The 72,089-nt window shown below is 40.6% G+C and overlaps 2 protein-coding genes and 1 pseudogene across 2 annotated transcripts; 1 reads left to right on the plus strand and 2 right to left on the minus strand.

Annotated features, from left to right (window-relative positions):
- Window positions 1-22,280: 22,280 nt before the first annotated feature.
- On the plus strand, window positions 22,281-30,022 carry LOC118653378 (A-kinase anchor protein 17B). Its single transcript, XM_036304123.1, is given in 10 exon segments — window positions 22,281-22,559; window positions 22,562-22,633; window positions 22,881-23,364; window positions 24,410-24,445; window positions 24,448-24,538; window positions 26,499-26,564; window positions 26,566-26,666; window positions 26,669-26,721; window positions 28,452-28,590; window positions 28,593-30,022. Coding segments are annotated over 10 exon segments (2,751 nt in total).
- A 5,673-nt stretch (window positions 30,023-35,695) lies between these two features.
- Window positions 35,696-43,413, minus strand: PGRMC1 (progesterone receptor membrane component 1). Its single transcript, XM_036304857.1, has 3 exons — window positions 42,993-43,413; window positions 39,531-39,686; window positions 35,696-36,972 (listed from the first exon to the last, which is right to left on the minus strand). Exons 1-3 carry the CDS (start codon window positions 43,315-43,317, stop codon window positions 36,869-36,871), a joined length of 585 nt encoding a protein of 194 aa, XP_036160750.1. The 5' UTR covers window positions 43,318-43,413; the 3' UTR covers window positions 35,696-36,868.
- Window positions 43,414-60,925: 17,512 nt separating this feature from the next.
- LOC118653379 lies at window positions 60,926-62,452 on the minus strand (annotated as a pseudogene).
- Window positions 62,453-72,089: the final 9,637 nt, after the last annotated feature.

The following is a 72,089-nucleotide window of genomic DNA, read 5'->3' on the forward strand; positions in this document are numbered from 1 at the left end:
ATACCTCAACACAATAAAGGCCGTACATGGCAAACTCACAGCCAACATCATATTTAATGGTGAAAAATGGAAAGATTTTCCTCTAATATCAGGAACAAGACAAGGGTGTCCACTGTCACCACTCTTATTCAACATAGCACTGGAAGTCCTAGCCAGAGCAATAAGGTAAGAGCGAGAAATAAAAGGCACCCAAATCGGTAATAAAAAAGTAAAATTGTCACTTTTTGTAGATGACATGATTTTTTATATAGAAAATCCTAAAGACTCCATCAAAAAACTATTAGAAACAGTTAACAAATATAGTAAAGTTACAGGATACAAAATCAATGTACAAAAATCCACTTTATTCTTATATACTAACTATGAAATTTTAGAAAAATGGAAAAAACAATTCTTTTTGCAACTACAACAAAAATCAATAAAGTACTTAGGAATAATCTTAACAAAGGTTGTAAAGGATTTATATATTGAAAACTACAAATCATTATTAAAAGAGATTGAAAAAGACACAATGAAATGGGAAAGATATGTCATGTTCATAGATTGGAAGAATCAACATAGTTAAAATGTCCATATTACCCAAAGCAATATGCAAATTTAATGCAATTTCCATCAATATCTCAATGACATTTTTTATTTGCAGACGACATGATATTATACATACAAAACCCTAGAGACTCCATCAAAAAGCTACTGGACTTAATACATGAATTTGGCAATGTAGCAGGATACAAAATTAACCCCAAGAAATCCGAGGCATTTCTATACACCAATAGTGAACTTTCAGAAAGAGAGATTATAAAAACAATCCCGTTTACCATCGCACCAAAAAAATTAAGCTACCTAGGAATAAACTTAACTAAAGAGGTAAAAGACCTCTACTCAGAAAACTACAGGACGTTGAAAAAAGATATAGAGGAAGACATAAACAGATGGAAGAACATACCGTGTTCATGGATTGGCAGAATCAACATCATTAAAATGTCCATACTACCCAAAGCAATCTATAAATTCAACGCACTTCCCATTAAAATACCAACGGCATACTTCAGAGATCTAGAACGAACTCTCCAAAAATTCATCTGGAATAAAAAAAGACCTCGAATAGCTGCAGCAATCCTGAAAAAGACCAAAGTAGGTGGGATCTCAATACCAGATATCAAGATGTATTACAAAGCCACTGTTCTCAAAACTGCCTGGTACTGGCACAAGAATAGGCATATAGATCAATGGAATAGAATAGAGAGCCCAGAAATCGGCCCGAACCAATATGCTCAATTAATATTTGACAAAGGAGGCAAGAACATACAATGGAGCCAAGATAGTCTCTTCAATAAATGGTGCTGGGAAAATTGGACAGATATATGCAAGAAAATGAAACTAGACCACCAACTTACACCATACACAAAAATAAACTCAAAATGGATAAAGGACTTAAATGTACGACAGGAAACTATAAAAATTCTAGAAGAATCCAAAGGCAACAAAATCTCAGACATATGCCGAAGCAATTTCTTCACTGATACAGCTCCTAGGGCACTTGAAACTAAAGAGAAAATGAACAAATGGGACTACATCAAAATAAAAAGCTTCTGCACAGCAAAAGAAACCATCAACAAAACAACGAGAAAACCCACTGTGTGGGAAAACATATTTGCCAATGTCATATCCGATAAGGGCCTAATCTCCAAAATTTATAGGGAACTCATACAACTTAACAAAAGGAAGCTAAACAATCCAATCAAAAAATGGGCAAAGGACCTAAATAGACACCTTTCAAAAGAGGACATTCAGAAAGCCAAGAGACATATGAAAACATGCTCAAAGTCACTAATCATCCGAGAGATGCAAATCAAAACAACAATGAGGTACCATCTCACACCTGTCAGACTGGCTATCATCAACAAATCAGGAAACGACAAGTGCTGGAGAGGATGTGGAGAAAAAGGAACACTTGTGCACTGCTGGTGGGAATGCAGACTGGTGCAGCCACTATGGAAGACAGTATGGAGTTTCCTTAAAAAACTGAAAATGGAACTCCCATTTGACCCTGTGATCCCACTTCTAGGAATATATCCCAAGAAACCAGAAACACCAATCAGAAAGGATATATGCACCCCTATGTTCATAGCAGCACAATTCACCATAGCTAAGATCTGGAAACAGCCTAAGTGCCCATCAGTAGATGAATGGATTAGAAAACTGTGGTACATCTACACGATGGAATACTATGCTGCTCTAAAAAGGAAGGAACTCTTACCATTTGCAACGTCATGGATGGAACTGGAGAGCATTATGCTAAGTGAAATAAGCCAGTCAATGAAGGAAAAATACCACATGATCTCACTCATTCATGGATAATAGAGACCATTATAAACTTTTGAACAATAATAGATACAGAGGCAGAGCTGCCTCAAACAGATTGTCAAACTGCAGCAGGAAGGCCGGGGAGGGTTGCGGGGCAGGAGGTAGGGGGGTAAGAGATCAACTAAAGGACTTGTATGCATGCATAGAAGCATAACCAGTGGACATAAGACATTGGGGGATAGGGGAGGCTAGGGGACTGTCTAGGGCGGGGGGATAAAATGGACACATATGTAATACCCTTTGTAATACTTTAAGCAATAAAAAATAAAAAAAAAAATAAAAAAAAAAAAAAAAAAAAAAGAAACTCATCAGACTTGTATGGAACCAAAAAGATTCTGACTAGCCAAAGCAATCCCAAGAAAAAAGAATGAACCGGGAGGTATAACATTCTCTGATTTCAAATTATACTACAAAGTGACAATAACCAAAACAGCATGGTATTGGCAGAAAAAGAGACACGCAGACCAGTGGAACAGACCTGAGAGCCCAGAAATAAACCCACATGTACATGGGCAAATAATTTTCAGCAAAGGAGTCAAAACATACAATAGAGAAAAGAAAGCCCCTTCAATAAATGGTGCTGGGAAAATTGGAAAGCCACATGCAAAAGAATGAAATGACTACAGTTTGTCTCCATATACAAAAATTAATTCAAAATGGATTAAAGACCTAAATATAAAATCTGAAACAATAAATTACATAGAAGAAAACATAGGTACTAAAGTTAAGGACCTTGATCTTAAAGAGGATTTTATGAATTGACCCCAAAAGCAAGTGTAGTAATGGCAAAAATGAATTAATGGGACTATATCAAACTAAAAAGCTTCTGCACAGCAAAAGAAACCACCAACAAAACAAAAAAAGGCAACCAAACGAATGGGAGAAAATATTTCCAAACAACAGCTATGACAAGGGATTAATATCCAAAGTATATAAACAACTCAACACCAACCAAACAATCCAACTGAAAAAAAAATGGACAGAGGACCTGAACAGACATTTCTCCCCAAAATACATACAAATGGCCAACAGATATATGAAAAGATGTTCAACTTCACTATTAGGGAAATGCAAATCAAAACTACAATGAGATATCACCTCACATCTGTTAGAATGACTATTATCAACAACATACAGATGATGTATTATAAAATTGTACACTTGAAACCTATATAATCTTAGTAACCAATGTCACCTTTACAAATTTGATTTTAAAAATTTGTAATTTAAAATTTTAGAATTAAAAAAATTCCTGTATTCATCTAAAAAAAAGACAAGCCTGTTATTCTTTTGCTATATGGCCATCCAGCCTAGTATATGCACTATTTTCTAGCCTAGTTGAGATTATACTGTACATATAATTTTTAAAAAATGCTTTATTGATTTCAGAGAGGAAGGGAAAGGGAGAAAGAGAAACATCAGTGATGAGACAATAATTTATTTATCAACTGCCTCCTCCATGGCTACTGAGCATCCAGCCCACAATCCGGGCATGTGCACTGACCAGAAATTGAACCATGACCTCCTGGTTTAGAAGTCGATGCTCAACCACTGAGCAACACTGGCCAGGCTGTACATATAATTTTTTATTCTGCTTTTCTTCCTCTCCACATAATACCATTTTTCTTTTAAAATATCTCTTCTCAACTCCTTTCAGAAATAGCCCCATATTTATTTTATGAAAAGAAGCAGAGTAATAAAATCCTTAGAAAAGGCCCTGACCACTTTGGCTCAGTGGATAGAGCGTCGGCTTGCGGACTCAAGGGTCCCAGGTTCGATTCCGGCTAAGGGCATGTACCTTGGTTGCGGGCACATCCCCACTGGGGGGTGTGCAGGAGGCAGCTGATCGATGTTTCTCTCTCATCGATGTTTCTGACTCTCTGTCCCTCTCCCTTCCTCTCTGTGGAAAATCAATAAAATATATTTTATAAGTACCGCGTGCTAACCGATTGCGCCACTGGAGCTCCAATAAAATATATTTTTAAAAAAATCCTTAGAAAAGAAAAACATGGAAAAAAAAGATTGGAAGAGAAAAGTATGGTTCTGCAATTACTAAGGAATGGCTTCCATTTACTTATTCATGTCTCTGAAAATCTAAAGTCTACTTTTTTCTTCTTTCTGTATCTGTATTATATTTTCCCTATTCATATTTGGACAGTTTTGTTGGGGTCACTATGCCTAAGTGACTGTGTCTGAGGAGCAGCATGACATTTTGGAAAATTTTTCAATAATTCAATTTTAGGAAAACCCAAAGTAAATTATTGTTCTTTTAAGCTACCAAAACTGATATAATAATGGTGAATAGAGTATTAAAATGTTAGACCCAACATATAGAGATTATCCAATCTAATTCTTAATTTTACAGATGGTAAAACTGAGCTCCAGAGAAGTAGAACAAATCACTATAGGCCACACAGGTTCTGATGACAGAGTCTGGATTAAATCTAGGTTTCCTGATTCCTAGGCCACTACTTTATAAAACTTCTAAAACCCTTTGAATCAATTAATTAATTCTTGTAAGAACTAAGTGAAGTGTGTTAGTGTTATTTATTCTAACTTAGAGCCATTTACTGAAAAAAGTTATTAGATGTCTGTAAGCCAAAATGATTCTATTGCAATTAAACATGTTTTTTTTAGTCATTCCAAAGAGAACAGACTATTAAGTGGGCCTGTCATCTTAGGAATTAGCTTTTAGTTTCTTGGCAACCAGTTTAAAGATCACCACTTTTCACCTGACATCTTAAGTTCCTTTTACACTAAGCAATAGCCTGTATTTGCTTAGTAAAATTAAGCAAATACAGTCATATTCGCTTCCTTTTAGTGCTCCTCCAGCAAATGAATTAATAGGAGTCGGGAAATGTGTCATTGCTGGACTTGCATAAAATATTAGAATGCATCCATTTTCTTGTTGGTTTTCCTTCCAAATGACTTCCTTAGGCTTCAGTTTCTTATCTACCATTTTGTTATATGGAATAAGCAGGGATGTGCAATATATTTCCTTATGTAATTCATTGTGGCAATTATTGTCTGAACATGATAAAATAATTTGCCAAAGCGGACTTGAATTAAGATGTGTATAGAAGATTCTTTTTTTAAAAAAATATATTTTATTGATTTTTTTTTTTTTACAGAGAGGAAAGGAGAGGGATAGAGAGTTAGAAACATCGATGAGAGAGAAGCATCGATTAGTTGCCTCTTGCACACCCCCCCCCCCCCGGGGATGTGCCTGCAACCAAGGTACATGCCCTTGACCAGAATCGAACCTGGGACCCTTGAGTCTGCAGGCCGACGCTCTATCCAGTGAGCCAAACCGGCTAGGGCAGGGGTGGGCAAGCTTTTTGACTTGAGGGCCACAATGGGTTCTTAAACTGGACCGGAGGGCCGGAACAAAAGCATGGATGGAGTGTTTGTGTGAACTAATATAAATTCAAAGTAAACATCATTACATAAAAGGGTACGGTCTTTTATTTTTTTTTTAGTTTTATTCATTTTAAAGGGGCCAGATCTGGCCCACGGGCCGTAGTTTGCCCACGGTTGGGCTAGGGCCATAGAAGATTCTTTAATCATTAAAGCAAATGAGTTGGAATTTTTAGTTCAAAGACCTAGGGAATTGGTAAGTTTGGAGTTCAGGGTTTTCTTGTCTTTCCTTTCTTGGATTTTCCTCCGAGTATTTACTGCTACCATGTTGTCTGCTTTGACATTCCAAGAGAGCTTGTTCTTTCCAAAAAGTACCTATAGTGCCCCAATTATTTCCTGCCACCATGAAAATGCCCAGGCTCCCAGTGCCCCGATCTCAGCCAGCGAGTAGAGGAATTATAGACAGAGCATCTCATTTGATTTTATTGCTGGAGAACTGACGCTCCAGAGGCATGGTTACTTCCCCAAGGTTAATGACAGAGCTGGAATTCTAGTATCCCGAGGACTGGCTTGACCTACTATGAGTCTTAGCTTCCTTCTCTAGAAAATGGAAATAAAGATATGTACTCAGGTTACTGTGAGGATCAAATATGACAAAATAAGTGAAAACACTTTTAAAACTGCAATTTTGTACAGGTACCTTAAATGTTTTCCCATTAATCGAAACTGCTTTCCTTATGTCAAGTGTTAAGAACTAGTAAATGTTAGCATGTGTCTATTCCAAGTGGCATTTTTAAAAATTTATTTTTCAATTACAGTTGACATAGAAAATTATATTAGTTTCAGGTATACAACATAGTGATTTGATATTTATATAACTTACAAAACGATCACCCTGTTAAATCTAATACCCATCTGGATCCATATATATAGTTATTACAATATTATTGACTATATTCCCTGTACTGTACTTTACATCCGTGTGACTATTTATATAACTGGCAATTTGTACTTCTTAATCCCTCCATCTTTTTCACTCACCCTCCAGCCCCCCTCCCATCTGGCAACCATCAACTGTTCTCTGTATCTAAGAGTTTGTTTCTGTTTTGCTCGTTTGTTTATTTTATTTTTCTAGATTCCACATGTAAGTGAAATCATATAGTATTTGTCTTTTTCTGACTTAGTTCATTAGCATAGTATCCTTTAGGTCCATCCATATTGTCACAAATGGCAAGATTTCAATTTTTTTCTATGGCTGAGTAATATTCCATTTTACATATGTACCACATCTTCTTTATCCAATTGTCTATTAATGGGTTGCTTCCATATGTTGGCTATTGTAAATAACAATGCAATGAACTGAACATAGGACTGCATATATCTTTTTAAATTAGTGTTTTGGATTTCTTCGGATAAATACCCAGAAGTGAATTGCTGGTTCATATAGAAGTTCTTTTTATTGTTATTTTTTGCGAAGAACTTGAATACTGTTGTCCTTAGCTGCTGCACCAATTTACAACCCAGCAACAGTGTGCGAGGGTTTCCTTTTCTCCACATTCTCATCAACACTTGTTTGTTGATTTCTTGATTATAGCCATTCTGACAGGTGTGAAATGATATTTCATTGTGGTTTTTAAATTTTTTTGAATTCATTGGGGTGACATTAGTTTATAAAATTATATAAGTTCAAGTGTACAATTTCATCATACATTATCTGTATATTGCATTGTGTGTTTACCATGCAAATTCAAATCTTTTTCCCTCACCATTTATCCTCCTTTACTCTCTTCCCCCCCACCCCCTTTCTCTCTTGTAATCACCATGCTGCATCTGTGTCTATAAGGTGTGTGTGTGTGTGTGTGTGTGTGTGTGTGTGTTTTAATTCCCCCAACACCTCTCCCCTCTGACAGCTGCCAGTCTGCTTTCTGCATTTATGAGTCTGTTTCCATTTTGTTTATTTTATTCGTTAGATTCCACATATAAGTGAAATCATATGGTATTGTCTTTCTATAACTGGCTTATTTCACTTAGCATAATACTTGTCAGGTCCATGAACACTATCACAAAAGGTAAGATTTCCTTCTTTTTTATAGCCGAGTAGTAGTATTTTATTGTGTAAATGTACCACAGCTTTTTTATCTGCTCATCTATTGATGGACATTTGGGCTGCTTCCAAATATTTGGCTATTGTAAATAACGCTGCAATGAACATAGGGATGCATATATTCGTTTTTTCAGAGGAAATGGGTCTGTGGAGGTCAGTAGATTATGTATGCTGCAGCCTCCCAGTCATTGTAACTTTTTTTTTTAAATATATTTTTTTATTGATTTTTTACAGAGAAGAAGGGAGAGGGATAGAAAGTCAGAAACATCGATGAGAGAGATCGATCAGCTGCCTCCTGCACCCCCCCCACTGGGGATGTGCCTGCAGCCAACGTACATGCCCTTGACCGGAATCGAACCTGGGACCCTTGAGTCCGCAGGCCGACGCTCTATCCACTGAGCCAAACCGGTTCGGCCATTGTAACTTTTTTATAATTATCTTATTTACTTATTTATTTTATTGTTTAAAGCTTTACAGATGTCTTCTTTTTCCCATTGTAACTTTTTTGCGCGGGTTGGGGATGAGGGAGCTGGAGCAAGGCCTGGCCTTCACCGGGAACGACCGCTTGTGAGATAAAGTTTGGCTCGGGCTTGGCGCTAGACAGGGGCGGGGCTCCTTGAACGGCCTCAGGGGATCGGGATTGGCCCTACGGGAATAGGAGGGGCGGGGCTAGTGTATTGTTGCCATTGGTCCAGCCGACTGGTTGAGGATAGAGGGGGCGCCCGGGCGCAGGTCCGGAGCTCCGCCTGGGGCATTGGAGGCGTTGGTATCGGGGTGTATGCTTGTGTCGCCGACTTGGTTGCTGCGGGGACGCTTGTGCCTTTCAACACCTGGCCTCACGGGCCACAGTCTCAGGGAGCGAAGGGAGCGTTGCCGTCGCGACTTCGGTGGCCGGAAAGAGGCGGCGGCGGCAGATCCGCTACCTCAGCGGTGACCCGCGCGGAGACGCAATTGCTTCTGAGGCGCCGGGTAAATGTCCGCAGCGCTGCTCGTAGAGAGGGCGGCCACATCCAGTTCTAGCCGGCCGCCCTGGTTAACCGGAGCTGTGGGGCTTTGCGATAGGGCCACCCCGGACCTTCGGTGGGATTTAGGGAGGAGATACTCAGGATATCAGGGCCCCCTCATCCCCCTCACACCCGGCCTCTGAAGAGTCAGGTTTTCCACAGAAGCGCCGGTCTCTTAAGTTGGTCCTCTCCCGTCACCCGACCTTACCTCACCCCCTCCGGCCCTGGCGCCACACTAGGAGGCGCTCCGGCCACTGCTCCGTCTGAGGTAAATCCGACGCCCACTCCCCGGGGGTACGCAGGCAGTGGTGTCCCACTTCGTGGGATGATGGTGCCCTCTCGTATTTGATCCACACGCCAGGAACCGGGAAACTGTCCTTGCTACGGGGTCCTTGCCTTCAGGGCCCCGTCAAGAGTCTCGGCTTGAGGCGTAGGTACAATCAGAACTTTTCCAATCTGGCTGGGAGGGCAGGTTTCACCCCATGAGGCACGGGCTGGTTCTGAGTCGCGTTGCCGGGAAGAATCAAGTTGGAGAGGCCCGCGCTGTCGGAGAAATTGCCACCCTCAAACGCGGAGTTCTCTTGGAGTCCTCGCGACCCATGTCTCCTTTACATTCGGTTTACCGCGTTTTCCATTTTATTTAAAGCCAGCCGCTACCAGAGAACTTGGCAGTGTTGTTAACTCTGAGGAGCGAGTTGTACTGGAAAACCGGGTTCGAGCATGAGGACTGGTTACCCTTTGGGCCTTGTCATTTTCTCAACTATCAGGCCCATTTTGAACTGTTTTCCTGCCTTCCTCTGATCTACCTCTGAAACTTCATGCCGTTGAAAGTGTGTAAACTTGGGCGGCGCAATTGGTAGGGCTCAGTCTCCGTGCTGAGAAAACCACGCTTTGAGACAATATAGTTGGGACCCCTCAAGTTCTGTTTTTTTGGGGTTTTTTCGCTTTTAAAAAAGAATAGGGCATTTCAGTAGTCACAGTCTGTCTGTGCCATGTTTATTTGTTTGGAAAGGAATCCCTCAAAACATGGAGTGACTTGCAGGAAGGTATTTTTATTCTGACTCTTGTTTAGCACAGAGAAAAGCGACAAGGGGAAAAGACCAGCGGACACGGCTGTGTACAACAGAGTGGGTGGGGCTGACGAGGTGGAGTAACACTGTGGGGGGGGGGCAGGGTCAGCAGAGACCATCTTAGTTCTGGTGCGTCATGCGCTTTCCATGTGGTCGCAGCCAAAGATCATACCTGCATTTGGCCCGTTTATCTGGCTTTCCCATCATATACTCACGTGAGAAGAGTGGCCTTTGGCTGCTTTCGTGTGTCATTTCCAGAATCAGAAGGAAAGGTGAGGCACAAAAGTTTGGGAATGTGGAGATAATGGTTGTGGGAAGTGGGGAGAGAGAGAGAGAGAGAGAGAGAGAGAGAGAGAGAAGAGAGAATTTCTCTCTGCCACCACAATTGGCCACATGTTTATCTTCCCAGCATGCATTCTTGCCTTTGCTAGGAAGAGGGACTTTTGCTGAGTTGTTTCACAGGCAGGATGATAGAATGTGTGCAACTCTCTGATTTAGTATTCACTTGGATATATATATATATGTATGTATATGTGTATATATGTATATATGTATATATGTATATACATATATATGTATATATGTATATACATATATATGTATATATGTATATATACATATACATATATGTATATATGTATATATGTATATATACATATATATATATATATATATATATATATATATATATATATAAAATGTTATATCCAACAGGCTCCTGGAAGGATTCTAATTCCGGATTAGCTTCTTGTCTTCCTGTGTAATTAGGGAATTGTATATCCTCACCATCATCGGCCACGCCAAGGAGTAGCCAGAGCCTCAGCACATGCAGGGCCGCATGCGGGTGGCGTGGCTGGCATGGCAGTGCCACGTGAACCTCCCTCTCTCTCCCTCGGTATAGCCTGGGACAGAGGAGGTCCCACTCTGGCCCTCCAGTGTGTACACTGCAGGGACTTCCATTTGAACCCCCTGTGGCCAGCATGGCCCTTCTAGCCCTCCTGCCTTGCCAGTGGGCGTTGAGGCTGGGTTTCCATGCCACTTCATGCCCACTCACTGTTGCATGAGCCCAGTCTGCCAATCAACTCCAGGGGGCAACTCCCAGGGGAGAGGGATTGAGCCAAGAGGTGAGAGTGCATGTCTCCCCTCCTGTCCCAGCTCCCTGGCTGGGATAAGGTATCCCCTTCCCCTCCTCACCCCCACCCTGGAGTGCTGACCTCTGGGCAGAGAGGATGGAATGTTTCGGGGGAGAAGGTTGCCTTCCTCTCATTCTGCTGTCTTTAAAATTCCAATCAACAGGACCCTCTGGGGAAGAAAAGGATACATACAACTACATATCCTAGGTTTTCATTCTGCATTCTCTTTTTTTCTTATTGTTTATTGCATTTCATCCACTTTTAACATTATACCTCTTTCTCTCTGGTAGTGTTCCCTGGTCAGGATACCAGGACACAGCGGTCCACTGTGAAGAATTCACATGAATTTCGGCTTCTCCAGTCTTTCCTCCCTTGATCGTGTTCTTGCCTTAAGGTACTGGGTAATATCCTACTTTGTAGGAATTGTATTCAAATAAGCTTACCTTGGGGTTTTAAAAAGGTTGGGAAGTACTGCTGCTTTCAGAACCTACTTAGGATCCGTGGCCAGTGTGGCTCAGTTAGTTGGGCATCATCCCACTCACTGAAAGGTTGCCAATTCTATTCCTGGTCAGGGCACATGCCTGGGTTTCAGGCTCAATCCCCCATAGAGGGGATGCAGGAGGCAGTAGATCCATTGATGTCCCCCCCCTTTTCCTCTCTGTCTAAAAAATCAATTTTAAAAATCTTTAAAAATTAGTGAATTTGACAAAAAGAAAAAAGAAAAGAAACTACTTAATAGTGCCAAGCACAGTTCCATGTAAAGGCTGCTTTTGCCCTGTAGGTGGTGACTCGTGGGCAGGAAGTTTGCTGGTACTTTTCAGACTGTGAAGATAAAATAGGGAAATAACACTGATGACTTCATGATATGCATTTCCCACAAAAAATATTCTGACTATTCCATGAGTGAGGCAAAAGTATGGGATATACTCAGCCACATTTCTTTAAAAACCTGGTAGCTTTTGTGTTTTTAATGTGAAGAAGAGAAAGCAATGAGTCTACTTTAGTATCATTATAGTAAATCAATCCAAAGTATAAATCAGTATTCCTGGTTGGAAGTGTCTGGAGAGACATATTTTACAACAAAAATGTTCCTGGTGCTAATGAAAGGGCAAAAGATCAAAAGACTGGTGAGCCGGGTCTGTGATTGTCCTATGCATAATTTAAAAATTGCTCCATGGCCCGGCTGGTGTGGCTTAGTCATGAGCATAGACCCATGAACCAGGAGGTCACCGTTTGATTCCAGGTCAGGGCACATGCTGGGGTTGCAGGCTCAATCCCCAGTGTGGGGGCATGCAAGAGGCAGTTGATCAGTGATTCTCTCTCATCACTGATGTTTCTTTCTCTTTCTCTCTCTCTCTCTCTCTCTCTCTCTCTCTCTCTCTCTCTCTCTCTCTCTCTCTCCTTTTCTCTCTGAAATAAATAAAAGATATCTTTAAAAAAATTGCTCCCTCCCTTGCCATCATGGAGTGACTCCCATACTCACTAACAGAGTTATGTAAATGCATTTGCACAGAAAGGCTTAACACAAACCCTTCTTTAGGTTAATTTATCTTTATTAGCCTTGGGAACACTTTGCTTTCACAAACATTATCACATAAAGGAAACATTAGTATGATCTTTTAAAACGGGAAAGTGGAAACAGGAAATAAAGTTGCCCAGAGATAAATTAACATGAAGCTGGTTTTCTTCATTTCAAGATCAAAATATCCCATACTGGATATTTTTAGAGCAGATTTTCTTTGAGCAGTGGTAGAAGAGATTTGCTCTCAGTAGGATGCTCGTATTTTATGGTCATGCAGTTATCATTGCTGAATAGCTGCAGATCTCCAACAGTCCCTTCCTTTCTGTCCCCAAAACCCTCAGTGCCTCAGTAGGACCATCTTAGTTTGAGAATTTAGTGGATCCTATTGTGACTATATCCTATTATTGCAACGCTGAGGCCACTCATTTTAATGATGTGATTAAACTTTTTTTCAAGGTCAGAGCATATGGTCAGCCTCAGTTTAAAAATTGTTGTTCAGGTTAAGAATGCATCAAAACACATAGATGTTCAACCATGAACTTTTACTGAAGAATCAGGCAATAGTTTATTTGATCAACACTTACTAGGATTCTGTACTAGCCAGGAATTTTGCAATTGGCTAGGTTGATTTGACCCAAATACATCTAGGCTGCCTGCTGACAATAAAAATATGTTGATATAATTTTGTATACCTTAAATGCTTTCAAAATGACTAACTTTAAGGTTCAAAAGCCTGGAGAAAAAGAACTGCTTTGAAAGACGATATTGAGTTGTGCAGATGGTCCTATTTTTTTTTCCAGTTTTTAAAAAAGTGCCTCATTCCAATGTCCTTGCTAGCGCTCTGACAACAAATATTTATGAAAGTGAGAAAAAGTGAGAGAGGATGAATGATGGATACTTTGCTTACAACTCAAGTACTTTTAAAGTTTTAAAGTTATATTTCTAATATAAAAAACCAGAGATGTAGCAGGAATCTCTCTAGTATCTTCTGAACTGAAAGGAGGTATTGGAGTGACTTTGGATGCAAACCCTACAGAATGTACTGAATTTCACTGCAGGTTAAAACGACCATTTTAGGCTTGTGAGAACATCTGAATATTGTTTCCTTTTCTCTCCTCTTGTTCTAGTTATTGCAGTCAGCTTTGCTACTAGATATAGAGGCAAGGAAAAGGAAATAGACAGATGACTAGAGAAAGCAGCCATGTTCTCTGAGAATCTGTTATAATTGTTCTGGCATGGGGAGCATGTTGAGTGAAATGCTTTGGCAAAGCTATGTACTCAAGATATTGCTGGAATGCACACTGTAAATATTATGCAATAACTATGATTTTTAAGGTTAGAGCTCTCATTTGCCTCTGCAAAAGTATTAAAGAATAAGTGATTTCAGAGTCTTGCTTTTTAAAATTTATCTTTTATTGTTGACGGTATTACAGATGTCTGCCATTTCCCCCTTTTGCCCCCCCTCCACCCAGTCCGCACTCCACCTCAGGCCTTCACCACACTATTGTCTGTGTTCATGGGCTATTCATATTTGCATATAAGTTCTTTGGTTAATCTCTTCCTGTCCCTCCCACCTCACTTCCCTCTGAGAACTGTCAGTCTGTTCCATACACCCATGCCTCTGGAACTATTTTGTTTGTCAGTTTATTTTATTCATTAGATTCCACATATAAGTGAGATCATGTGATATTGTCTTTCTATGACTTGCTTATTTCACTCAGCATAATATTCTCCAGGTCCATCCATGCTGTCTTAAAGAGTAAGATATCCTTTTTTTTTTTACAGCCCTATAGTATTTCATTGTGTATATGTACCACAGCTTTTTTATCCACTCATCTACTGATGTGCACTTGGGCTGTTTCCAGAGCTAAGCTATAACACTGATATGAACATAGGTGTGCATATATTCTTTCTAATTGGTGTTTCAGGTTTCTTAGGATATATTTTCAGAAGTGGGATTACTGGGTCAAATAGAAGTTCCGTTTTTAATTTTTTGAGGAAACTCGATATTGTTTTCCATAGTAGTTGCACCAGTCTGCATTCCTACCAGCAGTGCACTAGGGTTCCCTTTTCTCCACATCCTTACCAGTACTTGTCATTTGTTGATTTATTGATAGTAGCCATTCTGGCAGGTATGAGGTGATACCTCATTGTGATTTTAATTTTCATTGATGATTAGTGACATTGAGAATTTTTTCATGTTTTTTTGTACATCTCTATGTCCTCTTTGGAGTAGTGTTGCTTTTAATCAGGCTAAGAAGAAAGATGTGTGTATGTGGTGGTGGAAGGGGATTGAGGAGGTCATAGCGGAACATAATAGAAATGGGAATAGTTAAAAATCTTTTATTAAAATTTAACTTTTTGCCCTAATCGGTTTGACTCAGTGGATAGAGCATTGGCCTGCATACTCAAAGGTCCCAAGTTCAATTCTGGTCAAGGGCACATGCCTGGGTTGTGGGCTCAATCTCTAGTAGGGGGCGTGTAGGAGGCAGCCGATCAATGATTCTCTCTCATCATTGATATTTCTATCGCTCTCTTCCTCTCCCTTTCTCTCTGAAATCAATAAAAATATTTCTTTAACTTTTTGATGATATATGGGGGCTATAACTATGGCACTTGGCATTCTTTGCCATCAGGGTTTGGTTTATACTAGGCTCTTACAACTTTGATGAATAAAGTAATCTCAATGCATATGACAGTGAAAATGATGGGAAAATTTTAAATGAATTCTACCACTGCTGTCAAATGAAGCACAGACATTTTAAAAGGGAATTTAGAGGGAAATTAGGGTGTTCTAAAGAATCAGTTTTAATTCGTAGCCTAATAACTTGATCATAGTTATTTCACCTCCTTTGATACATAATAAATAATATCCAATTTAAAATAGGTTATTTAAAAATAGAGACATTGAAACATGCAACAGACTGATGTATTTCAGAAAAGGGGCAGAATGGAAAGAGACTAAAAACTTTTATGCATGTTGCATAGCCCATGGACAAACATTAGTGCAGGGGAAGGCCTGCGGAGGGGCAGGAGCAGGGTGGAGAGGGTCAAAGGAGAACAAAAAAAGGAGACATTTCTAATACTTTCAATAATACAGTTAAAAAAATAAATATGTTTATTTAAAAAATGTTATTGATTGATGAGAGAGAGAGAGAGAGAGAGAGAGAGAGAGAGAGAGAGATTTGTTGTTCCACTTATTTATCATTCATTGGTTGAGTCTTATATATGCCCTGACCAGAGATCAGACCCACAAACTTGGTATATTGGGAGGAGGCTCCAACAAACTGAGCTGCCAGGCCAGGGTATTTATTTTGTTTAACAACAGGGATTGTGTAGGGGGAAGAGCACAGACCTTTTTAGACCTATTTTCTTTTTTTTAAAGAATTGTGCTGAGGCCTTTTCTAATATATTTTTATTTATTTTTTACAGAGAGGAAGGGAGAGGGATAGAGAGTTAGAAACATCGATGAGAGAGAAACATCGATCAGCTGCCTCCTGCACACCCCCTACTGGGGATGTGCCCGAAACCAAGGTACATGCCCTTGACTGGAATCGAACCCAGGACCCTTTAGTCCACAGGCCGACGCTCTATCCACTGAGCCAAACTGGTCAAGGCTAGACCTATTTTCAAGAGCAATGTAGAACCCTAGGCAGCTTTAAGTAGATTCGGGATTGGCACACTAAAGCTTGGAGTTGAGAAAGTTTCCTGATTTAGAAGAAAGCATATGTTAAAGTTGAGTGTTGAGTGTAAGTATTTTCCATAAACATCTGTCTGTTTTTACTATAAGATAAATCAACTATGACTTTAACAATTTGCAGCCCAATTAGTGGTTGCTGTGGGTGGTGGAAGGATTACAAAGGGGCACAAGGGAACCTTTTTGGGGTAATGGACATTTTCACTATCTCAACTGTGGTGATAGTTTCATAGGTATGTATACATATGTCAAAATTCATCAAAATGTACACTTTTGATACATGGGCACCTTATGTTATCATATATCAATTATGTCTTAAGCAATTTTTTAAAACACCTTCTATAGTCTGTGGTGTATCTAATATTGAATTGGTCAACTGCTCTTTCATTATTGAAAATCCTATTTTACCTATTCTAATCTCCAAGGCTTCAGCCTTGACTCACACAATCTTTGGTTATGGGTTCAGATGCCTCTCAGCATTTACAGTGATGGCAGAGAGAGGGTAATCTCTGATGGGGGAGGGAGTTGCTACGGTATTACTCAGTTTTGGTCCTTTTCTAGGCAAGTTTATATTAGTAGTTGTGAATTGCTTCCTTTTAATAGTTTGTTGTTGTGTGAGCTAACTGTTTTCAATGGAAAATTTAATACAAAATTAACACGTTTATTGTAAACATTCAAAAATTGAAGCAACAAGAAGTGTTCAAGGTAAAATGGGAAAGTCCATTCCTGTCCTATACTCCCATTCCATTTCCCAGAGGAAATATTGTTGACAATTTGATATACATCTTTCCAGACTTTATATGTAGAGGTGTGTGTGTGTGTGTGTGTGTGTGTGTGTGTGTGTATACATGTCCATGAAAGTTGGGGGTGAGGAGGCTCAAAATATAATTTTCCTCTCACCTTCTAAGTTCTAGCTGGGCTAATAATCAAAATAACATGAGAGATTAACAGGAGAAAATGTCCAAATTTTATAACAGATTTACATGTGGGGCTGTCATAAGCTATGAGACCAAAAGACATCTTGGGCAGTTGAGGTTTATGTGCTATTTTGAACAAAGGAGAAGGGGACAGAGGTCTGGCACTTCAAAGGAAAAGCAGGCAATTACAGGTAGACAAAGAGCAAACGTGTGGTAAACAAATTCTTTCTGGGCCACGCAGAAACAATGGGACACAGAGGAGAGAGAGTCTAACAAACAGGCTTTGCTGGATTTCTTACTGCCACACTTAGTTTATGTTACGATACTAAGGTGATGCTCTCTTCCTTTAAGCAGGATTTTCTACGTGAATTCCTTTAGGCAGGTAAGGGGAGAAGGTCAAAGATTCTTTCTGAGTCTTTTGTTTCTTAACAATCAGCTTAAAATCAATATCCCAGAAGGCACATTTTGCGGTGACAAAACTTTATTACTTATATTAAATATATTGCTTACATTTAATATATTACTTTTACAAAAGCAAGATTATATTACACATTATTATTATGCAACTTGCCTTTTATTTTTTCTTCTAAAATGTATTATGGGCACCCTTCCCTGTCAATAAGCACAGGTCTACACTTTCCTCTCTCCCTCCTCCCTTTTCTTCCTTCTTTTTCTTTTTCATTCTTTTCTACTCTTCCAACTTCCCTTCCTCCTCCTTCTCCCTCCCCCAATCCTTCTTCTTCATTTTTTGTTAGTTTTGGGACTGAGGTCTTTTTTAATTTTATTTCTCTAACATACATTATTTTTTTATTTTTTTATTATACATGGGACTGAGGTCTTAAGGGAAAAGCATCACAATGGGAATTATCATTACTGTGCACCTATATGCCAGGCACTGTCTAGTTAATTTGTAGTGATCTGGCAGAAGTTGCTATAGTATCGAAGCCATGACATATGTAAAAAGCCTACTTCTTGGTACATACTAGGCCCTCAGTAATTTTTAAAAATAAGATTAGAAAATCAGTTCTTTATTCTGGGAGAGTATTTTAAGATGAAATATTAATAAACTTTTAAGATCTAAAGCACATGAACAACTGGGGAAAATATGAGAAGAACAAATTTTTGATTAGTTACTGTTGCTGCTGTTGGGAATAAGGAATTTGAACTGAGGATTCTAAGGGAGGCCAGTTTTTTCATTTTTTAAAAAACAATTGGTTCCTCTTGGGAAAGTCAGAAAATAACTTCAATGTTTCCTAATCGAGGTATACTAGTGGAGTCCTCTCACTGGAGAAATGACTGTGAAAAGATAAACTATAGAGCAGAGGTCATGGACTGGCAAGCCAATGAAGCCTGCAGAAATGTTTATTCACACTTTGAAGTACTTTTAAATTATGTTAAATGATTGTCAGCAGGCTAGCCCAGATTTGTCCTCATGGCATGGTAAGGATCCAGGAGAGTAAGGGCTACTTGACACATAGGTTTAGGTCTGACACTCTGTCACTTCTGGTACATTCTATTGAGGGGGGGAACACAAATACCACAAACCAAAATAAAACAAAAAATACCTCACATTCAAGGGCTGGGAAAAATAGGCTATTTTTTGATAGCTATAACTTAAAGTTACATTACAAAGGCTGTAGATACAGGGATGGGTGGAAAATCAGGGCAATTTTTTCAACCATTATACCACAATATTCAAATGAATAGTGTCCTTAAAGTTGTCATTTTTCAAAGCTGTATAACCCTTCTAACAGTGTACCCACTTATTAAAAAATATAATTAAAGCCTTTCTCAGAATCTCCTAAGGAGGGTTTTATAAGCCAATTAAATTCATTCTTTACTGATCCATTTTATTCAACATTCTAAAGGCCCGATAATAAACAATAAAGAGAGAGTAAATAGTTCTCCTTGTGATTTCAAACTCTCTCTCAGCAGATTGTCAAGTAGAATAAGCACATGAGATACTTCGATAAGAGCCATGAAACATATTTTAATGCCTTCAAGAAGTTATGGCAGAACCCCAGATTATAACAACAATCACTTAAAATCCCAGCTGGCAGCTTGCCTGACAGCAAAAGAATGTTTAAATCAGGATTACTTTTCTTCCTAAACATCCATTTATTAATGACAACACAAATCTTTACATGAGCTATTGATCAGAGCCCAGTGGAGTCTAAGGAAATTTATTCTAGATGCTTCCTTGTAGCTTTTACCTGAACAGTAAGAAATAAAAGAAACTCTGGCTACTTCTTCCCTTAATGTTACATGCCAGAGCTTTCCCACCATCCCCTTTAAGCATCAGCTTCATCCCTCAAAGGGTCTCCATGGCTTTTATGAAGTCAGCTGACTCCTAGTACTGTACAAAGGCCTCAAATGTCTGCATGCTGAAGCTAAACCCCCCAAAGCTTCCACCATTCATTACCTCTCTGTAGGGGTTAAACATAGAAATATCCACATTCTTGATCTTCCCAAAATTCTCAATGACCACCTGTAGGATCTTTTCACATGGCTTCCCCCCAGTGGAACCTTTAGGCGCAAACCACTTGCCAGGCAAGCCTTCAAAATGTGTGGAATCCAGGCTCTTATTGTGGTCCAGCTCATCAGCCCTGTCACTTGATGGGGCCTCCTGTTCCTTCGGGAAGTGCTCCCACTGTCCCTGTGCATCTGTAGCCACTACTTTTAAGTCTGGTTTCAATCCATTTAGCTTGATGATCTTCCCATGTAATTTTGCCTTCAGGATCTAAACCAGTGATGGCGAACCTTTTGAGCTCAGCGTGTCAGCATTTTGAAAAACCCTAACTTAACTCTGGTGCCGTGTCACATACAGAAATTTTTTGATATTTGCAACCATAGTAAAACAAAGATTTATATTTTTGATATTTATTTTATATCTTTAAATTCCATTTAACAAAGAAAAATCAACCAAAAAAATGAGTTCGCGGGTCACCTCTGACACGCGTGTCATAGGTTCACCATCACTGTCCTAGACCAAAGTGACTTGTTAGGTTGGAGGCACCAGGCCAATTTCTAGACAGTATCCAGGAAGTAAAGCAGTAGACCTTCCTGTCAGGCACCAATGCAACGTGCTGGTGTGGGAGTCCTCCCAGAGCTGGACTGAGGGTGGAACAAGGACCCTGTGGAGAGGGGAATATCTAGGCTAAGGAGCACAGGCCTGGGTCTCCAGTCAGGGTCATCTCTGGGTGGTATTGTAAGAAGCAGCTATATCAGATAGTTGACAGAAAAACCATTTATTTTTTTCTAGATAATTTTTGATGATTTCTAAATATCAAATCTATGATAAAAGAATTTTGAACCCTGGCCAGTGTGTTCAGTGGTTAGAGCGTCGGCCCAAGCACTGAAGGGTCTTGGGTTTGATTCTCAGTCAAGGGCACCATACCTGGGTTGCATGGCTCAGGTCTGGGAGCATGTGGGAGGGAATCAATCGACATGTCTCTCTCACATCAATGTTTCTCTCTCTCCCTCCTCCCTCCCTCTCTCTCTTCTCCCTCTCCCTCCCTCCCTCCCTTCCACTCTCTAAAAATCAATTGAAAAAAAAATATCCCCCGTATGGTTTAATAACAACAACAAAAGAGAAGAATTTTGAAACTGACCTTCATCAAGGCTATTTTTAAAAAATGTAACCCAGACTTTGAAAGCAATCCAAGAGAAGCATTCTAAAATGTTTAAAACAAAGGCAGTATCACTGGAAAAATGGAGAACATGACAAACCTGATTCCTTTGACGTGATTAACTATTTTGTGTGTACTTTTACTGTAATATTTTTTAAAACATTGATTTTAAATTAGGTCATATAAACAGATACCTATCCACTATAGCCAAATTTGGGGGTTCAGTATATCTTAATTGAATGTCAAATGAATTTTTCTCCTAAAGAAGCTTAGTGTTGATTCTCATGCTGCAAATTGCACCAAACTTACTGGACTTTTTTCTCCAATTGCTATTTAGATAATGTTTTAGGAAAAGAACATGTTTATGCTCATATCATCTCAGTTTGGTGTTGTTACCATAAGGATTTCTACAACCTACTATCATAGATTCTGCTTTTGATGGCCTTTTAAACAACCAGTTTGTGCAAACTTTGTCTCTTAAATAGAGTTGACTCGTATTGTCCTTCAAGGACAGTTATTAAAGAAATTTGTACCTATGATGTCAACCAAGACTTAGTAATAAATTTTATATTAGAATTTCCATCATCTGGCTATATACGTTTGAGTCTAAATGTTCCCAAAGTTGACATTAATGAGAAAATCAGGTGATGTAGATTCTGAATACATCTACTTTTAGAGGGGGGGAAAAAAAGCTTTTTTTTTAAAAAAAAAATTGGGAGGTGCTACTTCAAGTTAGCAAATAGAAGCAGAAATTCCTAATTCTCAGTTTTAGTGATATTCACCTTGAGACAGCTTAAAATAGTTTGTTAAAGTGAAATGCCCACAAGCAGTCTGGTTTTGGGAGTTTTCTAGTCCCAAAGTAGAGGACAAATTCACTTTGTCACTTATTAGAAGAGGTTGTCTCTTCTTCACTTGAACTTAGAGTTCAATTTAGTTAAAGTCAATAGACTGGAAGAATAAGAATTGATATGGGCATATAAGACTTAGAAACCAACCTTAGAATGGTTAGCTAGGTGCATGTTCACGAAGGTGCTACATGTATTTTACTCTTGCCCTCTTTCTGTGACACCTCCAGCAGGTTTTTATGGGACTTATAATATATTGGATATTTGGAATCTTAGAGTCTTAATGTATGGGCAGCTCATTTAATTTTCCTGAATTCATCTAAATTTTCCCATCAGTAAAACAGGCATGGAAATACCTACTCACAGGTTGCTTCATGAATCAAATGAGATAAAGTAGTATAGACAATAGCCATAGCTTATGTTTATTGAATCCAAGCACTATTCTAAGGATTTCACATGTACTCTCCCATTTCATCCTTCCTGAAGTCCTATTATTTTTATTTCACAGTTAAGGAAACTGAGACAGTATATGGAAACTCTTTGCAACCTCTAAAGCATATTAAACAAAAGAAAGCTATTGTCTTAAATATCCCTATAGTATACTTTCCCCTCTCAGTTTGACCTAAGTCCAGCAAATGCTAGCACCATTCAAAGTCCAAATTTGTGTTTTGCTCTATTTGTTTGAAAATGTTCCCTTTCACCATCCAAGGTTGCCTGAGGATACAATGGCGGTGACGGTGGTGTATGATAACTCTGAGGCAACAGAGCTCTGTGCACATCAGCACCTCTACCTCATGCCCATAGCAAAATTGATTATCAATGTATGGCTCCCAGAGAGTACAGAACCTATGAGGCCTTTCTTGAACTGGGAAGTTCTTGACCAGCTGAAGAGGCTGATTTGCCCTGATCAGTTAGTTCACCACAGTTCAACTCCAAGTGTATGAAGAATTTCATCCGATTCCAGGGGGAGGCTTAAACACAAAGTTTGGTTTATCAGTGATGGCGAACCTATGACACGCGTGTCAGAGGTGACCTGCGAACTCATTTTTTTGGTTGATTTTTCTTTGTTAAATGGAATTTAAAGATATAAAATAAATATCAAAAATATAAATCTTTGTTTTACTATGGTTGCAAATATCAAAAAATTTCTGTATGTGACACGGCACCAGAGTTAAGTTAGGGTTTTTCAAAATGCTGACACGCTGAGCTCAAAAGGTTCGCCATCACTGGTTTAGATCCTGAAGGCAAAATTACATGGGAAGATCATCAAGCTAAATGGATTGAAACCAGACTTAAAAGTAGTGGCTACAGATGCACAGGGACAGTGGGAGCACTTCCCGAAGGAACAGGAGGCCCCATCAAGTGACAGGGCTGATGAGCTGGACCACAATAAGAGCCTGGATTCCACACATTTTGAAGGCTTGCCTGGCAAGTGGTTTGCGCCTAAAGGTTCCACTGGGGGGAAGCCATGTGAAAAGATCCTACAGGTGGTCATTGAGAATTTTGGGAAGATCAAGAATGTGGATATTTCTATGTTTAACCCCTACAGAGAGGTAATGAATGGTGGAAGCTTTGGGGGGTTTAGCTTCAGCATGCAGACATTTGAGGCCTTTGTACAGTACTAGGAGTCAGCTGACTTCATAAAAGCCATGGAGACCCTTTGAGGGATGAAGCTGATGCTTAAAGGGGATGGTGGGAAAGCTCTGGCATGTAACATTAAGGGAAGAAGTAGCCAGAGTTTCTTTTATTTCTTACTGTTCAGGTAAAAGCTACAAGGAAGCATCTAGAATAAATTTCCTTAGACTCCACTGGGCTCTGATCAATAGCTCATGTAAAGATTTGTGTTGTCATTAATAAATGGATGTTTAGGAAGAAAAGTAATCCTGATTTAAACATTCTTTTGCTGTCAGGCAAGCTGCCAGCTGGGATTTTAAGTGATTGTTGTTATAATCTGGGGTTCTGCCATAACTTCTTGAAGGCATTAAAATATGTTTCATGGCTCTTATCGAAGTATCTCATGTGCTTATTCTACTTGACAATCTGCTGAGAGAGAGTTTGAAATCACAAGGAGAACTATTTACTCTCTCTTTATTATTGAGATCACAAATTATATTTTCAAGATGCCTGATAGGTAAATTGCTAAAACATAATCCCAACAAACTTGGATTATTTCCTTTCAAACTACACTCAGCCTGTCTAGTCATGCCACCTTTTTTATGTCTGACTACTTAGTCATCTCTTTCTTGAAATCTTAATCCAGCAGAGGAAAGGATTCTGCTAAAGCCTCCTTTTTCTCTAAATTAATCTTTAGCATGAATTTAGACTTTTAGCTTAAGTAGCTTCCTATGTATGAACCTGTGTAGGTGTGTTATGTGTGAAGATACTTCTGTTAAAATGTACATTTTAAAATTATGAGCTACTCAGTCAGACAAAAGATACAGCAAATAGTATAATGACCACCCATATATACCAGTGCCCAGCTGCCCAGCTTGTGCCTATTAGAGCCTGTGCCTGATGATGGCATTGTGATGTTACCTGTGGCAGTTAAGTGAGCTCCTCAAGGCTCTGCCAAAGAAAATCCTGAAGCCCACAAGACTGTTAGGAAGGCTCAGCGGAAGTAGTAGAACAGTATGGGGACTAGGATATAGAGAGAATATTTTTAATTCATTTGGTTTTGAATTGCCCATGGCCAAATTAGTTTTATTTCTGTGGCCTGAGACACAATGGCCAACTTTTATAATGAAACTTTGAAATATTTGGGGTCAGGTTATGTATGATACAACCAAACACTTCCGTAAGGAGTTATTTGGAGGCAATATCAGGAAAGGCTAAGATTACAAGAACTGGAGGAAGAAAGCAAAGAAAAGAAGAGAGATCAGGAAGAGTGTGTAAGGTAAGGAGACCAACTTTAACAACGAGGGTGTTGTACTTTTGATTTATGGATTTATCTCTTTGGATGAATGGCTAGACTTGATAGAAAGATTACATTGAGGTGGGAGGGGACAGGAATTGGCTCAGATTGTAGAACTGCACGCAGTTCTTTCAGCAGTGCTATTACAAAGCCCAAAATGACAAAAACAGTTGAAAACAAGAGACTTTAAAAGACAACATCCTTGTTAGGGAGAACAAGTAGTGAGAAATAATGGACTAGCCTGATTAAGCTAAAATGATTTTTAAAAAAGGACCAGGAACTTTTATAGTGAAAATTCTAGCCTACCAAAATATTTAAAAGATACCAATTTACCTAAAATTTACCAACTTTTACCTAGCCTACCAATCTAAAATTCTTTTTAATTAAACTTCTTTTCAGGTCTAGAAGAGGTTTTCTTCAACAGGATGGTCAATATTCAAACTAACTCATAGGCAAGAAGGTATGGATTGATTTATTGGGACTATATTTCTTGTTGGCCTAAGTTCTTTCTGTGAACCTTTATTCCTTTGAACTTATCATTGTTTCCCAATTTAGGAGCTTGAGACTAGAAAGTACTATTGGATTGTCAAAGGTTTTCCAAGGTACAAATGGGCCAGAACTTCTGGGCTCTGAAAACCAGTTTTACCTCCTGGCCCCTCCCCTTGCATGTTTATTCTTTCAGTTTTTCTTGTAAATTACAGCCATTCAAAAAGGGAGATAAAGAGTATCTTCCCTTGTGTCTCTCACTTTTTTAGCTGTTGAGGTGATAGGACTTACTTGAGGTCATGTCTGTGAAACTTGGCCAGAGGTTGTGGCTAGTCAATGTAACTATTCCCCCCAAATTTCTGAACAGAACATGCAGTTTAGATAATCCTCCAGCTTTTGGGCTAAATTCTCACTCAGATAATTGTCCTTTTTTGTTTCTTTCCCCATGTTTCCACAGGGCCTAACCAAAACAGTTTATATTTTCAGAAAACGGAGGTTAAAAAAAAGCCCATACTCAGTGGCTAGAGCGTCAGCCTGTGGACTCAAGGGTTCCAGGTTCGATTCCGGTCAAGGGCATGTACCTTGGTTGCGGGCACATCCCCAGTAGGGTGTGTGCAGGAGGCAGCTGATCGATGTTTCTCTCTCATCGATGTTTCTAACTCTCTATCCCTCTCCTTTCCTCTCTGTAAAAAAATCAATAAAATTATATTTTTTAAAAGCCCATAATCTTTTAATCCAGTATGTTTTTTTAATTTATTTTTTATTGATTTCAGAGAGGAAGGGAGAGGGAGAGAGAGATAGAAACATCAATGACGAGAGAGAATCATTAATCAACTGCCTCCTGCACGGCCCCTACTGGGGATCAAGCCTGCAACCCGGCATGTGCCCTTGACTGGAATCGAACCTGGGACCTTTCAGTCTGCAGGTAAACGCTCTAACCACTGAGACAAACCAGCTAGGGCACCAGTATGTTATTTTATGATAGTGTACTGTGCTATAATATATATGAAGGACCAGTTCTCACCCTTAAGGTTTCTGAGTGCCTTGACTTAGCTTTATTTGCCTATGTAAAACCAGCTCATGGAAGGTTTTGATCTCAAGAAAAACGAAATCATTACTGTGAAAGCTGGTCCAGTAATCCCTGACTATGGTTTGAGAAAGTGGAGACTAGAGGCCCCTCCTTAAAATTCTGTAATCTTTTTTTGTAAGGTCTCCTGTACTTGCTTCTAATTAATCAACTCAATTATGTGTCTTTCTCTTTTTATGGATGCATTACAGTGTCTTTTGTCTCTGCCAGGCCCTGGGGTTAGCAGTGAGAGAGTCCTACAAACCTAAATGATTTGTTGTCTGTCCATGTTGCCCCCTTCTCTTCCCACCCACAGTGGTGAAGGAGTGGGGAAGAGAGCAGATGCCAAATAAATACCTTCTGAATAGTTGCCCTTTAATCATTGTCCAGAAAAAGAAAGGAGGAGAGGAAAGCCCAGGAAGAGAGGAAGAAGGCCAGGGTCAGGAGGTGACCCCTGAAGGGACAGACACCAGCAAAGGAAGCGGGACAGAGACAAAGCTGAGCTGCCTGGAGAGCCCAACACTTCGGAGGAGTGAGAGGAGAGGAAGTTCCTACTGGCTCAAGGCAGGTGGAGGCCACTTGATTGCTACTGGTGCTCCTGAGGAAAATTGCAGTAAGGCTCTTTCCCATTCATTTGTTGCTCAGTTTTGGTAAGAGACACAACCCTTCCAGTTAAGCTATCAACTATTTAAAATAGATTCTATGGAAGGCACATTGCAGTTTATTTTCAATAAGCTGATCTATAGTAACCCCAAGTATGGGTTTCCAAAAGGTGTACCCAAATTCTCTCAAGGAGTTGTGTCTCACCTTTGCCATCTGTCACACACGTTGTGTTCCTAAACTTCAAGACAGTTTTACCCAGGACAGTATAGCTAGCGTATCTACTTTTCTAGGTTCCTAATGGATTTAACAGAAAATGCCAGGGGGAAGAAATGGATGGTGTGGGTGTTAGTTTTGTAGTCTTCCATTAACTTTACATGTCCATGTATCTGTAACAGTTTGAATGAGAAGGGAGAGTCTTGAACAGATAGCTTTGTATAGCAAGCTCATGTTAATTAGTCTTAAAGTATTTGCTGAGGAATTTCTCATGCCACACAGCAATTGTTTTATTTGGAAAGTTCCAATTTTGGAACTTCTTTTCCCTCCACTCACTGACCTCTTAAAGATAACCAGACTTAATAGATGTCCCAGAGTAAAGGTCAGAAAGGCTCCCAAACTGTTCATTTAAAAATCCATATTCAGTGTTTGTTTTTTAAAAATATATTTTTATTGATTTTAGAGAGAAAGGGAAAGGGAGAGAGAGGTAGGAACATCAATGATAAGAGAGAATCATTGATCAGTTGCCCCACACTGGGAATCGAGCCCGCAACCCATGCATGTGCCCTGACCAGGAATTGAACTGTGATCTCCTGGTTCATAGGTCAATGCTCAACCACTGAGCCATGCTGGCCAGGCCATATTCAGTGTTTTTAAATACTGTACAAAGGGTAAATGGCATTAGTTGAGTTGATTTAATGTATATTTGAAATATCAGCCTTCTCATTAATGCGAATAGTCAGTGAAACCAGGATCAGGAAAATATTGCATTTCCACCTATAATAAGGGTAGCTGGATCTTTTAAAGTTTACCTTAATAACCACTGAAGAATTTCTCTTTAAATGTGAATGATGCCTAATTCTTGGCCCCATTGATACCTTATACTGATTACGCAATTCTAATCCTAGTTAATGGGTAAGCACTGTGCCATGATTTGCACCAGGTGTCAGTAGAAGCACTGTATAAACTCCCCCAGCAGGGTGGGATTGTAACACCACAGATAGAACCGTTGTCATTGGCCACATTTTCTACTTGCTGTGCTGCTTCTGACTGAAGGCGGGCAGAAACACCCTCATCGGCAATCCATAGGAAAAAAACTGGGATGAAAAACAGAAAGACAGGTTACCTTTCAAGTCAGTTGACTCTCTTGTAGACACGTTTCACCCACCAGTTTTGTTTTGTTTTGTTTTTGTTCTAGGATTTTCTGGGAGGGCTATAGGGCATTTCTAATTCCTCTTCATACCCCCAGTTTGTGAACAAATAACAAAAGGGTCATGTGCTTTGAAAGTATGTAAATAGTGGTGTCTTGTAATATAAGGATGGCACAAATCTAGTAAAAGCAGTTCACATTAGACTGAGACATTTAATTTTATACCTCCTGTTTCCTAGAACAACAGTGTTCCTAATTTGGATTGATCCTAGGTGGTATTAGAAACCTATTACAAAAATGGCAGAAATCCAACTTTTCTTTGAACATTTTTATTTGTTTAGTTTTTTATGTCAGACTTTTAACCTTTTTCTTTGAAGGAACCCACACAGTTTAACCCACAAGAAGTAGATGTTGCAGGCCCTGAAGCTACTCATGGTCTGGGGAATTCATTGAAAACTCTAAAGAAAGAAAAGTTAAATACCCAATATCTTCAAAGTCAGGAGAAAGTGCCAAGATACAGGTTGCCAGTTTAGATAATAAATAAAAACAAAAAATGGAGGAAAGAAATAGGGCTCAGTTACATGAATCTTCCCTCCATTGTAGAAAAAATGGAAATGATTCAGCCAGAAAAAAGGGAACTGGACAATTATTTACCAATGAATGCAATGACATTTTTGACTTTGACCAGAATTCCTTGCAGATTACATTAATTCAAGGTCAGCCTCCTGAGAAGGAAGACCACCTCAGTTCTAATAACTATCCTTTCAGATTATCTGAGCAAGACCTATGCAAGAAAAACCGCGAAACATGTGACCTCATTGACTTTCTATTAAACCATTATTATCACACTCCAAAATATCCTTCTATCTGTCTAGAACCAAGTCACCCAACAAGCACATGTCAGTGGCAGAGATCTGTCCATGCTACAGGAAATGGATTTCAGATCAATTTGAGAAATTACCAATGTGACTCAACCAGCTTGAGTCAAATGCAAAACCTGCATACTCAGGGTCCTGTGCAAAAGCCACAAAATAGAGCAAAAGTTTATTATGCCGAAGGATGGTCTGAGGAGTTTAAAAATCAGCCCAGGGACTCAGCCAGTGAATCTGATGATCAGTTGACCCCAACTGATGGAGAGGGCCATCTGTTGGAAAAGACCGATGCTTACCAGGTCAAAGATTCCAAATCCGGAAGTCAAAGCCAATTTTCCTCACCCAAAAGGTCAGCAGAGTTGGAGTTGGCAGATTTCCTCGAGGAAATTAGTAGTGATTCTGAATGCTTCAATGAAATCCTCATCATAAACACAGAGGAGGAAGAGAAATCTGTGGCCATATATGAAAATCCACCTGAAAGAGGATCTCTCGATGCTGAAGTCATCACTAACAATCAAGAAATTAGATCAAGTCAGCCGACCTTGTATACAGAGTGTAAAAATTTTGAGGAGGAGAAACACTCTAAATACCATTTTAGGAAACCGGTCAAGAGGTTCAAGTATGAACGAAGAAGTTCATTGCTTGAGGGTGAAAACAATTCCATGAGAGTTGAGAACAGCAACAGCAAAATGAAGAAAAGGCTAGGCCCCAAATACATGTTTGGTCAGGGCAACTACCGCAAGTCCAGTTCCGGTTACCTACTAGGCAATATCGCAAGAAAGAGGAGGTGGTTCCGTTATAATACATTTTACCAGAGAGTGAACTACAGGCTCTTTCGTGCTCCAACATCATCATCAAAATTTACTAATGCTTTCTATTCAAGGCGTTTTCCCCAAAGAAGACAGACTATGTGGAAGACAAGAAATAACCAGAATGTAAGAAGATTCACAAGACATGAGAATTCTACACATTTCAGGCCAACTTCTGATAATTATAATATTAGATGTAACAATCAGGAGCACACTGGCTATAGAAGCTGTTTAGAAAACAACTAAAGCAATTCTTTATACTTCTAAATGCTTTAAAGGTCTCTTAGATCAGGAACACCCTTATTCACAATAAACAATTTGCAAAAAGAACATTTAAAACCAAGTATAGCTGTGTAGTTAGCAACAACAAGAGCAAGAGCAACATTTAAAAGCTTGAGCAAGGTCAATTGAAAAAACTTGTTTCTCTTGCCAAACTATGGGTCAAAATCACTGCAGGTGTGTTGGCAAGCTTTGGAAATACAAAACATCCAGTTTCTGAAAGTTGGTAAAACAATGTACTTGCAAAACTTCCTGATCTAAGAGCAGACATTTCTACAGTTCAACTATAACTTTAATTTGGTGCCATTGAAAGAGCAAATTAACGATGAGAAGTATTAAGATAGCCTCTTTGACCCTTTAGCTATCGTAAGGTCATCATTTAGTATCATTTATCTTCAAAGAGGACAACAGCGGATAAGGATCTTTTCACGTGTTCTTTGATTTCGTCAGAACACCATGTACAACAAACTTTCTTACCTTTCATCTAGAAACAACTATGTATAAAAGAAATGAGACAACAGCTAGAACATAGACTTCTTCATATCATTAGAGGTTTTCATGAGCACCCATCAGAAGGAAATTAATCTTCTTAATATGTTCATAGTACTCAGAGTTTTCCTTTTAGAAAGAAAGTATTGGAAGAAGCATCTAAAAGGGGCTCAGATTGTCCTTTGAGTCTTAAAGGGACAGTGGACTATTAGCAGAGTTGTTTTTGAAGAACCCTATGACATTCCAGCCTAGAAAAGCAACAGGATTGAAGTGATACAACCAGTGGGACTTGCAAAAGGGAATATTGAAAGATCCTCAGGCAGCAATAATGGCACTTGAGAAGAAAAGACATGACAGTATTCCATTTCAGGTTACATAATCTTTTCAGGGTTGGATGACATCAGTTTGTAAAAAGCCACTGGATAGCCCCAAAATGACTTTCTAAAACAGTAACAAGTGCCTCCTTAATCCTCAACAATGCCATGGAGTTAGGAAGAGTCAAGGGCAATGCCCATAGTTTTCTAGCTGGGGAAAGTCATATGTGTGCCAGATTTTTAAACTCTTAAGCAATTTATCTTTTTACCTACTGTTTTTGGAGTTCTTTCTTTTTTTATTGCTTAAAATATTACAAAGGGTTGGAGTTCTTGAATATGTTTTTTTACATTGAGATATTTTACAGATTCTTAAAGACTTACTGCAGTGCATGTAATGTTGAAAGCTTGACTGATTCATTCTGCCTTATGTTGGATTTAGAACCTCAGGGCCAGTAGATGACCTTTTATCTCCAACAAAGCTATATCCAACTTAGCAACTGAAGACATTGATAGGATCAGATTACCAGCAGCAAAAATGGTGACTTTAACCTACAGAAGTATTAGAAGGCAACATTTTCATACCACATGATTCATTTGCAATAGTCCTAACTTGATAGAACAGTACCAGCTGGTAAAGCCCAGGTAGAATGCCAATCAATGTGGTTGCCCAGAGTGAGAGGCACAGCGTGTATTCATAACCAGCCTCTTGAGCAACCTGATATCTGAAGGGGCTAGAAAATCTTCTCATTTATCTAAAGTGAGAGCCACGTGTTGTTTCATTAATATCTTCTAATCACATTCAATAGAAGTATGCTAGTACATGCAAAAGTTCAGAAGTGAAGTAGCAAAGCAGGTTATGTTTACTATCATTACTTTCTATTAACATTGTTACTCTTTGTTGTGCTGTTATTTAACTGGGGCAAAAGTGTTTTCTCATATCTGTTTTCTATGTCCTATGAAGTAACCAACAAATGAGTTGTTGACTCTGTTTTCTTCAATTCCACTTTCAAGCCAGTTATTCTACCATCAAAACTAGGTTTGGCTTGTCAAATCTGAAAAATCGCTCATGGGGCAAATGCCTTTTCTCTTCTGAAGACTGGCATTGACTATTAATGTTCAAAGTACTGTTGTCCAAGCAGCCTTTTAAAACTATTAATGGCTTGTACTTTGTCAGACAACTTTCTGCAACCAGGTATTATTCTCTTTCAATGAGACCCTGCCTGTTTATTTTCTCATGTTTCATGCCATTGAAACAAGGTTATGGGTTTATAATGGAAAACAGATATGTTCTGAATAAAAAAAACACCTCAATTTCTTATTTGATCATTTTTCTTTGTAGAGCTTTTAGTCATGGAAACAATCTGCTGCTCATAAAGACATAAAATAATAAAAATAGTTTAAAACAGTATGTGAATTTTTTTGTATAATAGAGCTGGTGCTAAGTTAGATCTGTGTAATAATTTCTGTCTTGTTTTGTTTTGTTTGCTAACTAAATACCATCCTGGGGCCTAGAAGAAAATAAAATGCTGGTTTTATGTTTACTTTTGGAACAACCTTGGGTTTTTATGTCTTGTTGTAACACATTCTAGATTTAACTAAACCTCTTTTTGTTGTGTAGGACTTAAATATGGAAGAGAATAATTGTACTTTTCAACTGAATGACTTAGTAGGGAATGGAACAGAACTGAAAATACTATCATTACTTTCTATTAGTTAACATTGTTATTCTTTGTTGTGCTGTTATTTAACTGGGCAAAAGTGTTTTCTCATATCTGTTTTCTATGTCCTATGAAGTAAGGGCCTGAACTTTAAAATTGTTCTCATATTTTTCATTGTATGTGCTGCTGATAGTGTTTTAAGAAAGCTCAAAATTTGTCAAGGTATTTTTGTCAATTTGTTTGAATTGCTCAGGTAGAAAGCCATGCAAACTGGTAATTTGAAAATAAGAACCAAATAAATGTATTTGTATTTATTACAGTTTAAATGTTAACTTTTAAATAAATGCTGATAATTCCATGCTAGTTTCTACCTATAGAATGCTGCCTTGCATTAATATTGCTAACCATTTGTACTGTTAAAGAAATAATACACATTCAATTTTCAGATAGATTAAAGATAAAATTGTTATAGTGAAAAGAGTCTTGGTTCATTTACCATATTATTGGCTGCAGTGTTGGACATCTACAATAACATTTTCTTTTCAAATGTTTTTATTGATTTTAGAGAGAGAGGAAGGGAGAGGGAGAGAAACATTAATTGGCTGCCTCCTGCATATCCCCTACTGGGGATCAAGTATGAAACTGAGGAATGTGCTCTGATCAGGAATTGAACAAGTGACCTCTCAGTGCATGGGACAATACCCAACCAACTGAACCACACTGGCCAGGGCACTACAATAACATTTTCTATGAAAATATACATCTCTACTTTCAATATTGTTTCTATGTCCCTTGTCCCTTTATGATGCTAGTTAATGGAAATTAACTTTCAGAGATCATGAAACCACAGTTTTATTTTCATTTTGGATAAATTGAAATTAAGATATTGGAACTTATGATTCTTCTCCCCTCAACCAAAGTTTTACCAGTGCTATGGAAAGGTAGCAAAAGGACTTCATGGAATCTCATCTCATCCCTTCAGCCGTTGGTGGAAGTAATAAAGTTATGCAATGTCAAAAAATAACTGTGGGTGTGGGCTGGGTGTCTAGTCTGGTGGGAAGTCTAGACAGTTATGCAGTGTCCCAAAACAGGTGTGGGTGTGAACTGGGTCCTTAGTAATCAGTCCTTGACCATTCATGAGTTAACTGTTCTTTCACATGAAATGTACAGCAAACTGCCTATAAGTATCCTATATAATAAAAGCCTAATATGCAGTTTGTCCCCTTGGGCAGCTGGGAGATCGACCAGGAGTTTGACCGCTCACTATGACTTGCGCTGATCACCAGGAGGCGTCAACAAAGCAGTGCTGGCAGTGGGCGGCAGTGGAGGCACTGCTGGCCCCGATGGACCCCTATGAGTGGGACCACGGTGGGATGGTGGAGCAGGTGAGCGGGTAGTGCCAGGCCAAGGTGGGTGCAAGTGGGGCCTGATAGCCCCACCAATCGCCCTGCAGATGGAGACGAGTGGCAGTGGCGGGGGGCGGGGCCGCCACCCGGCTCCCAGGCGCTGAGGGACCTGGGCACTGAGGGACCTGGGCTGCGGGGAGGAGGCCTGGCCCCGATTGATCTCCCCGCAGGCAGGATGGTGGAGCAGGTGAGAGGCCGGCACAAGGCCAAGGCGAGGTGCCAGTCGGGGCTGCAGGGCTGCAAGGCTGGGGGCAAGAGCTGGAGCCCAATCCCCACAGGCCACCCTGAGGGACCCTACCCGTGCATGAATTCGTGCCCCAGGCCTCTAGTTATTTATATAAGGAAGGCAGAGTGTCCAACCTGGGCACTTGAGAGCTGAAAGGGTCCTTTTTGGGTTCAAAGAGCTCTTTGTGAAATAGCAAGGACTGTATGGATGCTTTTTCTGGATCTTGGGTTTGCCCTCTGAGGTAAGGTAAATGTGACAGTATGTAGAGAAGTCACAAATTTGTGTAGATACTGAAAACACTTAGAATATGCTGCTTCAGACCCAGAGATGCTGATTGTGAGAACAGTGTTTCTGCAGGAGTTGGATAAAAGTAGGTGGAGAGCAAACATGTTCACCTGACACTTTCCCCAATGGCCCATAGTGGTTCCCTCATCTTCTTGAATTGCCTTTCACATAAAATGGCTTATGAATATGTGAACTGGATGTGTAATGTCTTTAGATTCAAGTCCTAACTTACAATAATATCCTTTTACATGTAGTCAGTACAATGTTGATTTAGTTCTGAATGGAGGGAAATCAGGCTATTTGGGATTGAAGCTTTAACCTGGCATTAGACAAACCCATTTAACTTTGTAAAATGAGTAGCCTAATCTTAACATCTAAATGAGATTTCAGGCTGCAAAGGTGGCCCAAGTTCGTCTCCCACTCCCTCCCCCAAAGCATATGGTGGTAAAACAGGTTGCTTGTCACAAAACGGGCAATTTATTTGTTGAATGAAATCTAGTTGAGGAAAAGGGCACATTTAAATAAAAAAACAGGTTAATAATATGGTTTAATAACAAAAACATGCTGTGAGCCCTCTTTCATTCAGGGACTACATCTCTTATAAGAAAACTTCCAACATTAAACATTAAAAGGCCAAAACACTAATATTCAGAGTAATCATTTGTATATGTTTATACAACTGATATATGCAAATCTGATATCCCCCTTTTGACATGAAGTGAATGAAGTTTGCTACTCTAAGGATTCTTGACTACTTAACTGATCAGATGGTACATGAAAACAAAACTTTGCCTGGTTGGATAGCTCAGTGGGTTAGAGCATCATCCCGATACCCCAAGGTTGCCAGTTTGATCCCTAGTCTGGTCACATACAAGAAGCAACTGATGAATTCATAAATAAGTAGAACAAAAAAATCAACTTAACAAAACCTTAAAACTCTACCTTGGCATTTGGTAGCAATCCCTTCAATAAAATTATCCCTTTATATCCTTGCTATATAAAGACCTAAAGCAGAGGTCTGCCTTTGAGTTTAGAAAGTTCTTAAAGAGGCAGAATTTGACAAGTCACAAAAAATCAATTCAATCCACTATTTCTTAACAGCTGGTATTTGGTATGTGGTGGGAGGCTTCTATGAAGTTTTGTCCCTTTATTTGTTTCTCCTGAAATACAAAAAAAAAAAAAAAAAATCACTCAAAAGGGAAAATCTTAGTATTTAAGGTAAAGTGATTAATCTGGTTCCTTACATTTGTTTTTGTTTTTTTAAATAAAACAACCCACCACACTTTATTGGGTAAAACCATTTTATTAACTGACCAAAGCACTTCATTTTGTTTTCTGATTTGAGGTAAAACCATTAAACATGGTTCACAAGAAAATACAAGGAAAATACTATTCAACTACAATTACAAGAGTTTGAAACTTCACTAGTTGTTCACATAACACAAATTCATACAACTGTACAGTCTACTTAGCTAAGTTTATCGTTAACCATAAGACCAATATCAAAGACCTAGACACTTGACTACTACTCTTGCAGTGGCTCTAGTTTTGTGACAAAAGAGTTAACTGTTACCACTTTATGAATATACTTTACTTCAAAAACCACTTGGCTAGTGATGTGCACTGTTTTCTCATTATTCAGGGGGGTGTGAAGGCTCTTAGTAGAGCAATCACCTGATCTACATGCCCCTCATGTCAAATCATGTAAAATAACCATTGCTCCACCATGAACATGGAGACTGAAAAGATAGCCCTATAATGTTCTTCATGTATTTAGATTTTTAGGCAAGCCAGCTGATTTTCCCCAAAGCTTCCTTTTGAATGTTCAGATCATGTTTTAATCCTCACTATAGAGAACAGTTAGTGAAGGTGTCCAAGTGTCTGAACAATGATGCTGTCTAGAAACAGTGTATTTCTTCCAACTAAGCCCAGCTTTGAGATTTCATTTTCTTACTGGACAGCTCTCTTTAATAAATATCAAAGCCTTTGGGACACTGCAGATTTGCTTTAGAGATGGAATTCATGCAGTTAAATCCATTGAGAAGTAAGGAATTTGCTGTCTTTAGAGAACATCATGACTAAAAGTTGATCCTTTGTTCTCAGTGCTTGAAGGACTTTGCACATTTTGCATTTCTACGTATTTGGGGGAAATACCCAAGTCTTACCTATCTTTTAGGAAAAACAAATTTAAATTCAGCCTGTACTAACTACAGATAGAAGAAAAACTACTAACATTTGTATTACAGCACTGCAGTTCACTTTCTGCATTTATGACACACAAACATCATGCACTCAAAGAAGTTAATTTTTTCAGTGTCACTAGTGATGTTAATTAAAAAAATTTACAGCAAGTTCAAAACTTTTCTAAATATTGAAATCACCACATTTTAAAGACAGACTGGAATGTTACAAATGATTCTGCAAAATACAAAAATAGATATGCATCCATGAATGCTTTAATCGTTTTTCCGAGCATTCTCATCTTTTGGTTCTTCATCATCCGAGTACACAGTGGGCTCCTCTCCCTCCTTCAGCAGTTTGCCCACGTGATGATACTTGACTGGATAGAAAAAACCACAAATGGTCAAGTCACTACCATATTTCGTGTTAAAGTATTGATTAGAGGCCTACAATCTACTTAGCAATGTGTTGGGCTTCTTAGAGTTTTGTTCAGAAGACAAATATAAAACAGCAACGTCTGACAGAGTGTGCAATGAGTATACAAATGAGTGTACAAATGTTTAGAAGGCTCATTATGAGGTAGTTAGAATATGCTTTCGAAAATGTGCAGAAGGATTTGGGTAGGAAAACACCACATACAAAAGCATGCAGGTGAGACTGAACATACCTGGGAAGCAATAAAGAGACCAAGTTGGCAGGAGTAGAGTAGGAACAAGGTTGTCTAAGCAGTGTGGGGAAATACTATAAAGGATGTGGAAAGCCAGCCTGAGGAGTTTGGACTTCTATATGTGGCAAAGGGCACTGAAGGTTTATGACAAAGGTAGGACCAGGTAAAATAGTGCTTTGGCAACAGTGGTATCGCTGTGGTGTTGAGGGGAGATGACAGTAAAGGAGAGACCAGAAAAAGGGTGACCAAGAGGCCAGCAAGGGTGCAGAGGACCAAGAGTCAGGAGTAGGGGGGTGTTGGTGTGGGAAGGGAAAGGGAAGAACATATGGTAATTTAAAGGATAACTGCAAACATGAGTTAATGAAGTGAAAATTGGAGATTCCATGGACCGAAATGGGGACTCTGGAGAGGAACAGGATGGATTTATTACAAGGACTGGATAAATTAGTATTGGTAAGCAGGTCCTTGGAAAACCCTGATAAAGTTCAACCCAATTGTGAGGATAGAAAGCATATTGTAGGGAGTAAGGAGGTACAGAGAGGAAATGAAGCAATGCTTAGGAACAACCACTGGTTGTTTGACAGTGGAGGGAATGAATGATAATATCTAGTGGATGAAGATGATAGCAGGAGATGAAAATTTTCCCCAACACGAGGAAAAAGCTATACGATGTTAAAGCAAGTGGTAAAGGAGGCATAGCACTGGAGATGTTGGAGAAAACAGATTTAAGAGGATATACTGGAATGCAAAAGACTTGGGAAGAGATGGAGTCAGCAAACCACCACCATAATGGCTGTTTTCTTGTGGCCAAGCTAACACAGGGTTAAACCATCTCCATGTCAGAGGCCAAGAGGACAGAGCCTACTCTTTCCGAATATGGGTAGGAATTAAAGGAGTACCAACCTGTCTAACAAGGTAATCCGAGCTGCTTTTGTGTGAAATAATCACCAGGATCAACTGGAACTTCCCTATCTGAACATATTATAAAGGTCCCTAGGGTGCTTGGGACTGTGCAAGACAAATAAAAGCTGCGGGTGCTTGAGAAACATGCCTTAAGGGGAATCCACAGCAACCCTGAAGCTGAAGTTTCACAACAGCAATTGGGACTAAGCATAGTTCAAGGGGGATGGGAACCACACTTTTTACCCCACTGATGAAGGCAAGCCCTAGAAAATAGAGCTTTGTAAGTTATAAATTACAGCTCATTGGTTTCATATAGAAGAATCTATTGTTTCAAAGGCATCTTGAGGATGCAAAAATGAGGGACTATGTTAGCTAAATTATGTTTTCCATGTAAAAAGACTTGCCTCTAGCCTTGAAAGCTACGCTTAATCTGATTGAGATCCAAACTCTAAAGGTAGAGCCTTATCTGACTAATTATTAACTAAGAACTCTCTCTGAAGTCAGCATTAGTTTCAAAGAAAATGGTTGGATTTAGGGGAAAAAAAGCAATATAATCAGTAATATTTAACTGATTATAGGGAACAGCAATTAGAAAAATCACATTTTAAATGAAAAAATTCCTTAAAGAAATGATCATGGTCTTTATATACTGTTTCAAAGCTGGGAAAGATTATTATCAAATTATTAGCAATGAAATATTGCTAAAGGTATCTTTAAACATTTAGGTTTGACAAAAATCAATTTCTCAGTGCTCAAAATTTGAACTTAACCTCCAAACTTACTTCTCCTCCAAAGACCTCAGCCCATAGCAAAAGCCAGGAAACAAGTGTCTCCGTTTTTTTTTTTCTTTTTAAAAATGCAGACACCGTTGTTGCTGGCAATATTATAAGCATCATTTATTTGTAGATGAAGCCTATATTTAGGCTCAGTTAGATTCAAAGAGAAGCTGTTTTATAGAATACAAGTCTCCTATTCTTTAGCAGAAATGTGGGTTGCTTTTAAACAGTAAGCTCTACAAGAGAGGGCTTATGAAAACCCCTCTTTCTGTAGCCATGATGGCCGCTCGCCTTTCCCCTCATATCAGTCACCAAATCATAGTGTGGAATCTGTGCAAACCTTTCAAAAACTAAAAAAACCAGAAACCCGAGATTCCATAGAGAACAAGCTAAAAATTGGTATGCAGTCATGGCAAGTGACTCAGCACTACTGCAATTACTTCAAGCCATGAACTTGATCCGTCCAAGATTCAGGAGCCTATCAAAATGCTCCCCAAGTTTCAGGTTATTTAGTAATAACTATTGGACTGCTGTGAATCCCATTACTGGTCGAAATTTGATCCAGCCACAACTTAAAAAAAAAATGCTTACAAGTGAACTGAGAGTCCCAGTCACTCAGGGTCTCCTGCTGGGCAGGAGTGAGGTCAGAAAGGTCATCATACTCATCCTTCAGAGCTTCCTTATCCAGGCAAAATGTGGCGAGGCCCCTGGATGCATCTCTTCCGGCAAAGACCCCATATGGCCCCTCTTTAAAAACAAAACAAAACCAAAGACAGAATCTTTATTAGACAGTCAATTTCTCTGTGGTTTATACACAGAAAATGGCTTCCTTACCCATCAACATCAAAAGCCCCTTTTTGGAATATCCAATTTCATTTGGAAACCATAAGTGATGTTGATACTTTGATCATTATGTAGTGGATACTACAAGGCCTGTTGTTATTAAACTTATTTAGATAACTAAAACAATCAAAATATTATACATTACCATCCATTTCCTGTGATTTTTCAAATAGCTAATAAAAAAGCCATAAATGATGATCTCCCGGGGGGCTGGTAGGGACTAATACAAGATAATACTAAGTACACGGGTCACAGTTCAGCTTTAGGAGATTGAAAACAGAGCCTGGCTCTGTTCTAGGCACCGGGGCTACACCAGTGAAAGTTATGGTTTCTTAAGATAATAAACACCAAGGTTTTAGTAAATCAGAATATTTCCTTATAAATGTCGACAGAGATCTTTGGTTGCAAGAATGTATTAAACATTAACATGTGGCATCTGCAGGATAAATTCTTTTATGAGATTATTAGTGGTTCAGAAATCTATCCACAAGTTACATAATCTTCACTGTCAATAAAGATGAGGTAGAACAGAGATAATCTCTGTCACTCTGTTTTTGGTGGGCTTGAAGGAAGATTAAAAATCCTAAAATTTTCATGGAAAATAGAGGAATCAATACCTCAAAATAATTCCACCTAAGAGAGTAGTGAATCATTGTGTAGGTACTTAAAGTGGATATTTACACTTGCTTAAATATTGTACAAATAAATGCAAAGAATCCAATGTGTTTCCACAAAGGTTGATTGAGCAGCAAACCTGACATTAAAGTTTGTAAAAGTATGGGTCAAGTTTCAATATGGCCTGGCCAGTTGAAACCTCAATCCACCAGGATTTTTTCTTTTTTACAAATTAGATGAAATTTATGCTCAACTTTGAAATGCAAGTAAGATTCTAAAAAAAATGGTTATTTTAAATCGTGATTATTAGTATATGCTACTATTTCCACCAGAGAAGGTTAAAAAAAAAACCTTCATAGTTTTCTAATAGGAATAGTAGCACCTAGTGCTTAAAAATAGGCCAATTGTATTGGTTTGGACCGCACCATTTCAGAAATTCACAGAAAACCACAGTCTGAGAGGAACATTAAAGGACTTTGAAGAATGTGTATTAACTAGAATGTAAGCTCCATGAGCAGAGATTTGTGGGAGGCTGTGTGTGTGTGTGTGTGTGTGTGTGTGCGCGCGCACGTGTGTGTTCACTGCCATAGTCCCCGCACCTACAAAAGTGCCATGCATAGGTGAGGCACTAGAATGAAATGAATAATTCCTAGGAATCCTTTGTAATATGAAGTATCCTTTCCACACATTGTCACATATTCATGGGCTTACAGGATGAGAGTGCAGGGTAGAGACTTAGAGATCTCACAGGGGCCATCATTTTAAAGAGGGACAACTAAGGCCCAGAGAGAACAATGCTTGACACTGGGTCACACAGCTGGTCAATAATCCAACCAGGGCTCGAACCCAGGTTGCTTGACTCCCAATTTTGTGCTTTTTGCACAGGCCTACATTCCGCTCAATGACTTTGCAAACTAAAATCATATGATGATGCCCCACATGCTTGTGTTTTGACTGCTTTATGGTGCAGCTCAGTAATAACAGTTTAAACATAATTTACATGATTATGTTTATTGATAATGCCTCTAGGTGTGCCACCATAAGTGACAAATAATATAGGTGTGGTCTTCAAATTATTTTGATAGTTACATGTCTGCAGAAAGTATATCTTAATGATCCACAAGGAAAAACTGCTAAATGGGAGAGTTCCTTAATTTTAACACATCTGATTTTGATTAGTTGGACTGGGAGAGTAAAACAAAGTGGGAGTGGAGAGGGCCAGATTGCTGCCTTCTATACTCTTCTCTCTCCATGGCAGCAGGAAAGAGAGTGTGGGCAGTGTGTATATACTCCCAGAGCTCCTTGGTTTTAGAGGAGTCCATATTGGAGAAGCTAAAATCTCTTCTTCCTCCACTGCAAATATGTATTCTATAAAACCAGGCTGCATCTCGAATTGGCCTGGAGAAGTAGCATGTTAAATGTAGATTCCTGGGGATCTTTCATTGTTATGGTGATTAGGCCAGAAATCCATATTTTTCCTCAAGCTCATCAGGTGATTCTGATTCAACTGGGCTTGAAAGGCCTCATCTCTAAGGCCCCTTCAAGCCTGCCCCTTCCAACAGCTCTGCAGTCTTCCACCCTCATTTCTCTTCTGGTTGGCTTTTCCTGAATCCCCACACCCAGTAGCCTTCATAGCCCTACCCCCTTTGTTTCTCAGGATCCTCCCACTTCTCCCTCCCTCCATTTTTAATTTTTTTGGCTTCTAGTCCTTTCTCTCCTGCTATAGACTACTGTATTACCTTCTCATCTTACTACATTCCCATTGTCCGCCACATTTGGCCTTTATTCCTCCCTCACCCAGCTCCCTTCTCCCTAACGAACTTCCCTTGTTTATCTTCCAGCTTTTCCCTGTCCGCTAAACACGGAGTGCACACACATACCAAACACATGCACAAACATACTTGACACATGCCATATTCCAAGCGTCCGCACGCGCACACACACACACCCACACGCTCCCAACAAGCCACATACACTGAGTATGCACACACAGCGCACACTCACATCACACCCCCACGCACCATGCTTCTACCTGCTGCTAATCCCATCTCCCTTTCCTTCTCCCACACCCTCGCATTCCACCATGGCTACTCCTGGCATCAACGGCCTTTACGTCCTCTTCAAGGCTGGGCGTCCCTCCTCCCACTGCCCACCCCCTAGGCCACCCTTAAGACAACACCATCCCCTTCTTCCAGGAATCCCCAAATCCGATACCTTCAAAACTCCCCAAACACTGCTTTCTGCTGTATCCCACACACACCCTTTCCAGCCGCCCCTCCCCCCGTCCATTTTACACCCCCCCCCCCCCGGGCAGCTTAAGCGCGTCAGACTCTCCACACACCTCCACCCGGGCATTGGTAGGGGCGGGGAATCTGGCCCCCAGAGGCCTGCAGCCCTAGAACGCCTCTCGACCCCCGCCTCCGCCCCGGGGGAAGCCGCTCAGCCCCCACCGCCCGCCTCTCCTCCTGCCCGCCCTCACTAACTCCGTCGCCATTCCTCCCCGGGGGCGCTTCACTTTCCCCTCGCCCCTCCGGGCTCATCCCCGTGCCGGGCCCCCTTCTTTTGTTTCTACGTCCCGGGGGCCAACCGCCTTACCAGGCCCATAGAACTTGCGGCCTTTGGTCACGTCGAACACCTTGCCGTTGATGGCCATGAGTATGCGCGGGTCCTGGACGCCGTCGAAGCATCGCAGCTCGGCAGGGGTGAAGTCGCGCCGCTTAAGGCGGGGCAGCGGGGGCGGCTCGTCGTCGTCGCTGTCGCCGCTGGCCGCCGGCTGGTCCCCGCGCACGATCTTGTACAGCAGGAAGATGCAGAGGCCGAGCAGCAGCAGGTTGAGAGGCGACGTGAAAATCTCGTTCAGCAGCCCGCTCTCCAGCTCGCTCGGTTCGGCGCCCGTCGCCACCACTTCCTCGGCAGCCATGATCGCTGGAGCAAAGGTTGGGCCGGACTTGGGAAAGCTCCGGAACTTGAGGCTTTCTCCACCCTCTCTGAGAGCTAGTGCGCGCGGGGCTCGGCGAACAAGGACTAGGCAGGGGAGGAGGCGGGGCCAGGAGGGGAGTGGGCGGGGCAGAAGTGGGCGGAGCGTCCCAGCCTGGTCTGTCTCGAAGCTGCTGACGCGCGGCGCTGGGCTGAGTCTGGCTCCGCCTAGCTCAGGCCCCCCATCTTCCTGTGGAGCGTGGATCCCCTCCCCCAGTGGGATCCAGCCTCCTCCACTGCTGAGATAACTGAGCCCACCCCTCAGCTCCACCTGCGAGGCTCCGGACCACTCCCGATGCCATCCTCTCGCTCACCACGATGCAGGGCGCAGCCCTCCCGAGCACCCTGCTAGCTCCTGACACACCGACCCCCTCGGAGAGTCTTGGCTCTATTGGGCTCTGTCTGAGGACGACCCCTCCCCCCTCCCGCCTCCCCCCCCCCCCCCCCCCCCCGCCACCTGATGCGCGCCAAACACCGACTCCATTTCCTAGCTTCGGGCTTCTCTCCTGCCTTCTATTTCAAAGCCTCATGTTTTCCCAGCCATCCCCCAGAACAGTAGACTTTCTCATAGGAGACAGAAACCTCACTCCTTGAGCTCCCTTTTCCACTTTCAAGACCCAGCCCCATTTTCACTTTGGGAACCCCCGTTTGCTCTCTTTGACGGCCTTTTTCCAATCCTCCCCCCAGATGCTGTGGGGCAGACACCCCCAGGATTGCTGAAGTCAGTGCACAGCCCCCCTGCTGACAACTCTCCCAATATCTGGGGAAACAGATCAATCGCCAGATTTACTCTGGAAACTCTCCCAATATCCGGGGAAACAGATCAATCGCCAGATTTACTCTGGAAACCTAAAACCTTTTACAATCACTAATTTGCTCAGTCCCAACGCATCAGCAATCTACGTTCTGTCGCTGCTCTTTTGTGTGGTTGGAACGCGGGGTGGGGGGGGGGGCGGCTTAGAATAATGAGGAAACTTTCTTTGTTTGTCAGCGTTCTTCTATTTGAGCTCTGTCGAGCTACCCTTGGCAGTCACAACAACTCTGTATTGAAGTCCAGAGGAAGGCTGGCCTTTGGAATGATCCTAGGTTTGGTTCCTTCTTTTTCTAGGTATTTCATCTGGCCTTTGATGTGCTAAAGGGCTACACTGGAGCAGGCCTTATGGAAGCTGTCTATCCCCTTTAGTCTTTTCTGACCTTCTTTATTGTGGCCGGGGGAGGGGAACCTAAGAAAGGATAGAGGGGGGCAAATAATTAAAACCAAGCCATGCTCACATCTGCAGCCCAGAGCTGTACTTTCCCCTCAGGAATTCTGTTCACTTGCTCATCATTTACCACCACCCCCCCTTCCCAACACACAGGAGACTTGAGAGAATTAGCTTCTTACCTCAGAATTCTCAAAGTTTCTGGCACAAACTGTTTCTATCCTTGCCCTCACCCACCCCATCTTCTTAAATCATTTAAAAGTTCATGTGAGCTTAACAATCTCTAAATCAACCCACTCATCCTCCCCCCACCTCCCCAGATCTAAATTTACAGTTATCTGAAATGGCCCTCAGATCTTTTGTCAAAACTCTGCGATTTAATCAGCCCAGCCGGAGTGGCTCAGTGGTTGAGCGTTGAACCATTAACCAGGAGGTGATGGTTGGATTCTCTGTCAGGGCGCTTGCCCAGTTGTGGGCTTGATTCCCCGGTGGGGGACGTGCAGGAGGCAGCTGATCAATGATTCTCTCTCATCATTGATGTTCTATCTCTCTCTCCCTCTCCCTTCCTCTCTGAAATCAATAAAAATGTATTTTAAAAAGCTCTTCAATTTAATCAAAGAGAAACAACCTCAAACTCAAGGCTGTACTAAGGATCTAATTACCTTAAACACACACACACACACACACACACACACACACACACCTGTATGGCCAAGACATTTTTACAAACCAACAAACTTGTGAAAAATATTTTTGTTTGCAATCAATATGACAAAAATGTAGATCTCTTTTAAGAGCTCATTTTAATTTATAAGAAAATCCAGGAGATTCTAGTCAATAAATGGGCAAAAATAGAAATAAGTAGTTCACAGAGAGGGGATAACAATGGTGAATAAGCATATGAGAAATGTTTAGTCTTGCTAGCAGTGAAAAATGGAGATACCACTGTCATTGACAACTTTCCCATAGGTGAGATAAAAGAACAAGGATGATAAAAAATGCTAGCAAGAGAGTGATGATAATCTTGTCACACTATTGGGGGGAGTAAAAATTGGTATAACCTTTTGTTAGTCATAAAAGTATTTTCTATCCATTAATTCCACTTCTAGAAAGCTATTGTTTGATCCAGGAAGTCCACCTCAAGGAATCCACTCCAAGGAAATATTCAGAAATGCAAACAAAGATTTAGTTACCAAGATGCTCACTAGAGAATCATTTCTAATGTGGAAAAACTGGAAAGAACCTGAATGTTCAACTTTAAGAAATAGATAATTAATTGGCTTGAATTGTGACAAAACCATAAAATGGTGTATGATACAACCATCCAAATATTATTATGACATGGGAGAATTACTTTTTAATCTTAAAAGAGCAAAACAGGATACAAACTATGTACAGCAGGGGTCCTCAAACTACCGCCCACGGGCCACATGCAAATACGAATATTGTATTTGTTCCCATTTTGTTTTTTTACTTCAAAATAAGATATGTGCAGTGTGCATAGGAATTTGTTCATAGATTTTTTTTAAACTATAGTCCGGCCCTCCAACGGTCTGAGGGACAGTGAACTGGCCCCCTGTTTAAAAAGTTTGAGGACCGCTAATGTACAGTATAAACTCAGCTATGTAAAAATAATGCATAAAAGGAAGCCTGAAAGGAAACATGCTAAAATGCTAACTGTTGTGATTGTTAACTTCTTTATACTTTTCTATATTTTCCACAATGAACATATGTTACTGTTAACTTCAGGGGGGAATAGTTTATTATTTCTTTTCTGAAAAACTGTAGAATGGTAATACATGTTCATTATAACAAACTTAAACAATACGTATGTGTATAAAGTAAAGAATGAAACTCATCTCCCTCTCCCACTCCCCAAACAATCTTTAAATCTGGCTCACACATTAGCAGTTTGGTTTATATTCCTGCAGACATATCTCTCTCTCTCTCTCTCTCTCTCTCTCTCTCTCTCTCTCTCTCTCTCTCACACACACACACACACACACACACACATTTTTGTTCTACCAAATTGGGAAATTCTTAAAATAATAAACAATTCATCAGTTTTTATTCTAACAAAGAGAGGCACAAAGTAAAAAAGAAGAAGTAGAACAAGCCATTAGCTCCCACCCATATAACCCCTGTTGGAATTTTTCAAAGTCATACTCATTTATTCCTAAGGTGTAAAAGTCAAACTCTAGAAAGATACAAAATACAAATTAAAGCCCCTCTGCCCACCCTTGATTCTCGCTTCTCAAATGCAACCACTATTAAAAGTGGGAGATATGTCAGACAGAGAAAGACAAATACTATGTGATATCTCTTATGTGTGGAATCTAATAACATCAACAATAACAACTCAAAAGACCACAGAGTGGCCTGGCATGGCTCAGTAGTTGAGCATCCACCTATGAACCAAGAGGTCACAGTTCGACTGTCAGGGCACATGCCCAGGTTGCAGGCTTGATCCCCAATGTAGGGCATGAAGGAGGCAGCCAATCAATGATTCTCATCATTGATGTTTCTATTTCTCTCTCCATCTCCCTTCCCCTCTCTGAAGTAAATAAAATATTTTTTAAAAGAACAGGAAAAAAGGCCACAGAGTGGAATGGTGGTTACCAGGGGATAAGGGGTGGGAGAACTGGAAAGTTGTTGTTTAAAGGTTCCAAACTTGCCGAACCGGTTTGGCTCAGTGGATAGAGCATCAGCCTGTGGACTGAAGGGTCCTAGGTTCAATTCCAGTCAGGGGCATGTACCTTGGTTGTGGGCACATCCCCAGTGGGGGGCGTGCAGGAGGCAGCTGATCGACCTCTCTCATTGATGTTTCTAACTCTCTATCCCTCTCCCTTCTTCTCTGTAAAAAATCAATAAAATATATATTTAAAGGTTCCAAACTTGCAACTAGTAGGTAAATAAATCCTGGAGCTCTAATATACGGTACAGTGAATATAGACAATAAAACTATTATAAATATTAAATGTACTAAGAGATTAGATCTGAATTGCTTCCACCAGTAGAAGAAATAATTATGTGACACCGACAGAGGTGTTAGCTGACTACAATGTCAACCATATTGCAATATAAATTTGTCAAATCAATAGGTTGTACACCTTAAACTTGCACAATGTTACATGTCATTTAAAATTATATCTCAATTTTTTTTTAAAGCAGGGGAAATCTTTTTATAGCAGGCTGGGGAGATTTATAATTTTCATTTATCACAGTCCAGAGTCCATTCTGCTACAGTCTATAGTCCCTTGGAGGGGTAAGAGGAAAGGACATCCTGCTTCACACAGAAGGTAGGAAATGTTAGCAATTTAAAACCTCAAGAAGTGATTCAGCTTGAAAATATAAATGCTTTCAAAGCAGATTTGACATTAAATAAAGTGGGCTCTTAGGTAACACTGGGATGCCGAGATTGCTGAAGAAAAGCATCCCACCATTCTGCCTTATGTCACTATATTAGGTGGAAAGGTCTCTTCCAGAGTGGCAGTTCTCAAGTTCTCTGGAAGTGAGCAAGGTGACGAGTCCTTCAGAACATGAGAGTTGCATTTTACATGCTCGTTGGCTTCAAATCAATTTTCAAAGCCTACGTACTTGACCTGAGGACTACTTATTTCCCAAGATATATGTTAAGTCTTCTAATCTTTCTGAAGTTCTTGCCTTCTTTAAATTATATTCAGAGGTTTTTAAGGGCTTTTAAAGAGAAATAAGACAATTGGCTGATTAGCTAGAAAATGTGGGAAGTAATTAAACCTCAGCAGTAATCAAATAAATCCAAAGGAACATATTAACAACATACCATTTGTCATTATTCATATCAATGGAGCATTTTTTTGCCTTTTGTTTCTTAAAGCTCTTTAAGAATGGCAATACTCAGTGTTGGCAAGCATGTAGCAGGAGGAGCACCCTGACAAAATGCTGGTGAGAGTAAAATTTCTAGAATAAAAGATTCATTCTGTTCACCAATGTATTTAAGCCCTTAGACCATCTCTGCCATGTATTAGGTGATTAATAAATATTTGTTGAATTAAAGTATATTGTAAATGGATACAGAATTTCTAGAAAACCCTTTTAGCAATATACATCAAGAGCTTCAAAGTATTCATAACCTGTGACCAAGGAATCTAACTTCTAGAAATTTTTCCTAGTGAAGTACTCAGAGATTTGTTTGGAAAAACCACAAAACATAATATATAGCAGCAAAAAAACTGGAAGCAATATAAGTATACAAAAATGTTCCCATCTCACTCAGAGTAAGAGCCCAAAGTCTTTATAGTGGCCTGCAAGGCTCTACAGAATTTTTACTGCCTCACCCTACCCTTACCTTTAGGAATTTAGGACCTCGGTTTCCCACTTCTTTCCTTCATCACTCTGCTCCAGCCACAGTGGCCTCCTTGCTGGTTCTCAATCAGGCACATTCCAATTCATCTGTATCTGTGATTCCTTTTGTTGGACTACTCTTTCCCAGATATCCTCATGGATCATTCCTTCACTGCTTTCAAATCTCAAAGCACACTCCTTCAACTCTCCATCCCTTTCCCTGGCTTTTTTTTTTCTGCTATCACATTTACTGCTTCCTAATATACAATATCATTTACTCACCTATGGGTTACCTCCTCCAACTTGAATATAAGCTACATGAGAACAGAGATTTTGTCTATTTCTCTCACAACTGTATCCCCCTCTACTTAGAATAGTGCTTAATAAATATTTGTGGACTTGAATTGATTTGAATATGAAAATCCATTATTTTAAATATATATGCACAGAAAAAAATCTGAAGGACATACAGCTAAACAGAGTTCACATTTTTAAAATATGAAAAATAAAATTCTAAAGTTGTTGCCCTAACTGTTGTGGCTCAGTTGGTTGGGTGTCCATTTTGATTTCCAGTCAGGGAACATGCCCAGGTTTTTGGTTCCATCCCTGGTTACGGGGGTGCTCTCACATTGATGTTTATCTCTCTTTCTCTCTGTCCCTTCTTCTCTCTCTAAAAAGAAATTTTAAAATATTTTTAAAAATATAAAATTTTCATGTCTTTAGTAATAAAAGTATATGGATTCCATATTTTCAATTTCAGAAACTAGAATAGATAATACTTGGTAATGATATTTTAAAGAGACTCAAAAGGGGGCTGTCCATCCACATCCACTTGACCATCCTCTATTGAATCTTGTTCTATGTTAGGCTCTGTGGCAGATGCTAGGGATGCAAAGTCTTGTCCCTCAAGGAAGGAGCTCACCATCTAGCAAGAGGTGTTAGGGACAGTCAAAAGGTAACTGTGGTTGAGGTCTGCATGTTATCAAGGGAAAATAGGCAAAGGAAACATGGGAAGTCTGATCTAGGAAGGTTCTCATAGGAGGTGCCTTTGAGCTGAGTCTTTAAAATGTTCACCAGGTAGACAAAGAAGGGATGAGTTGTCTAGGGAAACCAATGTTTCTCAAACTTTGGTGAATATAAAAATAATCAGGGTGGGGGAAGAGGGTACTTATTAAAATGTCTATTCCTAGGATCAGCCCCCAAAGGTTCTGACCCATTAAGTCTAAAGCAAAGCCTGAGAATCTTCATCTTTAGTAATAGCTGTCATTGTTTGAGCACTTATTATGTGCCATGGATCTATGCTAAGTGAGATAAATCAGAGAAAGACAAATACTGTATGATCTCACTCATGGGTGGAATTGGAGATGGGGATGGGGAAACAGAACAAATGTTGTTTAAGAACTTGTAATACATAGTAAATTAGCCCTAGAGACCTAAGGCACAGTATGGTGAATATAGACAACAATATTGTATTATAATAAACTTGCTAATTATCCCAAACAGTAAAACTCTTGGCTGTTCACTATTAGGCTATTTTATTTCCAGTTCCAGCAAGTACACAAGCACCCCAGGTGATTCCAATCCAGGTAAGAAACACAGAGGTATAGGAAGCAATCTGAGCAAAGGCACTGAGATGCCAAACAGCATGCCCCATTCTGAGGAGACCCTTTAATAAGTCCCCATTGTCAATGATATCAAGTCCAGAGTTTTTAACATGGTTTATCACTGTAGTGGACTATCTAGACCCAAGCACTCACTCATTTCCCCTGCTCCCCGACTGCTGAAAATGTTAGTGGCTGAGAGCTTGCAACCAAGAATCTTCTTCCTGAGATTGCACTGGGCTGAAGAGAGTTTCGTAGGCCAAAGTTACACCTCCTTCTCAAGGCAGCCTGCAGGCAATGAATGGTCAATACAGTTTGTCTGATCCTGCTCCCTTTCCTTCCCTTTCAGATGTAGATTCCAAGAGCATTCTACAACAAACTTTCTGTATACTAACCTCCACCACAGAGTCTGCTTTCCCAAGGAATCTAACCCAGGACTTTAACCTATGATCTGGCCTCAGCCTACGAGTCCAGCTTTATCTCTTTCTACTTCCTCCTTACTCTCAATACTCTATCCTGAAGCTAGGAGTGATATGGCCAATATCACAGTTAATGTGTGTATTTACTGAGTGCTACACACACTTTATGTATATTGCCTCACTTATCTCACAGTGATGTAGGTTCTATTACCATCCTCTTTTTATAGATGAGGAAACTGATACACAGGGAGTTTAAGTTACTTGCCCAAAGTCACCCAGTTCGAAAGAGGCAAATCTGGGATTCAAAACCAGAGGCCAGACTTTACATGAGATTTTGGCTTTTTAAACGTATCATTCTGAGCCCAGCTATTGTGGCTTAGTGGTTGAACGGCCACCTATGAACCAAAAGGTCAAGGGACACATGCCTGGATTTCGGGTTCAGTCCCTAGTAGGGAGCATGCAGGAGGCAGCTGATCAATGATTCCCTCTCAGCATTGATGTTTCTGTCTTTCTATCTCCCTTCCTCTCTGAAATCAATAAAAGTATTTTTAAGAAATAAATAAAAGTATCATGGTGGTAGGAGCATGGAGGGCACATTGGAGGGATGGATACTGGAGCAGAGGCACCAATGAGGAGGCCTACTGCAAGGGAAAATGAGGGCCTAAATCAACATTGTGATAGTGAGGACATAAAGGCAGGGTTAAATAAGATAAGGGGTTAGATGGGACAGGGCTTAGGTTTCCTCCTCTACTTCTCCCATTCCCTCCATATCCACTTTGTAAATGGTGTATTATCAACCATAAGAAGTTAAAAAGTGGGAAGGGAAAACTTGCAGAAAAGACCTTGTATTCAGATGGGGGTTGTGTCTTAAAGTGTGGCTCATGCATCAGCAGTGTGGGCATCAACTGGGAGCTTGTTAGAAATACACGATCTTGGGCAGCATCACAGGCCTACTGAATTAGAATCTCCATTTTAACTAGACCCCCATATGAGTTACGTGCATATTCATGTTTGAAAAGGACAGACATAATGAATATCCTACTGGAGATATCCAGTTGAATATTTGGGCATGGGACGCAGGATAGACTCACAGGCTAGAATGATAAAGAGGAGAGATATCAGCCTGTGAGTGAAATCACTGGCATTGAAGTAGATTACCAGGGGGAATATAGGACAGAGGTCTCACCAAGGCTTATTGCACAATGTGTTAATCCAAGGTTGAAAATTGTTGGCCCTGCTGACAAGAGCCAATTCCAATGATTGTTTATTTGACCCTCACATTAGGTTAATTTTAAAAACATTAGATGTAAACATTTAGCCAAAAGATTTTTTATAAGGCCCTTATTTCTGACTTATCTTAAAAGTATTAGAGCCATGTGTGTCAACAATTGGCCACAGCTGATTAGCAGCTGCCTCCTTCAAAGGACACAACCTGAAGGAGGCCCTCTCTTCCCTACTGTATCCTCCAATGCTGAGACCAAATATCAGTTGTCTTTTATTATATTTTCTCTGTTTTTGTTAATATTAACAAGGGTAGTTAAATGTTTTTTTTTATACCCATTACCCTATTGAAAGTGGAAAATGAAAGAGAAGAGGGTTAGTATTTTTAAAAAATCCACCATCTTTGCATTACTCATTCATATTACTTGCCTGGCATCTATAGGTTGTTAACCAGTTGTAGAGAGAAAAAGATAGCCAAGATAGAATCTTGGGGGAAAATTAACAGAATCTTAGGGGTAGGTGGAGGAAGAGGAACCCGCCAAGGATATTGAAAATAAAAATTCCCAGTCGAGAGAAAGATAACTGGGAGAGTGTGGTCTGACAGAAACAACATGAGGAGGGAGTTTCCAGGAAAGGAGAGGTTCACACTGTTGAGTGCTACAGAGGAATCTAGAAAGGTGAAAACTGAAGACTAAATTGGACTAGACTACTTGGAAGTCCTGGGTTATCTATGCCAGAGTCCTCATGGTGTGGCAAAAGGGCTGAAGCCTTGTTCCAGTGGCCTAGGGAGTGAGTGGGATGTGAGGACTGGGGACTGTAGCTCTCACGATAACCTTGAGAAGCTCAACTAAAGGGAGGGTGTGTGGGAGACAGAGGAAAATTGTATTTCTTAGTTTGATTTGTTTTTTTTTAAAGCTGTAATAGACTCAAGCTATGGTACATAGCCAGGAGATGCTTAGAGGTTGAAAATACAGGAGATTTGGATTTCATCCTCTCCTATCTCACTTCCTGCCACAGGGATAGGAGAGAGAGAGAGAGAGAGAGAGAGAGAGAAGGAGAGAGAGAGAGAGAGAGAGAGAGAGAGAGAGAGAGAGAGAGAGAGAGAGAATCTCAAGGTTGAGAGAATTCAAATATGATAGCATCAATGTTTTCCATGAAGTAGGAGGCAAGGTCAGCTGCTGGAGGAGAAGAGTGGGGATGGGGAGGGGTAGAGCAGAGACTTGAATGCTGGCCAAGGTTAATATTTTCACCATTCCTTCCATAGGGGCTTTTAGAAACAGGAAGAAACAGGAGAAGTCAAGGTACTATGTTGCCTAGGAAACTCAGTGGTTTGCTAAAGCAATAGTAGGTTGTTTTTAATCTTATTAACCCATTCATATCCATTGACACCTAGAAAAGAAGTGGTGAGTAGGGGTGGAAATAGAGAGAATTATGCCTCATAGGGCACACAGTAGGCATCCTCTGTAGTCTAAGGAAAATATGGGCGCATGTGTAACCTTGGAACAAGAGAATAAAATAAAATGGGAGAAATCACCAACTAAGTGGCAGGCAGTCAGTAGGTGTTAAAGACAAATTTCCCCTCTTTGTGTTTGTGTGTGTCTGCAGGCTCACAGATACACAGACACACACACACAGGCAGGCAGACAGACACACACAGAGTCCATACCTCTGCACGTGTATAGGTGTAATTCTACTATCCCACCAACCAGAAATATCTAGGGTTAAAATGCTGGAATTATTCCTTCATTGATTTTTTTTCTATGTGGCAGGATAATCTGTTTAATTATCACCTGTTTTCTCTGCTTTAAGTTTATCACTAAATAAAATTTATTTTGCCCCAGCTGGTTTGGCTCAGTGGATAGAGCATCGACCTTCGGAATAAAGGGTCCCTGGTTCAATTCTGGTCAAGGGGTTGCCAGCTCTATCCCCAGTAGGGGCATGCAGGAGGCAGCTGGTCAATGATTCTCTCACCATTGATGTTTCTATATTTCTCTCCCTCTCCCTTCCTCTGAAATCAATAAAAATATATTTTAAAAAATAAAGTTTATTTTTTTCTCCCTTACTCGATTTTACCACAAAGGAAGGCCAGGGCTTGTGACGTGGAGCTCTGAATTCTACTTTCCCCAAGAGGGAAGTAAAGAGGCCTATGCTTCAAAAAAGGTCTAGGTTATTGAGAGCTTTGAGCTGGATTGTCTGAGGGTGGAGGCGTCTCAGGCAGGAAGAGCGGAGTGTGGGCCAGCCCCAGTGAATGCTGGCTCACCTGAGTATGGGCACATACTGGGGAGGGAGGAAGCGTTCCAGAGTCTCTTGGGTCTATACCCTAAATCACTAAATCCCCAGAAGCCCGGGGCAGGTATATAAATTCTACTAAGGGAGTGTTTTCCTCCAGACTCAATTGTCCTCCCCAAGCTAATTCTGGTTCACCTTTCCTGGTAACTTTAGCATCTAAAAGGATGATACATCACCCACCCTAGCTGTCTACTTCCTTGATGTTCTTCACTTCCAACCACCTTTTTCTTTATCCGACATTAGCCACCCTCTCTCTTGGTCATACACTAGACCTTTTCAATAGTCCAACCCTGGTTAAACCCAACTGTCCCTCATTCCCTAACTAAACATAAACAACTGAACATGTGATGGAAAGCACAGTACTCTATTGTATGCTTTCACTTGAAAAAGAAAAACTTTTTATTTATAGACTATGGGCCCGGTGCACGAAATTCGTGCACTGGGTGTGTGTGTGTGTGGGGGGGAGTGTCCCTCAGCCCAGCCTGCCCCCTCTCACATACTGGGAGCCCTCAGGCGTTGACCCCCATCACCCTCCGATCGCCTGATTGGCCCCTTGCCCAGGCCTGACGCCTCCGCCAGAGGTGTCAGGCCGGGGCAGGGGACCCCCATTTCCCCCCGGTCACTGGCTCTGGCCCCCGCCCAGGCCTGAGGCCTCTGGCCCAGGAATCATGCCTGGGCAGGGGACCCCCATCTCCCTCTGATCGCTTGCTCCACCCCCCGCCCAAGCCTGACGCCTCTGACCCAGGCTTCAGGCCTGGGCAAGGGGACCATCATATCCCCCCAATCCCCGGCTCCGCCCCCCGCCCAGGCCTGATGCCTCCACCAGAGGAGTTGACCCTCATCACCCTCCGATCGCCGATCACTGGATCGGCCACTTGCCCAGGCCTGAGGCCTCCGGCAGAGGTGTCAGGCCTGGGCAGGGGACCCCCAGCTCTCCGCGGTTGCAGGCTCCGCCCCTGCCCGGGCCTGACGCCTCTGGCCTAGGCGTCCGGCCCGGGCAGCGGGGACCCGCAGCTGCAGCGGCCCCGCGATTGTGGGCTTCGCTTTAGGCCCAGGCAAGGGACCCCTAGCTCCCGGGACTGCCAGCTTCAACCGTGCCCAGCTCCCATCTCTGGCTCCACCCCTACTTCCTGCTGTCACTGGCCAGGGCGGAAAAGGCGCCTGATTCTCCGATCATGGCTGGGGGGCAGGGCAAAGGCGGCCCCAGGGCCGCCTATGCCCTGCCCCCCAGCTCTTAGCTCCCCCCTGGGTTTCCGATCACTGTGAGTGGCAGGGGGCTTCTTCCTGCTTTCCCTTTCGCCTCCGTGCATTGTGCTTACATATGCAAATTAACCGCCATCTTGTTGGCAGTTAACTGCCAATCTTAGTTGGCAGTTAATTTGCATATAGCCCTGATTAGCCAATGAAAATGGTATCGCCGTACGCCAATTACCATTTTTCTCTTTTATTAGTGTAGATGACATGATCACTTATATAGTAAACCCAATGGATTCTACAAATAAGCTACAGAACTAATGAGAGAGTTTAGCAAAATTGAAGGATACAAGATTGACATATACATTAATTTATTTATATTTAATAATAATGAAGCATCAAAAATTGAAATGAGAAAAATACCATTTACAATAGTATTGAAAATATTAACTACTTAGGGACAAAAAGATATACATATTTTAATTCCAATTATATAAATCTCCAGGAAATGCAATCTAATCTATAATAGCAGAAAATAGATCAATGAGTACTTGGGATAGGAGATGGGGAGGGGTTTGCTTTAAAATTTTTTTTTTACCATAATTCACAAATGGACAGTGATGTTCAAGAATTATATGACAGTCACAGTCCATTCTCTCTCCCACTCTCCTTCTCTGAGAGCATACCATCTCTATTCTTTTCAAGTCTCTCTAATGTTGCCTTTTTATTATCACCCTTAATTGATCACCATGCATTTTGTTTTATTAAGAAAATAGAAGCAGCCAGGAGGTCACATGCCTGGGTTGTGCGCTTGATCCCCAGTAGGGTGTGTGCAAGAGGCAGCCAATCAATGATTCTCTCTCATCATTGATGTTTCTATCTCTATCTCCCTCTCCCTTCCTCTCTGAAATCAATAAAAAATATATTTTTAAAAAAACCCCAAAAGTCTAGGACCAGATGGCTTCACCAGTGAATTCTACTAAACGTTCAAAGAAAAATTAAAACCTGTCCTTCTCAAACTCTTCCAAAAAATTAAAGAATATGCAATGTATCCTAACATTCTATAAGGTCAATATAACCCTGATACCAAAATCTGGCAAAGATAACACAAAAAAAGAAAACTACAGACCAATATCTCTGATGAATACAGAGGCAAATATCCTAAACAAAATACTAGCAAATTGAATGCAACAGTACATCCAAAAACGAATACATCACAATCAAGTGGGGCACAAGGATGGTTCAACTTACACAAACCAATCAATGTAATACACCACATTAACAAAAGAAAGGATAAAAATCATATGATCTTATCAATAGATGCAGGAAAAGCACTTGATAAGATACAACATCCATTTGTGATTAAAACACTCAATAAAATAGGAATAGAAGGAAATTATTTCAACATAATAAAGGCCATATGTGATAAACTCTCAGCTAATATTATAGTCAGTGGTGAAAAATTGAAAGCTTTTCCTCTAAGATTAGGAATAAGACAAGGATGTCTACTCTCACTACTCTTATTCAAGATAGTTCTGGAAGTCTTAGTTAGGGCAATAAGGCAAGAGAAATAAATAAAAGGCATCCAAATAGGAAAGAAATAAGTCAAATTGTCACTTTTTGCAGATGACATGATGGTATATAGAAAACCCTAAAGACTCCAGCAAAAAACTATTAGAAACAATAAACAAATACAGTCAAGTTGAAGGATACAAAATCAATGTGCAAAAATTCATCACCTTCCTGTATACTAACAACAAAACTTCAAAAAAAGAAATGAAAAAAAAAATCCTTTTGCAATTGTAACCAAAAGAATAAAATACCTAGGAATAAACTTAACAAAGAAAGTGAAATACCTATATACTGAAAATTACAAAGCATTATTAAAAGTGATTGAAAAAGACACAACAAAATGGAAAAATATCCCATGTTCATGGACTGGAAGAATCAACATAGTTATGGCCATATTACCCAAAGCAATATACAGATTTAATGCCATCCCCATCAAAATCCCAGTATCATTTTTTTAAAGAAATAGAAGGAGAAATCATCAGATTTGTATGGAACCATAAAAGACCCCGAATAGCCAAAGCAAACCTGAGAAAAAAGAACGAAGCTGGAAGCCTCACGCTACCTGACTTCAAATTATACTATAAAGCTACTACAATCAAAACAGCATGGTATTGGCAGAGAAACAGACACACAGATCAGTGGAACAGACCTGAGAGCCCAGCTATAAAATTACATGTATATGGACAGATACTTTTTGACAAAGGAGCCAGAAATGCACATTGGAGTAAAGATAGTCTCTTCAATAAGTGGTGCTGGGAAAACTAGAAAGCCACATGCAAATACATGAGACTGGATTACAGTTTGTCCTCATGTACAAAAATTAATTCAAAATGGATCAAAGACCTAAATATAAGACCTGAAACAATAAGTTACATAGAAAAAGTACAGCTGCCAAACTTATGGACCCGGGTTGTAGAGAATATTTTATGAACTTGACCCCAAAGGCAAGGGAAGTAAAGTCAAAATTAAATGAATGGGACTATATTAAACTCAAAAGCTTCTGCACAGCAAAAGAAACTGGCAGCAAAACAAACAGGCAGCCAACCAGATAGAAGATGATATTTTCAAACAGTAACTCCGACAAAGGTTTAATTTCCAAAATATATAAAGAATTCATAAAACTCAATACCAAACAATCCAATCAAAACGTGGGCAGAAGACCTCTCCCAAAAAGACATGGGAACAGCCAATAGATATATGAAAAGATTCAACCTCACTGGCAATCAGGGAAATGCAAATCAAACTACAATGGGATATCACCTTATACCTGTTAGCGTGGCCATTATCAACAAGACAAGCAATAACAAGTGTTGGAGAGGTTGCGGGAGGAAAAAAGAGGACCCTTATTTACTGATGGTGGGAATGTTCACTGGCACAACCACTATGGAAAGCAGTTTAGTAATTCCTCAAAAAAGTAGGATACCAAAGGACCCAGCAATCCCTCTCCTGGGTATATACCTGAAAAACTCAAAATCATATATTCACAAAGATTATATATATATACACATATATCCCTATGTTCATTGCAGCATTATTCATGGTGGCCAAGACATGGAGACAACCAAAGTGCCCTGCAATAGAGGACTGGATAAAGAATATGTGGTACATATACACAATGGAATACTACTCAGCCATAAGAAAGGATGAAATAGCGCCATTTGCAACAACATGGATAGACCTTGAGAACATTATGCTAAGTGAAATAAGTCAGTCAGGAAAAGCTAAGAACTATTTGATTTCACTCATATGTGGGATATAAAACTGAAACTCATGAACATAAACAGCAGTGTGGTGGTTGCCAAAGGGAAGCGGGTGGGGCAGAAGGGGGTCTTAATATAAGGTGACAGGAAATTTGATTTTGGGTGGTAAGCACACAGTGCAATATACCAATCTTGTAACATAGAAACCCACACCTGAAACCTATATGTTCATGTTGACCAATGTCACCCCAATCAATTTAATAAATAAAGATAAAAATTTTAAAATAAAATTTTGAAAAAAAGAATTATTGGGTCAGAGGTTGTGAATATTTTTCATGAACTTGGTGTGATGGTTGATTTTATGTGTCAACCTGATTGGGCCACAGGGTGCCCAGATTAAACATTATTTCTGCGTGTGTCTGTGAGGGTGTTGTCAGATGAGATTAGCTTTTAAATTGGTCGACTCAGTAAAATAGATTGCACTCCCCAATCTGGGTGGGCACCATCCAATCCATTGAGGACCTAAATAGAATGACTGCTTCTTGTTCACCTGCTGAGCTGGAACATTGGTCTTCTCCTGACTTTGGACTGGGACTTACACCATTTGCTCCCCTGGTTCTCAAGCTTTCTCCAGACTCGGACTGAACTATACCATTGGCTCTCTTGAGTCTCCAGCTTGCATATGGTTGATTATGAGACCTCTCAGACTACATGATCACGTGAGCCAATTCCTTATAATAAATCCTATTGGTCTGTTTTTCTGGAGAACCCTGATATGCGGGGGTATACTAATGGATAAACCAACTGGCAATAGTTGAGAGTATTAATTTCACTGTGCCCTTCTCACTTAAACTAGGCATAATTATTTTTTAGCTTTTTTTTTTTTGCTATGTTCCATGCAATGTTTGCATACTTATAAAAAAGCACTCATTGCTTTTCTAAAATTCAAATTTCACTGTGTCCTGTATTTTATCTGGCAACCCTACCTGAGGTGATTATCCAAACTCTTTTCTTTTTGGAGGTAATCCATTGTGAATCATGCAGGCAAGGACTCACCTCCCACCATGGAAACTAAGGGAAGCACATGTATCTTCACACGCCCTAGCTGGTTAGGGAACCAAGAGCAGACCCAGGCTCTCATCAAAGACTTTGAATTTTGAGAGATTTATACAAAAAGAGGCAGTTTTGAATTCATTAATAGAAACTACATCTAGCAGAGGCCCCAGAAGCCAATGTTGGATCAGTGCAGTCCAGAGGCATCAGTGTTTTGTTGTGATGATAACTAGAGGTGATGGAGGTAGCAGTTGGCCAGTGGTGACATATTAATCAAAGTGGCCCTGTGACATGACCTTAACTAGAGTCCTCACTGACAAGCCTCCCTTGTCTCTTTCTCATTTCCCTGGGCTGGTTAATCTGCCATCCTGCTGATTTTGTGAAATGCTAAAAAGTTTGCTTAATTCATCCAGAGTCGGTTTCTGTTGTTTGCAACTAAGAACACTGATTGCTATAAATATAAGGCCAGACAGTCTACAGAAAAATTGAAATCATGATATTTACTGCCATTTAAAAAAAGTTTTAATTGCTTTTAGAAGAAGAAGAAGAAGAAGAAGAAGAAGAAGAAGAAGAAGAAGAAGAAGAAGAAGAAGAAGAAGAAGAAGAAGGAGGAGGAGGAGGAGGAGGAGGAGAGAGATTGAATAGCTACCTCCCATAAGTGCCCTGACCAGGGACCAAACCCACAACCTGGGTATTTGCCCTGACCAGGAAGCAAACCTTCCACCTTTTGGTGCATGAAGAATACTCCAACCAACTGAGCCACACTGGCCAGGGCTCCCCAATTTTTGTATTCCTAAAAATGAATCTTATCATTATTTTTATAAACTAAAATGGTTTATAATGGGAACCAGATATATAGTTACAATCACATAGTCCGACACAAAAAACTGTGGGTACATCAGGAGTTGGAAAGTTACAAAATAACGAGTGTCACACTGGGTATAGAAGTAAAGCTGTTCCAGAACTTCAGGAGGCAGGCTAATATGACCTCTCCCTGTGATCACCCCTGGAGTCCATCTTGCCAGGGACAAAGCCACCTCTGTCCCCAGCATCCCAGCCCCTTGGAAGCCCCCATGGTCCCCGTCATGGCCTCCATAGCCACCATAATCATAGCTTCTTCTGCTTCCACAATGATCATCTCCATAGCTATCCCCCATATGAGATCCTCCTGGTCCCTGTCCTAGACCATCTGGTTTAGGGGCCTTACATGGTTGCATTCATTCCTCCAAGAGAAGTCCATGTTCTCACAGGACACTTCCAGTCCCCAGCTCACTGCTGTCCTCCACTGCCGCCACCACCTCCATTTGGAAATCCTCCTCGGCCACTGCCACCACTGCCACCACCTACATAACCTCCACGGCCCATGGGTCCTCCTCATCCTTGGCCTCCATGACCATTGCTACCACCTCGATTAAAATCTGCATGCCGAGTAGCAAATGAAACCTTGATAGGATTCCCAGATAATTCTTTACCATCAAACCAGTCAATAGCTGCTTTAGCAGAAGGTGGGTCATCAAATGATACCATTGCCTTTCTCTTCAGCTTGCTCCGTTCCTTGTCTGTGTACAGATTAAACATGGGTTATCCTGTTTTTAGTTTGTCTTAATAATACCATTCTGCTTGAAGTAATCAGCCACACACTCAATTGTAATATTCTCACCCAGGCCTTGCATGAAGATGGTATTGTTGTCTGAATTATCCTGTTCAGAGTCATGACAAGATCCTTGGTCCTGAGGGCCACCAAATTTACTGCAACCACCAAGGTCACTTCTGCCAATGCCCCTCGACCTCCGTGGCCGCCTCCTAGACCTCTGGATTCATAGCCACCACTGCTTCAGTTGTAACCACCGCCACCACCCCGGTCTTGTCCCCCATGGTCTTGCTGGCCTCCACCATAGCCACTGCCACCATCACCACTTTGGTCCTGATTGCCATAAATTCTGCCATTGCTGCCACCACTCATGGAGGACTGATCTTGGCCATAGTTACCTCCTCCACCACCCCCTCTGCCACTGCTACTGTTGTACTGGTTCTGCTGTCCATAGCCCTGAGGAGGATTCTAGAAGCTTTTCTGCTGTCCATAGCTGGTGGCTGTCCACCACAGCTAGACTGCTGACCATAGCCCCCACTTGGGGGCTGCCCAAAGTTGCTGCTCTGAGAACTGCTACTGTAACTTCCTGAGGTGCTGCTAGGAGCCGGCTGCTGGCCATAGCCAGGGTAAAACTGCTGCCCATAAGATGACTGAGAACTCTGACCACCGCCATAGCCACCATTTGAGCCATATCCCTGGGGAGCTGACTGAGTACCCTAGCCTGTGTCCTGGGTCTGCCCATAAGATCCATAGGTGCTCTGGCCATAGCCTGAAGTGTCCCCAGACTGGCTGTAGCCACCATAACTCTGTTGTCCATAGGGCTGGTTGTTCTGCTGGGAATAACCCTGCCCAGGCTGGGTGGGGTAGGCCCCATAGCTTTGGGTTGCTTGCTGGGTATAGTCATTTGAGACCATGTTGGCTCATGTGCACACAGGCCGACATGCCACAAAATTCCCACATCATAAAGCATCAACGTCTCAAGGACTGTTATTATTATTTTTTAAGATATTCTCCCAACCAAATGACTGTTGTTTGAAGGATAGATTTGGAATTTCTGAAAATAAGCAATAAATGGTGGTATTAGGTAATACATTCTTAATTGTGCGCCCAAATAACCAAGTTTAACATTATCAGTAACACCACCACTAAGGGCACCACTAGTCAATAGGAATGACTAACGTTAATTGAGTGACTAATATGTGCCAGAAACTGTTCTAAGTGTTTTATAGGATGAACTTGTTCCTTTCACCCAATGAAGCAGATACTTCCATTACCTGCATTTTGCAGAAGAGGCAACCAAAGCATGTTCAGGTTAAGTAACTTGTTCAAGATCAGAAAATTAATTAGTGGTGAAGATAAGGTTTGAACCCAAGAACTCTGTCCCTAGGACCTGTAATCTTAATCCATATGCTCTACTACCTCTCATAATTATGCTGCAGTGGTCATTTATTGATTGCCTACTCTGAGCCAAATTCTGAGCCAGGCAAGTTGCATGAGGAGGTCACTATTACCATTTTATAGATGAGGTAATTACAACCCAGAGAGGCTAAGTAAAAAGTTCATATTCCACACAGAGAGAGACAAACCCAAGAACATTTATAGGTGTAATTTTATAATGTTAATAATAAAATTAAAGTACATTAAATTAAAAAAAGTGTCACTTGAGAGAGTAATTCCACCTTGGAGAGAGGGAAAAATAGACTTTGAAAGTGGTTGGCATAATAAAGTATTCCTTTTTATTTCAGCTCTTCAGAGACGTGTGGCCAAAATATTCTCCTTCTTTACTTCTCTCTCACAGTGGTTCTCAACCTTCTGGCCCTTTAAATACAGTTCCTCATATTGTGACCCAACCATAAAATTCTTTTTGTTGCTTCTTCATAACTGTAATGTTGCTACTGTTATGAATCCTAATGTAAATATTTGATATGCAGGATGGCCTTAGGCGACCCCTGGGAAAGGGTCATTCGACCGCCAAAGGGGTCGCGACCCACAGGTTGAGAACCGCTGCTAGGAGCTAAAGAAGGTATGTAAGCTAAAGGCATTATTGGAGCCTGGCTCATTGTTCCTTCTGAGGATGCTGTCTAATGAGCCAGAGAGGTGATTTAGTAGGCCTCCAAGTTGGATAACTTAGGTAGGCTCTGGAGGGAAGCAGTCCTCTTAACAAAATGATTGTAATATTTATGTGGGACAGTAAACTTACATAAACAGCTAAGAAAAGTTTGAGTCAGAGGAGTAATGCTATCAAAATATACTATAAAACCATAGCATTTAAAACAGTGTGACAGTGGTGCAAGAAGAGACAGATCAATGGAACATAACAAACAGCCTCGAAAAAACAAAACATATGTATGTACACATGTACACTTAAAAACATATGAATTTATAAGGTAAAGATCACAGAGCAATGGGAAAGGAAAAGGTGATTCCATAAACAGTACTAAGGTGATTTGTGACTTGGGAAAATAATCACATCATACACACTGAAATAAATTCTGCCTGTGTAAAAGATAAATTTTCAAAATGGAGAAAATGAGATTATCCATCCAATTCCTGGATGAGGAAGTGCTTTTTGGCATACATGTGATAGAAGAGATCACAAAGAAAGAAATTGACTGGTATGCCTACATAAAAATTAAATCTTCTGAATATCAAGAAACAGCATAAACAAGATAAAAGGCAAAAATATCTCTGAAAATTCTTCCAATAAATATAAACAATTAATAGAGATGTTGTAAATCAATTAGAAAGACACTAAAAGAGCAAACAACAAACTCACAAAAAAACTAAACAGAGTAATCACATATGAAGAAACACAAATGGGTAATAAAACATTAACAATTTTGGTCTCACTTGAAATTTTAAAATGACAGCTAAAAATAAGAGAGCATCTCCCACCTACCAAATCAGCAAAGATGTTTAAAAGTCATAATCCCCATGCCCTGACCGGTTTGCTCAGTGGATAGAGCGTTGGCCTGCGGACTGAGGGGCCCCGGGTTCAATTCCGGTCAAGGGCATGTACCTTGGTTGCGGGCACATCCCCAGTGGAGGGTGTGCAGGAGGCAGCTGATCGATGTTTCTCTCTCATCGATGTTTCTGACTCTCTATCCCTCTCCTTTCCTTTCTGTGGAAAATCAATAAAATATATATTTTTAAAAAAGTCATAATCCCTTAATATTGCAAAGCACTTCCATATACTGACAAGGAGGACAAATTGGTCTGGCCTTGCTGAATGGCAATTTGGCAGCATGCATGAAGAGTCTTTGGAAGAGTTCCGACCTTTTTTCTTAGAAATTCCATATCTACAAATTTATCTTAAGGAAATAGGTTTGTACAAAGACATTCATTTCAGCCCTAAGAGAACCATTAGGGAAATGGTTAAATAAACTACGGTGCAGCCAAACAATAGAATGTTATGCAGTTATCAAAAATGATTTTTCCAAAGGATTTTTAATAGCAGAAAAATGTATGGTAATAAATTAGATAACGTAGGTGAAATGGACAGATTCCCAGAAACACACATATTACCAAAATTGATTCAAGAAGAAACGGAAAAGTTAAATAGACCTATAAAAAATAGAGATTTAATTAGTAATCAAAAGCCTCTCATTGTCACACAGGCACACCTACTTCTTGTCCACACCTCTTATAAAGAAGAGTCATTTTTTCTTTTTATGAAACAAACTATAAATAGTTTGGGGTTCAGGTTCCAGACGAAGGCAACACTGGAGGTGGATACGGTTTGTCTTAACCCCCCTCTTTATATGCTTTTGGGTCATCTCTAGGGCACTATTTCGTCTTTCCAGTGGTCTCCTGTTATTATCATTTTCACTCTAGAAAAATTTTCCCTAAGGCAAAGAGCAAGTAAATGAATGCATACCCAGTTGGACTTAGCTGATAATACATATCTTTCCTAGGAATATTTGATAGAGGCCAAAACCTTGGCCAAAAGAATGAATCCCTAAGTGGCCTGGTGTTCAAAGCCACTCTACCTCACTACCCGACCCCTTCCATACAAGCTGAGCTATGCAAACAGTCTCTTGCTCTTCCAGCTAAATGGACCTACTGGCTGTATTCCCCTGAGTGCCTCATACATGCTCAGCTTTCTCAAGATTTCCTTCCATTTGGAAGCCTTCTTACCTACCTAATCAACTGTTACCCATCCCTTCAGACCACCCGAATCCCACATGTGCCCTAAATTCTTCTTTCATTTATTCATTAATTCAATGAATATTTCTTTTTTTAAAAATATATTTTATTGATTTTTTACAGAGAGGAAGGGAGAGAGATAGAGAGTCAGAAACATCCATGAGAGAGAAACATCGACCAGCTGCCTCCTGCACACCCCTTACTGGGAATGTGCCCGCAACCAAGGTACATGCCCTTGACCGGAATCAAACCTGGGACACTTCAGTCCGCAGGCCGACGCTCTATCCATTGAGCCGAAACCGGTTTGGCTCAATGAATATTTCTTGAGCACTGTTCCAGGTATAGGAGGTACAGTGGTGGTGGAAACACATGGGCCTTGGTCTTAGTTGATTGAGAGAGGTACCAGACAAGTAAACAAATACATGTATAATGACAAATTGTGATATGTGCATTGAAGGAAAAGAACAAGGCGCAGTGAGAGATAATACTGAGGTCAGTATAAGCAGCTTCCTTGAGTAGCCCAATTTTCTCTGACCTCTCCCTAATTTAAGCCCCTAAAGCCCTACTGTGTGAACCATTTAGATATTCACTGAAAAATGTATTTGGCATTCTTTATGTATCAAAATCTGTGCAATAATAATAATACTAAATACCATTGATTGAGCAATTACTATATGCTACACACTGTGCTGTGCAATATATATATATATATATATATATATATATATATATATATATATATATATATATATATATATTTTCCCTCACACTTAATCCTTAAAATGACTCTATGAGAGAAGTACTATTGTTCCCATTGTATAGATGAGATGACTGAGTCACAGAATGGGTTAGTTACTTTCCCAAGGTCATTCAGTTAGTGACAAAGCTGGGTCTGAAACTCAGGCTGTGTGGATCCTGAGTTTACCTACTTAACTGCAATACTCTACTGTCTTCTGTAAGATGCATGCAAGATGGGCTGTGTGTGTGTGTGTGTGTGTGTTTGGGGAGGGTATGTAGTTGAAAAGATGGGCCTACCTGGGGAGTCTGCCATGCACATACTGGCCGTACGATGCTTTACTCCAGTCCTCTCATTGGTGCCCAGGAGAAAGGGAAAGAAATACAATCTGCTAGTAACGGGAATGGGATGCAAGGACAATGGGGTTCACAAGATGCAGCCACAATATTTGAGCTGGATTTTGCCTAAATTTGGAACTTGTCTGTGGAGAAGGAGAATAGATTGAGAGGCCTTGAGAACACCCTGTCCAAAGGCACAGAGATGGAAAGAACACAATGCGTTTGAAGAGTGGGTGGGCTGCTCTTGACCCTGCCTGGGGTCAGACCCAGGGCAGGATAGTGGGGGAGGCCGGGCTGTGCTAAACTTTCTTCCTTCCATTTTTGGAAATACATACCCTCTTCTCTCTGGGAAGGTGTCCATTTCTTCCTGGAGGCAAAGCCTGGTATTCAAGCGTCATGGAGACAGAAGGTCACATGCCACCCCTCTGCTTTTCAGAGAGTGAAAGATGGTAATTGCAGGAGGCATGATAAAACTGTTGAGGGTACATTCAATCTCCTACATAAATTGCAATAGACAAGTCATGGTTCTCTCTGTACTGGAACATAGAAAAATTGAAAATTTGTCCACAAGTTAGGAAATGAGAACTTACCACTAGCAAACAATCTATGCTCTCCTTCAGCTCTTGTGGATCTTTTCAGTGACTTTGTAATAGACAATTTTCGTTAACAGAACCAGACCGGATTTTAGGGAATGTCCTCTCCTATTCCTTTTCTTTCTTATATCCCCCAGAGTTTCTAGAAGAGTGCTGAGCACAAACTAGGTGCCTCAATTTCCTCATCTGCAGGACATGCCCATTAATAGTCCCTACCTCAGAGAATTGTTGGGAGGATTAAATGAGATATGGGATGGCAATAAAGTTCTCGATACAGACCTTGGCAGTAAGCCCCTCCCCCATTAATGTTAATATGATTCCTGAGGTTTGTTGATTGTGTGTGGGCTTTTTGTTTGATTTTGTTTTGGATTTATAATAGTAAGCTAGAAAATGAGGTATGCGATGGGGGAGGGGGGGCTGGGATGGCAAAGGAGTTTTCCAGTTCCTAACACCCCTAAAACACAGACAATTTCTGAGGTCAACCCCCCTGGAGTTATTTTAACCATTATAAACTTAAGAAAAGTTCCTAAACAGTCACAAAAACAAGCCCCATTTCTTTTGGCTTGTTTCTTAATCCAGGGCAAGCATAAATACCCTCCAAATCACCAGTTTCTTTCTCCATGGAAATCAGCCTATATGAACTTGAAACTGAACCCACCACATCATTTTGCTTCCTGCCCCTCTTTTCTTGGCCTCTGGAAATACCTCACTAATTCTTAATTCTACTCTCAGCATTAAACCCCTCCTGGCTACTCTTCTCAGTTAATACACCTCATTAGCTCTGGTTCTATAAACCATAAGATGGCCAAGTTGGAAAGACCCTTAGATAGCAATTAGTCACACTCCTCTCCCTCATTTTACAAAGGACATGTACCAGAATGGGGCGGGGGTGGGGAGGCAAACTCATGGAGCAAGATTTAACCAAGGTCACACATTTAGTGGTAGAGCCATGCCTAGGTCCTGGGGGCTTTCCAAATATAGTCTGCATTGGTTCTCTAGGTTCTTGGGGCAGACCCCAATGTTGGTGGCTGTGTCAAACATTTGTTGAACTGAATTTCAAATAGCTCTGAGGGGAAATTTCCACTGCAGTATGGATGAGAATGTGTGCTGAGCCATGCATTGAAAACAATATTGATTGCACAGTCAAATGGGGGAGATGACTCAAATGTTGGTCAGATGTTGAGAAAAAACATGTTCATTCTTAGAATCCCAGGGAAATGGGGTGAACACACTTTATCCTTATGTCAAGATTCCTCTGCAGTACTGTCAAGGCCAATGAAACCTGAGGTTATGTCAAGTATATATACTAGTCACTTTCATGGTTTGTTGGGCTTTTGTTTTGGTAGTTTTCTTAAAAATTTTTTTTTATTGATTTCAGAGAGGAAGGAAGAGGGAGAGAGAAATAGAAACATCAATGATGAAAATCACCAATCAGCTGCCTCCTGCTCACCCCCTACTGGGGATTGAGCCCTGGACCCTGGCATGTGCCCTGACCAGGAATCAACCATGACCTTCTGGTTCATAGGTCAATGCTCAACCACTGAGGCACATTGGTATGTTTCATTTAAACCTTTTTAAACCCTCATAATAAGAGTAAACAGCCCTCCACCTACCCCTCTTTACCCCATTTCTATGGCTTTTTAGTTTTAGCAAAGGAGAATTTAGAAAACATAAGACAATTGGTAAGGATTAATGTAGTAATACCAAGTCTTAAGAGAGATTTGACAGTGAAAATACAACCACCTCTCAGTGTATACATATATATGGGTTGCATATGAGACATGAATACAGAAATCTACCTGATCATTAAACACACACACACACACACACACACACACACACACACACACACACACACAGCTTGCCTGCCTGATGTTGCTCAGTGGATTGAATGTCATCCCATGCACCAAGAGGTCACTGGTTCCATTCCTGGTCAGGACACATGTCCAGATTGTGGGGTTGGTCCCTAGTAGGGGGCATACAGAAAGCAGCCAACCTACGTTTCTCTCTCATTGATGTTTCTATCTCTCTCTCTAAAAAATCAAAATCAATAAAAAATATTTAAAAAATTAACAGCTTTATTGCCCTGGTCAGTGTGGCTCAGTTGTTACAGAGTTGGCCTGCACACCGAAGGGTCGCTGGTTAGATTCTTGGTCAAGGGCACATACCTGGGTTACAGGTTCTATCCCCACCCAGTCAGGTGAATTTGGGAGAAAACCAATCTCTCTCTCTCTCTCTCTCTCTCTCTCTCTCTCTCTCTCTCTCTCTCTCTTCCTCTCTCTCCATCCCTCCTTTCCTTCCATTCTCTCTAACATTCAATGGAAAAATACCCTTGGGTGAGGATTAAAAATATAATACATTACAGCTTTATTGAGCTATAAATCACATAGAATGCTTATTCCTTTAAAGTATACAATTCAGTGTTTTTTAGGATATTCACAGAGTTGTTCAACCATCACCACTATCTAATTCTGTAACATTTCATTACTCCAAAAGGAAAGCCTGTACCCATTAGCAGTCACTCTCTGTTCCCTCCTCCCCCTGCCCCTGGCAACCACTAATCTTCTTTCTGTCTCTATGGATTTGTCTATTCTGGATATTTCAGACAATTGGAATCAGACAACATGTAGCCTCTCTGATCTCTATGTCATGTCCCAGTATTAGCTCTGAGCACTTTTGTCTGCCTCATCTTCTGGGCAGCAAGCATAAGAAAAGATGCCACTCAGACCATCAAGACATAGGAGTTAGGAATGCATCCAGAGTAATGAGGACTTGAAAAGTGGGTATCATGGAGGGCTCCTCTTTCTCCCCTAATCCAGGGAGAAATGGTGCTGAGCCCAGGGCCAGTGCTACCAGGCAGTATGGTATAACTGAGGCCTCCTAAATCGACTTACACAGCCTGTCAGGTACAGCCCCAGGTCCATCTCTCACCTGGTTCAGACTTAGGCACACAGAGATGCTCAGAACACTTGTTACCAGGCAACACAAAAGAACACAACCCTAAGATATGCTTAATGGCAAAAGCATCATGTTCCTCGTCCTCGTCACCATGGCAATCAGACAGTTGCTAATCTCAAGTCAACATCGAAAGCCACAGTCTGCTTCTCTCCCTCTCCTTTTAGGCAGATTTCTTATGTTGAAAATATTGGAGGATCAGGAAACTGAAGATTTGGCCCAGTGTGATCTGCTCTGTCTCAACATTCCCTAGGGGTATGTAACCTTTTCAGCTGCATTCCTTCCATTAACAGGAAGCTACCTACTCCAAAGGAGGGTTGTTTTTTTTCCACTTAGATGTCTTGCTGTCCCAAGGACACATCTGGCATGTACCACCTTATTTTCCCCTCCAAACTGAGCCCCCCTCCCTTGTTCTCTTAAAGGCATTATCATAGCTCCAGTTGCTCTGGCTGGCAGTTCTCTGGTCACCATTAATTCATTACTTTCCTCTATCCTTACCAAGGCACCAGGTCTCTGAATCTATCACCTTGATGACAAGCCTTACCTGGCCTCTGTGCCTCCAGTTCAGCCTCCAAACTGCTCTTATATGAATCCTGTCAAACATTAATTTTACCATGTCATGATCAAGCTCATGAACTGTCAAAGATCACCTCATTTCTTATCCTAGTGGTCAGTGGAGGAAGCTCAACCCCATGGATTCAGCATTAGCTTCCACATTAGGTAATGCTCCCATCTTGTCCTCTGCCCCCTCTCTGCTCACACTCCTTAGAGCTCCTGAACCTAACTGTCAGTACTTCTAATATACACAACACACACACAGCCCTTGTAGGCCAAAATTTCATGTAGTTCTTCCTACAAAAAAGTACAATCAACCCACTTTTTGAGCACCCATTGTATGCCAGGTTCTACATCTTCATCATCTCATCTAGACCTCAAAACAAGGCTGTGGCAGCAAATGATTATCCTTATATTACAGTGGAAGGAACTGGGTCTCAGAGAGGTTATGAAAATTCATCAAGCAACAGAGATGGCATTGGAGCCTAGATCTACTCTGATTCATAAGACATTTACACCAGGTTACTGAAGAACAACAGTATTGAATTAAAATTTCTCCTTCCGGCATTCAAAGCTTTCCATAAAGTCCCACCAATCTCCAATGTACCCCCACCAGCCATTTATTTTGGATAGGCCACTCGGTGTCCCCAATTAACAAAGAAGTTCCCTTAGGGCAGTAACAAAGGCTTTATTCAACTTGGGGTCCCTCACAGGGCCTAGAGCAGGCTGTAAAGATTAGTTCTTATTGATAAGATTCAAATTGCTGAAAATGCAGTCCAAGCAATAGCAACTTTGTAGAGCAGTGTTTTGCAAAAGAAAGACTTATTTTGTAACCTCTGATTATAAGTGAAGAGCAAGCACTTTTGTGTTTGCAGGAACAAGCTAGCTGAGAAAAAATCCCAATCCAAACTTGGAGAGGACATACTGTACTAAAGAATGAAACAAAGTGTCAGTGAAAGGACCTTAGAAGAAACTGGCCTCCAGTAAGGGAACCTGGGTGAGAATAGGCATGAAGGGAGGCTTTTCCCTGAAGGCCTTTTTGTATCTTTTTAGTTTTGAACCATGGGAATATCCCCAACAATTTTAAAATAAATGAAACTTTAATAATGTTTAAAGAGAAACTGCATAACTGAGTGAGGTATAAAATGGTATGGATTTGAGCTCTTGTCCTGAAATGATTTCATTTACTATACTCTATAAAATGGAGCCCATTGTGCCTTATCTGGCT

This window comes from Myotis myotis, unplaced genomic scaffold, assembly GCF_014108235.1.
Source record: "Myotis myotis isolate mMyoMyo1 unplaced genomic scaffold, mMyoMyo1.p scaffold_m19_p_4, whole genome shotgun sequence".
Taxonomy (NCBI): domain Eukaryota; kingdom Metazoa; phylum Chordata; class Mammalia; order Chiroptera; family Vespertilionidae; genus Myotis; species Myotis myotis.

What these genes read in the sequence shown, in the direction of transcription:
- PGRMC1 (XM_036304857.1), bottom strand. Translation starts at nt 43,317, where the DNA reads ATGGCTGCCGAGGAAGTGGTGGCGACGGGCGCCGAACCGAGCGAGCTG. An exon ending in CCGCAAGTTCTATGGGCCTG is followed by an intron (nt 39,687 to 42,992) that starts GTAAGGCGGTTG and finishes TTGTTTTTAAAG; the next exon opens with AGGGGCCATATGGGGTCTTT. An exon ending in CTGGGACTCTCAGTTCACTT is followed by an intron (nt 36,973 to 39,530) that starts GTAAGCATTTTT and finishes TTTTCTATCCAG; the next exon opens with TCAAGTATCATCACGTGGGC.